The sequence below is a fragment of the Dryobates pubescens genome, chromosome 3 (assembly GCF_014839835.1).
Source record: "Dryobates pubescens isolate bDryPub1 chromosome 3, bDryPub1.pri, whole genome shotgun sequence".
NCBI classification, from domain to species: domain Eukaryota; kingdom Metazoa; phylum Chordata; class Aves; order Piciformes; family Picidae; genus Dryobates; species Dryobates pubescens.
In genome coordinates this window covers 19994519-20064593 of record NC_071614.1, presented here as the reverse complement: position 1 = coordinate 20064593, position 70075 = coordinate 19994519, and the positions used below count along the sequence as shown (strand labels likewise).

Genomic DNA, 70075 nt, shown 5'->3' with positions numbered 1-70075 from the left:
AGGGGCTGAGAGGGACCTCGAGAGATCATCCAGTCCAACCCCCCTGCCAGAGCAGGATCACATACACCAGATCACTCAGAAACTCATCCAGGTCCCTGATGAAGCTGGTGCTGCCATGATCAGAGACTTTCTGCCTGCTCAGAATGTTTGGGGCAGGATGGAAGGACAGGGAGGTGGTGGAGTCACCATCACTGGAGGTGTTTAACAAGAGACTGGATGAGGCACTTGATGATCTCAAAGGTCTTTTCCAACCTGGCTAATTCTATCCTATCCTATCCTATCCTATCCTATCCTATCCTATCCTATCCTATCCTATCCTATCCTATCCTATCCTATCTATTTGCCTGTGCAAGGCTGGAGAGGTCATGGCAGAACCCTCAGTTGTGCCCAATGGACAGTGTCCATGGAGACACCCTGGTCACACTTATGTGGGCTGTCAGCCTGTCCCTTTTTCCAGGGGCAAGGTGATGACACGGGAGTGACCAAGCTGGGTGTTGGAAGCATGGTCACAGATCTACAGCAGCTTAAAACCTTGGCTGTGCTGCATTAACAGCTGGACTTCATGATTCAGCAGGGTCCTGGCCTGTGTTAGAAACAGTGTGACCAGCAAGACCAGGGAAGTTATTGTCCCACTGTACTCAGCACTGGTTGGGTTCTACACATTGGCCACAACAACCCCATGCAGTGCTACAGGCTAGGGGCAGAGTGGCTGGAGAGCAGCCAGGAAGAAAGGGACCTGGGGGTGCTGGTTGATAGTAGGCTGAACACGAGCCTGCAGTGTGCCCAGGTGGCCAAGAAGGCCAATGGCATCCTGGCCTGCATCAGGAACAGTGTGGCCAGCAGGAGCAGGGAGGTCATTCTGCTCCTCTACTCAGCACTGGTTAGGCCAAACCTTGAGTCCTGTGTCCAGTTCTGGGCCCCTCAGTTTAGGAAAGATGTTGAGTTGCTGGAAGGTGTCCAGAGAAGGGCAACAAAGCTGGGGAGGGGTTTGGAGCACAGCCCTGGGAGGAGAGGCTGAGGGAGCTGGGGTTGCTTAGCCTGGAGAAGAGGAGGCTCAGGGGAGACCTTATTGCTGTCTGCAACTCCCTGAAGCCAGGTGGGGGTTGGTCTCTTCTCCCAGGCAACCAGCACCAGAACAAGAGGACACAGTCTCAAGCTGTGCCAGGGGAGGTTTAGGCTGGAGGTGAGGAAGACGTTCTTCATAGAGAGAGAGATTGGCCATTGGAATGTGCTGCCCAGGGAGGTGGTGAAGTCACCATCACTGGAGGTGTTTAAGAAGAGACTCGATGGGGTGCTTGGTGCCATGGTTTAGTTGATTAGATGGTGTTGGATGATAGGTTGACTCAATGATCTCTGAGGCCTTTTCCAACCTGGTTAATTCTCTTCTTTTCTCTTCTCTTCTCTTCTCTTCTCTTCTCTTCTCTTCTCTTCTCTTCTCTTCTCTTCTCTTCTCTTCTCTTCTCTTCTCTTCTCTTCTCTTCTCTTCTCTTCTCTTCTCTTCTCTTCTCTTCTCTTCTCTTCTCTTCTCTTTTCTCTTCTCTTCTCTTCTCTTCTCTTCTCTTCTCTTCTCTTCTCTTCTCTTCTCTTCTCTTCTCTTCTCTTCTCTTCTCTTCTCTTCTCTTCTCTTCTCTTCTCTTCTCTTCTCTTCTCTTCTCTTCTCTTCACACTGAGTACTGTGCTCAGTTTTGAGGCCCTTGCTACAAGACAGACATTGAGGTGCTGGAGCACATCCAAAGAAAGCTAACAAAGATGGTGAAAGGTCTGGAGCACAAGTCCTGTACAAAGCAGCTGAGGCAACTGGAGAAAAAGAGGCTCAGAGCAGACCTTATCACTCTCTACAGCTGCCTGAAAAGAAGTTGCAGCTAGATGAGGGTCAGTCTCTTCCCCTAGACAACAAGCAATTGGACAAGAAGAAATGGCCTCAAGTTGCACCAGGGGAGGCTTAGGCTGGATGTTAGAAGAAACTTCTCCACTGAAAGGGTTACCAAAGACTGGAAAAGGCTCCCCAGGGAGGGAGCCTGGATGAATCACCATCCCTGAAGGTATTTAAAACATGCACAGATGTGGTGCTAAGGAGCATGGTTTAGTACCAGACTTGGCAGAGTTGGATAATGATTGAACTTGAGGCTTTTTTCAACCAAAATGATTCTGATTCTACATCTGGTGACTCTACCTCCAGGTCTCCTTGCAGAGCTGCCCATGCTGGCTGTGTCCCTTTGGGCACACACAGACCAGACTTCCAGCCTCATGCATGACAAAAGCCCAGGGAGGAGACCACATTTCTGCCCCTGGGTTGATCCAGATTGCAATGGGCTTGCAGGGGTTTGGTGGTCACAAAGCCACACCACACAGTGGGCTGAGATATGTGCACAACACTCATCTTCATGGGATCCTGAGCTATTCCTGTCCATTTACTGTCATGAAAAAAACACCCAGCCCACAAGACTTCCCAGACAAGCTGGAATGCTAAGGTCAGCAGTGGGGAAGCAGCCCCTCCTGCTGCTTTGGCCCTTCAGATGTGGACATGGCATTCACAGATACGTGGGGGAAAGAGGGAAGAAGTGAGGCTTTCCTTTCATGCATGACCTGGAGCAGGGTGAGGGGCTGCCTTGGCACATCCTTCAGCCCAAATGACTTCCAGAAAGATCCTTAAACACTGCAGTGGTGTGAGGAGAGGAGAGGAGAGCAGCAGAGAGCTACAGAAAACCCATCTGCCTGGCCAGAGAAGCAGAGCAGGAAGGGAAGAAAAGAGAGATGCCCAGTCTGTACTCATTGCCCTAAGGTAGCTCCAGCATCACTGGCAGAGCCAGAACCCCTTCCAGCCTAGCTACATTTTATCCCTCCTGCATCTCCTGCACAAAGCCAAGCAGGCTCCTTAGGAGGAAGCAGGGCTGAGATTAGTGCCTGCTTCAGAAGGACCCTACCAGCTCCATTTTCAGCTCAGCTCAGCTCAGCTCCCCTTGATCAGCAGATTTCCAGCTGTTTTGTGGAAATCCTGCAGGAAGATGGATATGGAGAGATATCTGGCAGTTCTGCAAACCACTCTTGCAGTAAGTGGGAAGCTGGACAGGGCTCAATGCTCTCAGCCCATCAGCCAAAACCAGGTATGATTACTTTAGAGGGAAAGAGATTAAGCAGCAGCAACAAAGGCAATGCTCTCAGTGATTGCACTGCATCAGCCTAACCTCATCACTCTGTGGTGGTGTTAGGTCCATGGCTGGACTTGATGATCTCAGAGATCTTTTCCAGCCAAAACAATTCTATGATATGGTCCTGCTCTGGCAGGGGGGTTGGACTTGAAGATCTCCAGAGGTCCCTTCCAGCCCCTAACATCCTGTGATCCTGTGATTCTATCCACCCTAGTCATCTTCTGGTAAGGATTGCTGAGGTGAAGGGAGCCAGAAATTACAGGAAGGAATTGCTTCTCCGTGCACTGCCCCAGGATCCTAGCAGGTTTTGGGACCTAGTCTTGGAGGTGGCATGCCTAACCTGACCCCAGAGGTGCCTCTCAAGGATCTGTGGCTTAGCAAAGCCAGTTCCTTCCCTTATTTTCCCTGCTGGCAACCCAGAGCTGTGTTTCAGTGAGGAAAGAGCAGAGGCAGTAAGCAGGGACCTCTGTGCCCGTGCAACCAGGCTAACGCGAAGGGCTGGGAGTCCCTGGGCATGAGCCAAGTCAGGCTGAGAAATGCTCCCTTCCCGGGAGACTAGCAGGGGGAGTTATTTTTCCCTAAACGCAGCACGACAGACAGAAGGGTGTGTTTTCAGGGGAGGGGAAAAAAAAAAAGCCAGAAAGATCCTCTTTCTGCTTCCCTGGGCTTCATTCTGCTCAGCGCTGAGCTCACCTCCTGCAGAGACAAGCTTCAGGGCCAGCTCCCATTGCAGACCCGAAGTTAAAGCGATCGGGGGGGGTGGGGGGAGCGGGGTCAGCCCCGCGGCGATCCCTTTAATCCCCTTTACACGCTCCCTGTCCCATCCAATTAGCCACCGCGGCGGCTGCCCCGGCGCTGATCACACAGCCTCTGGTCCTCAGACCTGCCTCCCAACAGCGCTGAGCTGCGCTCTTGCCGTTTAACGCGATTCGAGGCGAGCTGTTTTAAAGCAGACCCTGGCTCCCTTCCCCTAGAAAGGCTGATTATTAATTTTGTATTTATTTTTCTCCCCCCCCCGCCACCCTCCCGCAGTGTCTCTGCTAGGTTTGCCGAGCACCTAATGGCTGCAGAGCTATTGCAAGCCTAGAGCCTGGCAGAAGGAAGGTAGATTCCTGCCATTCTCTGGGGGGTGTGGGGTTTTGGTTTTTTTGGAGGGGGGGGGTTATTTTGGTTTTGGGGTTTTTGTTTGTTTGGTGGGTGGGGTTTTTTTTCGGTCAGGCAGGTCCCCTCAGGAGGTGGTACCGCCGCAGTGGGCATTCAAAAGGGGAAGGGAGACGGAAGATGCAAATAACAGCGACAGTCCCAGCATGCTGAGATGATGGCTGGCAGAGAAAAGAGCCCCAGCAGCCAAAACAGGCTCGTTCCCACTGGAAAGTGGGGAGTCCAGGGGATGAGCAGACAAAGCCCAAGGCAGCAGCAGGACATAGCTTCTCAGTGGAAACAAGGCACTCGGTTTGCATCCATTTCAGCCCCCTTCCGCTGAGGTCCCTGGGGTAGGAAAGCTCTGTAGGACAGAGCGGTGCCACATAACGCAGGGGAGCATCACAGGGCGCCAGGGAGGGTTCTCTGCAGCCCTGTGTGGCTGCTCTTGGGGTGGGGGTGTGAGGTGTCAGTCTGTATGCACGGGGCAGGGTGCAGGCCACAGGACGTGCTCAGTGTGGGTGCAGGGCTGTGCCAGCATGGCACCGGGGGGGTGCTGGCTGGGAGGGCGTGTGGGCTGCCAGTATGACCGTGACAATTAGCCCCTAGCTGCTACAAGGGCTCTGAGGAAGTTCGGGGTGATTTTTCTTTGTTTTCTTTTTCTTTTGTTCCCCCCCTCCACCTCAGTGTTAACTTGAGCTGCCAGGGCCAGACCTGAGCAGGTGGGAACCTGCTCTGCTCAGCGCAGGAGTGCCTGCTTCAGAAAGCAAAGGTAGCTACGCCCTGCGAGGCCACCACGCTCCATCCCATTATGCCTGCACTGCACAGGCTGATAAACTGTCCCAGGGCTCTTGCAAATCTTGGGGAGGGGGGCAGGGGCAGCAACAAGTGATCGTCCCAAAACCTGGCCAGACTCTTCCCTCTTGCACCTTATCCAGCGCCCCAAAAAACCCCCCCTGAAGATGCCGAGTCCCCTGACGCTGCTCCCAGCCGAGAGCAAAACCCGCAAGCCTCTCTGTACAGGAGGATTTGAACCCTGCCCTGATTTGCAGCCTGTCCCGAACAACGGGGAGCCACCATGCCAGCCACCTCCAGGGGATACCGGCCAGGCAGGAAATTGTGGTTGGATAACGCTAGCTCCTAACCCCACCGGACCGTAGGTGGCACAGCAGCCCCCAGCGCTGAACTTCAGGGCGCATTGGGTCCCCCTGGCCCCAACCTCAGTGCTCCCTAAGGGACCTGGTCCTTGCTGCTACCCTTTTCCACAGAGCTAGAAAAGCCGGGGGCGGGGGGAGGACGGGAGTCCCCTCTAGTGCTGTGCATCTCTCCAACGGCTTCCATCCCGAGGGCAGGGATGTCCCCGGGGTGGCTACCCTCCCCTGGAGACCCAGCGCGGCGTGAGCAACAAACTTACCCGGGAGCTGCTCAGCGAGGAGATCGCACGGACATCTTGGCTCCCTCTTTCTGCCTGCTGCCTCCAACTTGGTATTTGCAGAGCAGTGCCACCAGTGCCTTCAGGAGACTGGCTCATCCTCCTCCCTGCCTTGCTTCAGTAATCTCCCTCTGTGTGTTGGTGGTTGGGTTTGATTCTTTTCCTTTTCTTTTTCCTTTTTTATTTATTTTATTATTTAAGGGACTTCTTTTCCCCCCCTGTCCAGCGGTTGCGTCAGGCTTGTTGCCTGGAGACAGGCGAGCTATTCCAGTTTGAGCTTTTCAGTCCAGATTTCCTCTCTCTCTCTCTCTCTCTTTCATTCATACCATCAAGCCCTGAACCTACCTCCCACCAAGCAATAACCCTGGAGAGACCTGAAAGGGAGGAGCCGCACAGCCTGGGTCCTAAACATCCTCCCACTCCAGCACCCAAACGAAGGAGGAGGGGGAGAGATGCCCTGGAACGGGTAGCAGGGATGGAGCGGCGCTGCCGAGGACAGGAACCCAAGAGCCTTTGGGCAGGGAATGGCCGAAGAGCTGGTGTGCTCCCGAAGGAGCCTTCCTGACGCGACCCGCGCTGCTCTCCCCACGGCTCTTCCCGTTGCACACCGCGGAAAGCTGCGAGCCCTTCTCCAAGGAGCCTGGGCTCCTTCTGGCACTCAGGAGAGGTTTGGGATAACGTTTTCCAGACACCACGTCTTGCCCGAGGGTCAGCGTGTGTGTGCGGAGAGGAGTTTTGCAAGGCTGCATCAGCATCTCCGGGAAGCCCCGGGGTGGGGATCTCCGGGCACCGCGGCTGCTATTCCCTTTCTGGCACAATCCACCTCTGGACAGAAACCAGCTCAGACGGCAGCCTTTGCCTGGATTTTGTACTGGGAAAGTGCCTGTTGCTCCCACGAATCCCCTAGTGGGGCTGGAAATCATTTTAACTGCTTCCAAGAAGGGACTGATAGAGACATGTGCCCCAGCTGCTGGTTGACTTGGGGCCAGAAGCAAAGGCAGGGAAGGGAGAGAATTTCGTTCCTTCGCCAGGAGCTGGAAGTTAACCCTTAGAAGCCTGGGGACAGCTCTCCAAAGCATCCCACGCATCTGTCCCCGTGGGCAGCTGTTGCACATCTGGGATCTCAGGTCCATTGGCTGTTTGTGAACGGGGTGGTGAGAAGGGTCAAATATCGGACATTGACACCTAACCATCCATGTCCTTTCCTATGCTTAACTTTGATGAGACACACACACACACACTGATTTTTTGTGTTATCACCCTTCTCTTCTCCCACCTAAACCATCCCTCCCCTCTCTCCCACCAGCATCAAGGAGAGCTTTATAATCCTTCCTGAATCCAACAAATCACAGAATCAACCAGGTTGGAAAAGACCTCAGAGATCATCAAACCCAACCTATCACCTAATACCTAACACCTCATGACAACTAAACCATGGCTCCAAGTGCCACATCAAAGACGTTTTTGAACACCTCCAGGGACGGTGACTCCACCACCTCCCTGGGCAGCACATTCCAATGGCCAATCACTCTTTCTGTGAAGAACTTTCTCCTCACCTCCAGCCTAAACTTCCCCTGGTGCAACTTGAGACTGTGTCCTCTTGTTCTGGTGCTGGGTGCCTGGGAGAAGAGACCAACCTCCACCTGGCTACAACCTCCCTTCAGGTAGTTGTAGATAGCAAGAAGGTCTCCCCTGAGCCTCCTCCTCTCCAGGCTAAGCAACCCCAGCTCCCTCAGCCTCTCCTCACAGGGCTGTGCTCTAGACCCCTCCCCAGCTTAGTTGCCCTTCTCTGGACACGTTCAAGTGTCTCAGTGTCCTTCTTACATTGAGGGGCCCAGAACTGGACAGATACCAGGCAGAGTGGGGGGTGCCCCAGGACCAACCTCCCAGTAATCCGGATGCTGTGTCTGTACCGTGTGGTGCAGAAGGGGGGTGGGTGCCTGGCAGGACACAGCAGTGCAGATTCAGCAAGTGAGGAGCAGCATCTTCCCATCTCTGATGCAAATGCAATTTTTAAAATTGCTCTTGGTTTTGTTGGTGTTTCTGCTTTGCCAGCACCCTTTTTTGTCAGGTTTTAGATATGTGCATGCAAAAGTCAGTCTGGTGATCAGCTCTCACTGTGCGGCAGGCAGGCACCCAGTGGCTTGTGCACACCCTTCCTGCGGCTGCTGCTGATGGAGAGGGTCTAGGGAGATTGAACAGCTCTCCCCTTCATTTTAGAATAGAATAGAATTAACCAGGTTGGAAGAGAACTTCAAGATCATTGCATCCAACCTATCACCCAACACCATCTCATCAACTAATCCATGGCACCAAGCACCCCAGCCAGTCTCGTTCTAAACTCCTCCAGTGATGGTGACTCCACCACCTCCCTGGGCAGCACATTCCAATGGCCAATCTCTCTTTCAATGAAGAACTTCTTCCTCACATCCAGCCTAAACCTCCCCTGGCACAGCTTGAGACTGTGTCCTCTTGTTCTGGTGCTGGTTGCTTGAGAGCAGAGACCAACCCCACCTGGCTACAACCTCCCTTCAGGTAGCTATAGACAGCAAGAAGTTCTCCCCTTAGCCTCTTCTTCTCCAGGTTAAGCAACCCCAGCTCCCTCAGCCTCTCCTCACAGGGCTGTGCTCCAGACCCCTCCCCATCTTTGTTGCCCTTCTCTGGACACCTTCCAGCAACTCAACATCTTTCCTAAACTGAGTGGCCCAGAACTGGACACAGGACTCAAGGTGTGGCCTAACCAGTGCTGAGTCCAGGAGCACAATGACCTCCCTGCTCCTGCTGGCCACACTGTTCCTGATGCAGGCCAGGAAGTCATTGGCCTTCTTGGCCAGCTGGGCACACTGCTGGCTCCTGTTCAGCCAGCTGTCAACCAGTACCCCCAGGTCTCTCTCCACCTGGCTGCTCTCCAGCCACTCTGACCCATCTGACACTTCTACAACTGCATTTAAGCTCTTGGCAGGAAACAGGTTCTTCATAGAACCATGGATTCATAGAATGGTTTGGGTTGGAACTTTAAAAATCATCTAGTCCTGCTCCCCCTGCAAAAAGCAGGGGCATCCTCAACTAGAACAGGTTGCACAGTGGTCTGGCCAGCCTGACCTGGGGTGTTTCCAGGGATGGGACATCTACCACCTCTTTGGACAACCTGTTCCAGTGTCTTGCAATCCTCAGTGTAAAAAAAATGTCCTCCTTCTATCTGGTCTTTTGGTTTAAATCCTTCATCCCTTCAGTTTAGGAAAGATGTTGAGTTGCTGGAAGGTGTCCAGAGAAGGGCAACAAAGCTGGGGAGGGGTTTGGAGCACAGCCCTGTGAGGAGAGGCTGAGGGAGCTGGGGTTGCTTAGCCTGGAGAAGAGGAGGCTCAGGGGAGACCTTGCTGTCTACAACCCCCTGAAGGGAGGTTGTAGCCAGGTGAGGGTTGGTCTCTTCTCCCAGGCAACCAGCACCAGAACAAGAGGACACAGTCTCAAGCTGTGCCAGGGGAGAGTAGGCTGGATGTTAGGAAGAAGTTCTTCATACAAAGAGAGATTGGCCATTGGAATGTGCTGCCCAGGGAGGTGGTGGAGTCACCATCACTGGGGGTGTTTAGGAAGAGACTGGATGAGGCGCTTGGGTGATAGGTTGGACTCAGTGATCTTGGAGGTCTTTTCCAACCTGGTTAATTTCTATTCTATTCTATTCTATTCTATTCTATTCTATTCTATTCTATTCTATTCTATTCTATTCTATTCTATTCTATTCTATTCTATTCTATTCTATTCTACTTTACTCTATTCTATTCTACCCTACCACAACAGGCCCTGATAAAAAGACTGTCCTCATCTTTCTTATGAGCCCCCCCAAAATATTCCCTGCAACATCTCATCAAATCAAAACCTAAATCCATGCCAGTAAACCAAATGGCATCAGAAAGCAGACATGGGCACAGGAGCCTGGTGAAACACAGTCCTTGGTCTGATCTTGATAGGGGACAAGCAATTCTGTGCCATGGCTGAGGAATGAGCAAGACCAGGGTCCCCTGCAGTCTGACAAGTTGGATTCAGTAACCCAGATCTGATAGCCAAAAAGTGTTTAATTGTGTGGATGTGGCCAGACAGGGTCAGTTCACCTCAGGGCCAGAGACTAAGTCTGGCCTGGGTTAGTTTACTAGCAGAGGTGTTGCTACCAGTGCTGGACATCTGTCTCGTCCCAGTGCCAGACCACACACTGCCACTCTCTCCTTCTTCTGTAAATGTTTATTTTTGATTGAGTTTTGTAATGGGTTTCAAATGAGCTGCCATCAGACACCAGTGAAGGGCTGGAGCCAGGTCCCTCTGAAGTTTCTTCCTGGGCTTTGAATGCTTTTTGGCCTGCCTCTGTTTCATTTATGTTGTCTTTGCCCCAAAGACCTGTGGTGGGAAGCTGCTCAGGAGGAGTGGCACTCACCATGACAAGGCTCTGCCCAACAGCCAACTGCAGCAGGCAGCTGAGATTAGATGTGGTGAGTCAAAAGGGTCCTGTGCAGCACAAACACTGGCTGCACCTATGGCTCAGATCTTTTCCCTTAAATATCTTTTTCTTGGAGATCTGAGCTGTGGGTGCAGACAGTGGTCCAGTGAGTGGATCTGTCTCCTGCCCCACAGGGACCCTATTTGCTGGCACAAAGGCAGCTAATCACAGAATAAAGTGAGCTCAGATGAAGTGAGGCCTTTCTGTTCTACTCAGAGACAGAGAAGCTGCCAGTTCCTGGAGTTATATCCCACAGCATCCCTGGGCAGAGGACCTTCTCCAAAGGACACCTGAATCCTTGGGAACACCTGTGTCCAAGCCTAGGTCCTCCCTGGGGTGCAGCTTTGCAAAGCCCAAGCTGGGAATTGCTGGCTGCAGTGGCAAATCACAGAATCACTGAATGTTAGGGGTTGGAAGGGACCTCAAGAGATCTTCCAGCCCAACCCTCCTGCCAGAGCAGGAGCACCTAGAGCAGCTCATACAGGAACACATCCAGGCAGGTCTTGAATAGCTTCAGAGTGGGAGACTCCACAGCCCCCCTGGGCAGCCTGTGCCAGGGCTCTGTCACCCTCACAGTGAAAAATTTTTACCTTCTGTTTCCATGGAACTTCCTATGCCTTAGCTTCCACCCACTGCCCCTTGTGCTGTCACTGGGCATCACCCAGCAGAGCCTGGCTCCAGCCTCCTGACACTCACCCTGCACATCTTTATAGACATTGATGAGATCACTTCTCAGTCTCCTCTCCTCCAAGCCATCAGCTCCCTCACTCTCTCCTCCTAAGGAAGATGTTCCACTGCCTTAGCCATCTTTGTGGCTCTGCACTGGACTCTTTCAAGCAGTTCCCTGAGGTCCTTCTTGAACTGAGGGGTGCAGAACTGAACACAGTACTCGTGATGCAGCCTCACCAGGGCAGAGAAGAGGGGAGGAGAACCTCTCTCAGCCTACTAACCACAGCCCTTCTAATCCAGCCCAGGATGGCATTGGCCTTCTTGGCCACAAGAGCACAGTGCTATAGACTTTCAGGGGAACCCAGACCCCCTGTGCCAATCTGAGCACCACAAGTGCTGTAAGGTAGAAGCACCCTACAGTCATCTAAATCTCACCTGGACTTTCTGAGGTGCTTCTGTATCACTTGAAACAGGCAGAAATGGCCATGCCTCTAACATAATTACCATCCCTAGAAGTCTTTAAAAGACTTGTAGACATGAGGCTGGATACTAGGAAGAAGTTCTTCCCAGAGAGAGTGATTTGCCATTGGAATGGGCTGCCCAGGGAGGTGGTGGGGTTGATGTCCCTGGAGATCTTCAAGAAAGGCCTGGATGAGGCACTTAGTGCCATGCTCTAGTTGATTGGATAGGGCTGGGTGATAGGTTGGACTGGATGATCTTGGAGGTCTCTTCCAACCTGGCTGATTCTATGATTCTATGGTGCTTAGTGACATGGTTGAATGGTGGACTTGGCAGTGCTGGCTTAACACTTGGAGTCAATCTCAAAGGTCTTTTCTACCTAAATGTGTCTAGGATTCTATGCTAATGGCAGCAGTTCAACACAGCTTGGATTTGAACCACCTGTGGCTTCCCTTGGCTCCTGCCTGTGGGGAATTTCTCCTTGTAGGCATCCTTTCAACAGAGCATGGAAAAGCTGGACCTTCCAGAAGGGGAGTGTGGCTACTCTGTGGGACCAGTGCTGGAGGCATCTTGCAAGAGCATCAATTTAAGAAGGACACTGAGACTCTTGAACATGTCCAGAGAAGGGCAATGAGGCTGGGGAGAGGCCTTGAGCACAGCCCTGTGAGGAGAGGCTGAGGGAGCTGGGATTGCTGAGCCTGGAGAAGAGGAGGCTCAGGGGAGACCTTACTGCTGTCTACAACTCCCTGAAGGGAGGTTGTAGCCAGGTGGGGGTTGGTCTCTTCTCCCAGGCAACCAGCACCAGAACAAGAGGACACAGTCTCAATCTGTGCCAGGGGAGGTTTAAGCTGGAGGTGGGGAGAAAGTTCTTCCCAGAGAGAGTTGTTAGCCATTGGAATGTGCTGCCCAGGGAGGTGGTGGAGTCACCATCCCCGGAGGTGTTTAGGCAGAGGCTGGACGTGGCACTTGGTGCCATGATTTAGTAGTCATGAGGTGTTGGGTGAGAGGTTGGACTTGATGATCTCTGAGGTCTTTTCCAACCTTACTGATTCTATGATTCTCAGCTGATCAGCATATAAATGCATTTTCCCCAAAGCACAGCCCCTGCAGCTCACCCTGCCTGGGATCTTTGAGGTCTCTTCCAACCTTGGTGATTCTGTGATTCTGTTAAGAGGAGGCCTTGGTGCTCTCAGCCATCACCATTCTCTCCTCCACTCCCTGCAGTGAGGCTTGTCCCAGAAAACTCCTCTGACATTGTTGGAGTGCCACCTGAGAGCCAGTCGACCTGGAAGTGTGGCAGAGGCACCTGCAGAGGGCAGCAGGTCTCCAGCTAATGTGGTCCCCTCGTCACCCCAAGAGAAGCAATGTGAGACCTGCAGGGAGTTGTGGTCGCCTGGGTGCTCATCTCCAAGGACCCTCACTGAAGGACCTGGGACTGGCCCTTTCCAGTATTGCTCTGCTGTTGAATCTGGTTCAGCTTGTTTGATGCTTTTTCCCAGCTGGGATGGCACAAGGCTTTCTGAGCAGTGGAAATAACCCACTGCAAGAACAACCCCCCCCCACACCAACATGTTTGGTCCTGCATCCAGTTCTGGAGCCCCTATTACAAGAAGGATCTGGATGTGATGGAAAATGTCCAAGGAAGGGCCATGAGGATGAGCAGAGGGCTGGAGCTCCTCTCCTATGAGGACAGACTGAGAGAGTAAGGGCTGTTCAGTCTGGAGAAGAGAAGGCTCCCAGGAGATCTTACTGTGGTCTTCCAGCATCTGAAGGGGGCTCCAAGAAAGCTGGGGAGGGACCTTTTAGGCTGTCAGGGAGTGATAGGGCTGGGGGGGATGGAACAGAACTAGAAATGGGTAGATTCAGGTTGGATGTTAGGAAGAAGTTCTTCCCCATGAGGGTGGTGAGAGACTGGCACAGGTTGCCCAGGGAGGTGGTGGAAGCCTCATCCCTGGAGATTTTGCAGCCAGGCTGGATGTGGCTGTGTGCAACCTGCTGTAGTGTGAGGTGTCCCTGCCCATGGCAGGGGGATTGGACCTGGCTGATCCTTGAGGTCCCTTCCAACCCTAACAGTTCTATGGTTCTAGCTTTTGGATGATGCTGAGGATCTCCTCTCACCCTGCTGAAATGATGTTGTAAGCTGAGACTGAGAAGTTGGCTTTCCCCATGGAAAGGATTGCCCACCTCTGCCTTCAGGCCTGACTTGGAGAGTGCTGCAGATTAATTGCCACTTACTGGGATGTGGCACAGGGAGGAACTGGCCTCTTGGGAATCTGGTATAATGTAGCAGAGCTCTTTCAGCATAAAACAAGTTCAAGCAAAAGGGAAGCTGTGCCTTGTAATTTGCCACAACTGCAGTAAGGCATCATTGAAACACACACAAATGGATGGAGCTTGTGTGGACACTGTCAGCTCAGACTTCAGTTGCATCACTCTGTGATAACCTTCAACAGACTATTTTGAGTACTTGAGCTGAAGAAGAGAAAGGTAAAGAAGCCCCATCTCAGACACCACCTTTGAATAATGAAGAGACAAGCTGCAGGCCTCCTCACACCCCTCTGTACCCAGTGTCAGACTCTGCTCACTCCCATGAGAAGAGATGGGTGAATTTTCCTGGGCTGGTCACTGATTCTCAGAACACACAGCTTCACTGCAGCCTCTGGGGGCTTGACAGACAGAGGCTGGGCAGCAGCTGCAGCTCAGGGGGAAAAATAAACATCATGCATTAACTTCATAGTACCACAGAATCAATAAGGCTGGAAAAGACCTCAAAGATCATCAAGTCCAGCCTGTCACCCAAGACCTCATGACTACTGAACCATGGCACCAAGTGCCACATCCAATCCCTTTCTGACCACCTCCAGGGATGGTGACTCCACCACCTCCCTGGGCAGCACATTCCAATGGCTAACAACTCTCTCTGTGAAGAACTTTCTCCTCACCTCCAGCCTAAACATCCCCTGGCACAGCTTGAGACTGTGTCCTCTTGTTCTGGTGTTGGTTGCCTGGGAGAAGAGACCAACCCCCTCCTGGCTACAACCTCCCTTCAGGTAGCTGTAAAGAGCAATTTGGTCTCCCCTGACCCTCCTCTTCTTCAGCCAGGGATGAGGCTTCTACCACCTCCCTGGGCAACCTGTGCCAGTGTCTCACCACCCTCATGGTGAAGAATTTCTGCCTAACATCCAACCTGAATCTGCCCACTTCAGGTTGTGCTGCATCCCCCCTGGTCCTATCACTATGATGTCTTTTGGTAAAAGCTGGTTTCAGAACTCCAGTTATGACTGACAGCAAGAGCTATGTTTTCATCAGACCAGAAAGAGCTGTGCTGAGAGCTTTGAAAGATGGACAGAAGGGTGTGATAAACACCTCACATCCTTTTTCTTCTTAACTGTGCCAGGCAGTGCTACAGACTGGAGTCAGAGTGGCTGGAGAGCTGCCAAACAGAAAGGGACCTGGAGGTACTGATTGACAGCTGCTTAAACACGAGCCAGCAGTGTGCCCAGGTGGCCAAGAAGGCCAATGGCATCCTGGCCTGCATCAGAAATAGTGTGGCCAGCAGGAGCAGGGAGGTCATTATGCCCCTGTACTCAGCACTGGTTAAGCCACACCTTGAGTCCTGTGTCCAGTTCTGGGCTCCTCAGTTTAAGAAGGAGATTGAGACTCTTGGATGTGTCCAGAGAAGGGCAACAAGGCTGGTGAGAAGTCTCAAGCACAAGCCCTGTGAGGAGAGGCTGAGGGAGCTGGGGTTGTTCAGCCTGGAGAAGAGGAGGCTCAGGGGAGACCTTATTGCTCTCTACAACTACCTGAAGGGAGGTTGTAGCCAGGTGGGGGTTGGTCTCTTCTCCCAGGCAACCAGCACCAGAACAAGAGGGCACAGTCTCAAGCTGTGCCAGAGGAAGTTTAGGCTGGGGGTGAGGAGAAAGTTCTTCCCAGAGAGAGTTGTTAGCCATTGGAATGTGCTGCCCAGGGAGGTGGTGGAGTCACCATCCCTGGGGGTGTTCAAGAGGGGATTGGATGTGGCACTTGGTGCCATGGTTTAGCAGTCATGAGGTCTTGGGTGACAGGTTGGACTTGATGATCTTTGAGGTTTTTTTCCAGCCTTGCTGATTCTATGATTCTATCCTTGCATTCCTCACTTGCCCATCCCTGCAAACTAGCTTCCAGCTAGGTTGCTTTCTGACTAGGTTGCCCTTTGCACTCCTCACCACAGGTGGGTTTTCACTTCTTATTTGCTTGCAAAGAGCCTGCCAGGTTTCCCATTCAACAGCATTTAAGTTAGACAGGTAAAGCCATGATAAGCCTGCACCAGTTCTGCTCTCAATCAAAGCCAGCTCAATTTACCTTCTCTCTGCAGATGAGCTCTTCAGATCTTTGCTTTCTGGAGTGGCTGGAGGCACCAGCAATGGAAATGTGAATGTTAACAGGTGAAAAGGACCTACCTGCCCAATTGCTACTGGAGCTCCAAAAGGCAGATCTTTTGTATGGGTTTGCTCAGCTCAATTGAGCCAGTTCTAGTGGGATCACAGCACAAAATGTGTTGGCCACTCTGTACCAGCTGCCTTCCGAGCTTCAGTTGAGCTGCAGGGCCAGTGGGTGGCCTTGCTTGTTGCTGCAACAGCAGTCCCACGTTCTGAGGGTTGAAACTTTTGTGGTCAGGCTGTTTGTGGACCTCACATAACTCTACCTCTGCCCCTAATGCTGGTTTGCAAGCCCAGCCACACCCTTGCCAAAGATTCCCCCATGGTGTTCAAGAAGGCACTCTACCAGCTGTATTACCTGCCAAAGCAAACCACTGTTTTCCACCTAGGTGGCTACAACAGGTACTGGAAGGCTGCTATTATGTCTCCCTTCTTTCCTTCAGGCTGAACAACCCCAGCTCCCTCAGCCTGTCCTCATGGCAAAGGTGTTCCAGCGCCCTGATCCTCTTCATGGTCCTCCTCTGGACCCACTTCATCAGGTCCCTGTCCTTCCTGTGTCAAGGACTCCAGATCTGGATGCAGTACTCCAGCTGAGGTCTTACCAAAACAGAGTACAGTGGCAGAATCACCACTCTCAGACTATTGGCCTTGCTTCTTTGGATGCAGCCCATTTAACAAGTTCTTAACATGTTAAGCACTTACAAGATCAGAACAAGAGGCTACAGTGTCAGGGGAGGTTTAGGCTGGATGGTTAGGAAGAAGCTCTTCACAGCAAGAGAGATTGGCCATTGGAATGTGCTGCCCAGGGAAGTGGTGGAGTCCCCATCACTGGAGGTGTTTAGGAAGAGACTGGATGGGGTGCTTGGTGCCATGGTTTAGTCACTGAGATGGTGTTGGGTGATAGGTTGGACTTGATGATCTCAAAGGTCTCTTCCAACCTGGTTAATTCTATTCAATTCTATCCCTGGAGGTTTTTAAGGCCAGGCTGGATGTGGCTCTGAGCAACCTGATGTAGTGTGAGGTTTCCCTGCCCATAGCATCACAGTATCACAGTGTCACTAAAGTTGGAGAGACCTCAAAGATCATTGAGTCCAACCTGTCACCACTGACCTCATGACTAACCCATGGCACCAAGTGCCACATCCAATCCCCTCTTGAACACCTCCAGGGAGGGTGACTCCACCACCTCCCTGGGCAGCCCATTCATGCCAGGGGGGTTGGAACTGGATGATCCTTGAGGTCCCTTCCAACCCTAACGATTCTCTGATTCTATATAAAAATGTGCTGTCAGCTGTCTCCTGCACCTCTTTCCCCTGTGGCCTAAATGGCATCAGCTCTCTTGCACTCACTGCCAAAAGGCAGCCAGCTCTGAGGAGGAACACAACCACTCTCTTTAGAGGAGATTTTAAGCAGAAGCAGAACCTCAAATGCAAAGTGAGGAAGGCCACAGCACCGTAACCTAGATGATTACAAAAGGGGAAACTGCTCAGGCTGGGACCTGACTGGTCCTCCCAAAGGTTGAGCTCATGCAATAAATACCTCCCCCCCTGCCATTGGTCCAGACTGCTGGTGGCTGTGAATGGCCCAATCTAGAAAACTCCAGGACCCATATTTCTCCTCCCATTGGCAGCCCAGCTTCCCACTTGGTGGCTTCAAGCGGATGGCTTTCAACTCGGACCAGCCTGAACGAGAGTGACTGGGGGCATCGTCTGTTGTGGGAAGGTCCTTTTTGTTTTCACAGCCTGCTGAACCTTTGCGGCTAACGGCCCTTCTGAAGTGGACACTCTGCTCCCCATTAGGGCTGAATGAGCAGTGTGGTTCTTGTAGCAGCCCTTAATTGCTCTAAATGCAGCAAACCAGTTCGATTTGTCATTCAGCTGCTGTCGACAGGAAACCACCAACAGCAGCCAACTGACGACGCCAAGGAGAATTAGGGTTTCTCTTTCTACGTGCTCTAAGGATTAAAACTCATCAAGGCAAGCTCATGTTCTCAAGCACACAGCCTGCAAGGGATTTTTTAACTCTGGTGGACAACTAGGACCCAGCAGGATATGATTTAATCCGGGGGGGAAAAAAAGAGGAAGCAGCAGGTAAGAGGAAATGATCATTTTTTTTCCCCCAGCCACTTTAACTCCTGCTGCCTGTTTGTTGCCTGGAGCTCCTCTGGGTGCATCTCCTTAGAGCACTTGGCCCATCTCTGGTTATTGTCTGTGGACTGGTGGCAATTAAGCCCTAACAGGTTTGGAGTGGTATGTTCAAGGGTTGGGGCAGGGTGCATCTCTATCTCTCTCTTTCTGAAACTGAGGCACTCTCCAAGGTGGGAGTGATGCTTTAAGTCAGAAGTTTAGACTTTAGAATTAACCAGGTTGGAAAAGACCTTTGAGATCCTCAAGTCCAATCCACCACCCAACACCATCTCATCAACTAAACCATGGCACCAAGCCCCCCATCCAGTCTCTTCCTAAACACCTCCAGCGATGGGGACTCCACCACCTCCCTGGGCAGCACATTCCAGTCGTGCCAGGAGGATCTCCATTTGGCACAAATCAACCTCTTTCTCTTAAGAACCCATAAAAGTAGATGAAATCTCTTTAAACAGCAAGGGGTGAATAAGTTTCTGCCAGCTGAGACAGTGAAACTGGGGATCCAATTCTGAATTTAAGGGGAGGTGAAAGTTTGGAGGCTCAGGCTCAACCTTTGCTGTGTACATTGCAGAGAAGGATTGAGGCCCTAATTCCCCTGCCAAGTGGCACATCTGAGGCTGAAGAGCTGTCCTTTCTTTTGCCCAGCAGAGAAGGATTGAGGCCTTAATTCTCCTGCCAAGTGACACATCTGGGGCTGAAGAACTTTTCTTTCTTCAACCCAGCAGATAGGTTGGGTAGTATTTTGCTTCTCCATTTAAGCTGGTAAAATGAGTGGCAGGTTAACAGCAGTCATGGACAATGCTTCTTGGCAACTTGGAGATCTCCACAGGATTATAGGCAAGGATGATGGACCACTAGATGGATAAAGAACTGGCTTGGTGGCCGCAACCCAGAGAGTGGCTGTCAGTGGGTCCACGTCCCAGGGGAGGCCAGTGACAAGCAGAGTCCCTCAGGGATCAGTCCTGGGACCAGGCTTGTTCAACATCTTTGTGGGTGCCATGGACAGTGGCATTGAGTGCATCCTCAGCAAGTTTGCTGATGACACCAAGCTGTGTGGTGCAGCAGACACGCTGGAGGGAAGGGATGCCATCAGAGGGACCTGGACAGGCTGGAGAGGTGGGCATAAGCCAACCTCATGAGGTTCAACAAGACCAAGTGCAGGGTCCTGCAGCTGGGTGGAGGCAATCCCAGGCACAAATCCAGGCTGGGCAGGGACTGGCTGGAAAGCAGCCCTGAGGAGAGAGACTTGGGGGTGCTGGGGGAGGAGAAGCTCAACAGGAGCTCTCAGTGTGCACTTGCAGCCCGGAAAGCCAATCAGATCCTGGGCTGCAGCAAGAGAAGTGTGGCCAGCAGGGCAAGGGAGGTGATTCTCCCCCTCTGCTTAGCTCTGGTGAGACCCCACCTGGAGTACTGCCTCCAGTTCTGGAGCCCCTATTACAAGAGGGATCTGGAGGTGCTGGAAGGTGTCCAGAGAAGGGCCATGAGGATGAGCAGAGGGCTGGAGCACCTCTCCTATGAGGACAGACTGAAGGAGTTGGGACTGTTCAGTCTGGAGAAAGGAAGGCTCTGAGGTGACCTAATTGTGGCCTTCCAGTATCTGAAGGGGGCTACAAGAAGGCTGGGGAGAGAATTTTTAGGGTGTCAGGGAGTGATAGGACTAGGGGGAATGGAATTAAGCTGGAGGTGGGGAGATTCAGGCTGGATGTGAGGAGGAAGTTCTTCACCATGAGAGTGGTGAAGCCCTGGCATGGGTTGTCCAGGGAGGTGGTTGGGGCACCATCCCTGGAGGTGTTTAAGCCCAGGCTGGATGAGGCTCTGGCCAGCCTGATCTAGTGTGAGGTATCCCTGCAGGGGGGCTGGAACTAGATGATCCTTGTGGTCCCTTCCAACCTTGACTGATTCTAGGATTCTACTTACTGCTTCTTCCCCTGGCCACAGCATCCCCACACATGCAGAATCTACACTAAGCCTATGACTTCAATTCTTGATTAAAATTCAGAGCAGCCTCAAATCTTTGCAGCACTCTGACTTGGAGCACAGATATCTCAGAAGGCATCTTGCTTGCTGTGCCTCTTCTGGGAGGGAAGAACAGTTGCAGCACTTTGCATCTCAGATTTCCACAAGTGTTCAACTCAGGGCTCTCTGACCAGTGATAGCTGGCAAGGAAAGGCAATGCTCTTCAAGGTGCTTCAGGTACTCTACTTGTGACATTCTTTGCCTTTCTGGCAGGGATTCTGTGGCACTTACAGAATCATAGAATTGCCAGGGTTGGAAGGGACCTCAAGGATCAGCCAGGTCCAACCCCCCTGCCATGGGCAGGGACACCTCACACTACAGCAGGTTGCTCACAGCCACATCCAGCCTGGCTGCAAAAACCTCGAGGGATGAGGCTTCCACCACCTCCCTGGGCAACCTGTGCCAGTGTCTCACCACCCTCATGGGGAAGAACTTCCTAACATCCAATCTGAATGTACCCATTTCTATCTTTGTTCCATTGCCCCAGTCCTATCACTCCCTGACACCCTGAAAAGTCCCTCCCCAGCTTTCTTGTAGCCCCCTTCAGATACTGGAAGGCCACAATGAGGTCTCCTGGGAGCCTTCTCTTCTCCAGACTGAACAGCCCCAATGCCCTTGGCCTGTCCTTATTGGAGAGGAGCTCCAGCCCTCTGCTCATCCTTATTTAATAGATTACAGAGCTTTAGAAGTGCAAAATCAGGACAAGATGGGCACACTGTCAGCAGCAGGGGTTCCTGAGGCACAGAGAGCTCCCTGCTCTGGTACTTGGAGGAGAAGAGCAGGGAGATGGAAATGAAGAAGGAGAAAAGGACAGGTGGGGGGCAGTGAAAGCTCCTTCATTCCTATGGTTCATTAGTCATTCTGTCACGGTGGAAGTCAATTCTTTCAGAAGATTTGAGGGCTGCAGAGCTTGGGATTTCTTGCCCACATCTGTTTGTTTGTTTTCTCCCAGACTTCCCACAGCTTTGTCTTTCTACTGATGTACCAAATTCTGAGAGGGGAAAAAGCCCCCAAAACTTCTGGCCCATTTTTGGTTTGTTCTGCCAAAACAGGGCACTCCCTGCACCTTGATGGTCATGAAGTCAAAGGCTGAATTTTATGAAGGAGGAGAAAAGATCTGAGACTAGGTGACCTTTAAAGGTCTCTTCCAACTCAAAGCATTCCATGGTTCAAAGTGAGAAGTGAGCAAAAGTGCTACTGACTTCTGTGTATCTGCTTTTCTAAAGACTTTCCATGTTCTGCTCTACCAGCATGAGGTTTTCTGGCATTTATTCATACCCTGGATGCTCAGCTGAGATGCTGGGCTTGCCAGCCCCTGTTAAATAAGCTCATGATACTCCAGATGAGCATCCCACTTGATGGAATCATAGAATCACAGAATCAACCAGCTTGGAAAGGACCTCAGAGATCATCAAGTCCGACCTATTACATTGTACCTAACACCTCATGGCAACTAAGCCATGGCTCCAAGTGCCACATCCAATCCTTTTTTGAGCACCTCCAGGGACAGGGATTCCACCACCTCCCTGGGCAGCACATTCCAATGGCCAATTACTCCCTCTGTGAAGAACATTCTCATCTCTGAGCCTAAACTTCCCCTGGTGCAGCTTGAGACTGTGTCCTCTTGTTCTGGTGCTGGTTGCCTGGGAGAAGAGACCAACCCCCACCTGGCTACAACCTCCCTTCAGGGAGTTGTAGACAGCAATAAGGTCTCCCCTGAGCCTCCTCTTCTCCAGGCTGAACAACCCCAGCTCCCTCAGCCTCTCCTCATAGGGCTTGTGCTTCTGCATAGCTTGGGCTGTGCATCCATTTCAGATCAGGACACAACAGATTCAGAGAATCACAGAACGTTAGATGTTGGAAGGGACCTCTTGAGATCACTGAGTCCAACCCCTCTGCCAAAGCAGGGTCACCTAGGGGAGGTTACACAGGAGTGAGAGTCCTGAAAATCTCCACAGAAGGAGACTCCACAATCTCTCTGGGCAGCAAGCTCTCTGCTCACAGCCACATCCAGCCTGTCCTTCAACACCTCCAGGGATGAGGCTTCCACCACCTCCCTGGGCAACCTGTGCCAGTGTCTCACCACCCTCCTGGGGAAGAACTTCTTCCTGACATCCAATCTGAATCTACCCATTTCTAGTTTTGTTCCATTCCCCCCAGTCCTATCACTCCCTGACACCCTAAAAAGTCCCTCCCCAGCTTTCTTGTAGCCCCCTTCAGATACTGTAAAGCCACCAGAAGGTCTCCTGGGAGCCTTCTCTTCTCCAAACCGAACAGCCCCAATGCCCTCTGTCTGTCCTCATTGGAGAGGAGCTCCAGCCCTCTGCTCATCCTTATTTAACAGATTACAGAGACACCCTAGAAAGTCCCTCCCCAGCATTCTTGTAGCCCCCTTCAGACACTGGAGGGCCTCCTGCACTCTTGACAAGACTCTGGAGGCAACCAAGCGTTGAGTCCATGTGGGTGATGTGCAGCATTGCCAATCATTTCCTGCAAGCCCACAGGTTTCATTTATGGGCAAGAGTTTAGCAAGGCACCTGGGACTAAATCTAGCCAGAGGCTATGCTAGCCCCAAAGTTTCCATTCGTGGCCTCATCCTAGGTGGTGCAAGTCAGCTTCCTCGGTAGGTCAGCGGCACATTGCAAGATTAGAAGTAGCTGAGGGGATTAAAACAGGATGCAGCTCCCCCTTGGCAGAGGTCTTGGCAGCAGATTGCAGTCTCAAGGTCCTGCTGCTCGGTGTGGAAGAAGTGGCCTCGGCGCTGGAGCTGCTGTGAAACTCAGACGACTTCCCCACATGAAACAGGATCTGCAGGGTCCTGGTTATTGCTTCAAAAAGGAAAGGAAAACAGTGCTAAGGTGCCACAAATGCAATTCAAACATAAGCCAGACCCCCAGTTATCGTGCTCTGCAAGCTGAGTGCTCCTCCCCGGTTGTCCTCGTCTCTAGGGGCATTCAACAAGTCCAAGTGCCAGGTGCTGCACTTTGGTCACAACAACCCCATGCAGTGCTACAGGCTGGGGTCAGAGTGGCTGGAGAACAGCCAGGAAGAGAGGGACCTGGGGGTGCTGATTGACAGCTGGCTGAACATCAGCCAGCAGTGTGCACAGCTGGCCAAGAAGGCCAATGGCCTCCTGGTCTGCATCAGGAACAGTGTGGCCAGCAGGAGCAGGGAGGTCATTGTGCCCTGTGCTCAGCACTGGTTAGGCCACACCTTGAGTCCTGTGTCCAGTTCTGGGCTCCTCAATTTAAGAAGAACATCAAGACTCTTGAATGTGCCAAGAGAAGGGCAACGAGGCTGGGGAGAGGCCTTGAGCACAGCCCTGTGAGGAGAGGCTGAGGGAGCTGGGGTTGCTTAGCCTGGAGAAGAGGAGGCTCAAGGGAGACCTTCTTGCCATCTACAACTACCTGAAGGGAGGTTGTAGCCAGGTGGGGGTTGGTCTCTTCTCCCAGGCAACCAGCACCAGAACAAGAGGACACAGTCTCAGGCTGCACCAGGGGAGGTTTAGGCTTGAGGTGAGGAGAAAGTTCTTCCCAGAGAGAGCTGTTAGGCATTGGAATGTGCTGCCCAGGGAGGTGGTGGAGTCACCATCCCTGGAGGTGTTCAAGAGGGGATTGGATGTGGCACTTGGTGCCATGGTTTAGTCATGAGGTGTTGGGTGACAGATTGGATTTGATGATCTTTGAGGTCTTTTCCAACCTTATTGATTCTATGATGCTAAATCCACAGGAATTCATTTCACTGGCCAGCCAAAACTATCCCTCCAGACCTCCAAACCTCAGCCCTGCAGCAGCTCCTTGTGTTGAAATAAAAAATAGATTTCTAATTATGATTTTTGGTTTTCCCCCAAGAAAACATTGCAATGCAGCAGAACAATGCTGCTGTGGTTTTACAGAGCAGTTTTGACTTCATTAATGTGGGTCAGCTTTAATTCAAAAAGCATGGTGGCCCAGATGCACTTCCAAAGCCAGTTATAAAGGCATGAAGGAGAAGGATGCAGTGGAGATAAGGTGTGGAAAGCAAGGAATTTTTGCAAGGAGAAATGTTGCTTTATTCACAGGAGCCCCTCTGAAGAAGGAAGGAACACATTTATTCTCTGCCCCTGTACTCAGCACTGGTTAAGCCACACCTTGAGTCCTGTGTCCAGTTCTGGGCCACTCAGTTTAAGAAGGACATTGAGACTCTTGAACATGTCCAGAGAAGGGCAACGAGGCTGGGGAGAGGTCTGGAGCACAGCCCTGTGAGGAGAGGCTGAGGGAGCTGGGGTTGCTTAGCCTGGAGAAGAGGAGGCTCAGGGGAGACCTTCTTGCTCTCTACAACTGCCTGAAGGGAGGTTGTAGCCAGGTGGGGGTTGGTCTCTTCTCCCAGGCACCCAGCACCAGAACAAGAGGACACAGTCTCAAGCTGCACCAGGGGAGGTTTAGGCTGGATGTTAGGAAGAAGTTCTTCATTGAAAGAGAGATTGGCCATTGGAATGTGCTGCCCAGGGAGGTGGTGGAGTCATCATCAGTGGAGGTGTTCAGGAAGAGACTGGCTGGGGTGCTTGGTGCCATGGTTTAGTTGATGAGATGGTGTTGAGTGATAGGTTGAACTTGATGATCTCAAAGGTCTCTTCCAACCTGGCTTATTCTATTCTATTCAACCTGATCTAGTTGAGAGGCATCCCTGCCCATGGCAGGGAGGTCAGAGTAGATGATCTATGAGGTCCCTTCCAACCTCAGCCATTCTGTGATAGTAAATAGAATCACAGAATCATAGAATTGTCAGGGTTGGAAGGGACCAAAGTTTCTTAGATACCAAGAAGGTTTCCCTGGGGTGCAATAAGCAGACCACACCATATCTACACCTTTTAACTGTTACTTCTTGCTTCTGAGTTGCTCAAATTGTGGCTGCTGCTGGAAGGGTCTTTGCAGCAGCCTGGCTGAAGCTGTTGGGTTCCCCCACTGTCAACAGCAGGACTATGTCTCAAACCAGAAGCAGGTTCCTATGTGGAGCTGCCACGCTATCACCCTGTTTCTCAAGATGACTTGACAGCCACTAGCTTGTTTCTAAGCCTTTGCTGCACCTCATGGTAGCTCCTCCTTCCCACCTCAGTGGTGGATGACAACCAGCTATCTAAAAAAGCAACTTCCCTTTTCATAGGAATAGGAAGTGAAGCTTGCTTAGCAAGCAGAGGTGAAGTACCTCAGAGATGCTCCCCACCAAAGGATGAGCCACTGTCCTAAAGCATGAGGTGCTCCAGCTAAACCTGAAGGTGTCCTCCCCTTCCTCAGCTGCAGTCTGACCACCTCCATCTCCATCCTCTGCCCTCAGGTGGAGGAGAACTGAGCAGGCAAAATGCAAGCTGGCAAGGGAGAAGTCTCACAAGTCTGCAAGGGCTTCCTCATTTCTGTATCTCCTTGGTATGCAAAGGGCAGGCCTGACTCTGCAGCACACCTGGTGAGGGGTAATGGGGTGGGTGTCTGTTCTGGTTGTCTTCAGAGTCACCCTCTGCTGAGTGTAAGAGGCATGGCATGAACCCTGAGTACTTGCAGACCCCTGCTTACGACTGAGTCATCCTTGCAGCCCTCCACGAGGTGGTTCTCCTTTGCCAGGAGTACAGAGCCAAAGCTGATTTCCATGACATCCACCCCACACTGGAAAGGACACTTCACAGCCCCATGAGCAGTGCCAGGGCATCAGGCACCCTGGAGCAGCTGCTCCCATCTCACACAGCCTCACGTCCTCAACGAGCCTCATCTTGTCCTTGGGTCTGATGGCCGGTCAAGGTCCTCAGCTTTGACCTCAGCTTAGATCTTCTCTGTCAAGCTTTTCCTCTTGTAAACAACACCACCAGTGTGGGGGTGACCTTCAGGTTGTGCAAGATGCTCGGTGTTTGTCCTTCTCAGCGAGAGCAGCTGCAGTGCAAAATACATGAGGTCACTCCAGCCTTGTGGTGGGCTGAAAATTTCCTCCCCAACATTAAATGACTGAGTCCAAGACACCCTTCCCTCCTCCTGCCCCATACAGCACAAAAAACATTGCCTCATGCAGTTACCCACAGAGGTTTACAGAGTGTTGGGGTTTTTTTTGAGGGGGAGCCCTCATCTCTTCAACAGCTTAAAGAAACACACTGAAAACACCCTGGAGAAGCCAACTCTCTTATGCACCCTGCAAAAAGCCCCAGGAGCCTGTAGAAACAAATCCTGCTTCTTATGCAACATCTGTCTCCCAGGACAGTGGCATTTCAGTCTCCCTCTTCAACCTGCTGAGGCAGAATGAGAAAGTCACTTCCTCAGTGTCACCCACAGGTCCCTGACCAGCCCTTTGTTCGTTAGACCACGCTGCTCTGGCTGAGCGGGTTCATAGAGGGTTGGGACGGGCTGGAACCAGATGCATTTCATTTCTGAGAGGTCTTCTTTATGTTTATTTATTTTAATCACAGAAAGGAAAGACCCTTGCCAAGGCAGCTTGCTTAGCCATGCTCTAAAATATGCTGGTTTGCACAGGGGGAGCAGGACCCATTCACAGCCACCGTGGCTGTCTGTTTGTAACACCAGCTGTCAAGGTACCCTTCTCTGGACACACTCAAGTGTCTCAATGTCCTTCTTAAATTGAGGGGCCCAGAACTGAGCTCACCCCAGGCATTGCACTGGCCAGGTAGGGAAGGCTTTGCAGGACCTGAGGCCCTGCAGCACAGGGAATTAGCATACACTGAGGCAGGGAAGGAGGACTATGGGGCCAGGGAAGCAGGCACCTCTTTCTGGGTACCTTCTCTGGGGGTTCTTCAGGTGTGAGAAGTTTTGCCATAAAATCACATTGCTCAATGCAGAATTTCACCCCAAATTTCAACTCATTTCTCTCTGCTTCACAGCATGGACCAGACTTGTGGATGGACTATGGTTGAGTTGGAGCACAGCAGGGAGAAATCCTCTCTGGAGGACACCTCTGGCTGACATCTAAGTCCTGTGGGAGTGGGCACAGGCCATGCTTGTTTGGCCAGAATAGAATAGAATTAACCAGGTTGGAAAAGACCTTTGAGATCAAGTCCAACCTATCACCCAACACCATCTAATCAATTAAACCATGGCACCAAGTGCCTCATCCAGTCTCCTCCTAAACACCTCCATGGATGGTGACTCCACCACCTCTCTGGGCAGCACATTCCAATGGCCTCTGGGTTTTGCCAAGGCTTGTGTCTCAATTCCCCTCGGAATCCTCACCTTCCTCACTGCCATTTCCATTGGCCAGGTTGTCTGGGAAAGTGCATTTCCCACCCCCTCTCCCAGGGGAGGGGTTTTATATTCAAAATGGAGCAAGGAATCCTCTGGGGAGGGGGAGGAAAGAATCAGCTCTGACACAAAGACCTGATTAAAAAAAGAAAGCCCATTAAAAGCAGCTGCCAAAAACCAGGCTGCTCCTGCAGTCTGGAGGGGGGTGTCACAGTCAAAGCAGTCGGTCCCATGGATGGTGTGGAGGTGGTGGGAACCAGAGGTCTCTAACAGAGAGATTCTGCCAAGGCCCTCAGCCCCATGGAGCATCTGTCATGGGTCCGGCCGGTGGCTCGCTCGTCCTCGGATCGTGTCTCCAGGAGCAGCAGCGTAGGAAGCAGGCAAGTAGGGAACCTCCTGAGATTTAACCCTCTAAGTTCTGCACATTGGCCACAGCAACCCCAGGCAGTGCTACAGGCTGGGGTCAGAGTGGCTGGAGAGCAGCCAGGCAGAAAGGGACCTGGGGGTACTGGTCGATGGTAGGCTGAACACGAGCCTGCAGTGTGCTCAGGTGGCCAAGAAGGCCAATGGCATCCTGGCCTGCATCAGGAATAGTGTGGCCAGCAGGAGCAGGGAGGTCATTGTGCCCTGTACTCAGCACTGGTTAGGCCACACCTTGAGTCTTGTGTCCAGTTCTGGGCCTCTCAGTTTAGGAAGGATGTTGAGTTGCTGGAAGGTGTCCAGAGAAGAGCAACAAAGCTGGGGAGGGGTTTGGAGCACAGCCCTGTGAGGAGAGGCTGAGGGAGCTGGGATTGCTCAGGCTCAGGGGAGACTTTCTTGCTGTCTACAACTCCCTGAGGGGACGTTGTAGCCAGCTGGGGGTTGGTCTCTTCTCCCAGGCACCCAGCACCAGCACAAGAGGACACAGTCTCAAGCTGCACCAGGGGAGGTTTAGGCTGGAGATCAGGAGGAAGTTCTACAGAGAGACAGTGATTGCCCATTGGAATGCGCTGCCCCAGGGAGGTTGTGGAGTCACCATCACTGGAGGTGTTCAGGAGGAGACTTGGTAGGGTGCTTGGTGCCATGGTTTAGTTGATTAGATGGTGTTGGATAATAGGTTGGATGCAATGATCTTGAAGGTCTCTTCTGACCTGGTTAATTCTATTCTATTCTATTCTATTCTATTCTATTCTATTCTATTCTATTCTATTCTACCACCCATCCACATTCCCCTGAGGGTGAGGAGAAATCCAGCAGCTTTTTCCCTCTCCTTTTCCTGTCTCACATCCTGCCTAAAGGTGCTGCCCAGCATGCTCTGTGGGGCAGAGGGATGATGTGGCTGCTCGGGGTGGGATGGTTTGCATGGATGCCCTTCCCTTGGCTTACTGCAAAAGGAGCAGAGGACAAATAAGTGCCAAGTGTGCACACTCTGGTGCTCCCACCCTCCTCTGTCCCTCCAGGGCCTAAGGGGGAAAGAGAGGGTGCATGTGTGGGGAAGGCTGGCTGGACCTGGCTGTGGCTGTGACGAGCAGGAAGAGGTCACTGGCTTGTAGTAGCCATTTCTGATGTGGCTTTCCAAGAGGCTGAAGGTGCTCAAGTGGGAAACTGCAGCTGTAAATCTTTCCCTATAGCTTCTGAGCATGGTGGAAGGACCCATCATGCCCCATGAGACCTGACTGAAGGAGGGTGTCTCTGACAGCATTGAGTGCCTGAGCACCAGCTTGCCACCAGCTTCCTTGTTGATCTTGGAACACAGCTAATGGGTCCTACAAAATGCTGTCCTCTTGCTAGGAAAAGGCAGTCTCTAGAAGAGGGGGCCTTTTCCAGGGCACAAACGTGGGTGGTCACATGTAGAAGTGTGGAGGAACACCCCATCCATCTCCTCATGATCCCAGAGCTGTGAGAGCCAGGACCTCCCCACATCCCCACAGGTCACTGCCATGTGCCTTCAAAATGCTGGGAAACAGAGCATCAGCACCAGGCTGGACCTGGTAATCTCAGAGGTCTTTTCCAACCTGGCTGATTCTGTGGCTTCTGTGGCACAGTCTCAAGCTGTGCCAGGGGAGGTTTAGGCTGGATGTTAGGAAGAAATTCTTCATAGAAAGAGATTGGCCATTGGAATGTGCTGCCCAGGGAGGTGGTGGAGTCACCATCCCTGGAGGTGTTCAAGAGGGGATTGGATGTGGCACTTGGAGCCATGGTTTAGTAGTCATGAGGTGTTAGGTATTAGGTAATAGGTTGGACTTGATTATCTCTGATGTATTTTCCAACCTGGCTGATTCTATAATTCCATGATACTTCACTTCTCAGCAAACCCCATGATGCTTCTTCCTCTGAGCTGTTCACTGGGCCTTTGTGTGTTGCAGCAATTCTTCCACACACAGCCTGGTCCTGCTGAGAAGCAGCTTTGGGCTATGAAAGTCCCACCTCCTGTTAACTGAAGACCCAGCTCTGTGTGCGTCACCACAGGGGCTCTCACTGCTCTCCCACCTGCAGGAAGAAGTCTTCAGCAAGACTTTGTCCACTGTGTCCTAAAGGATAGTGGCTGCAGCCTCCACCTTAGAATCATAGAATCAATAAGGTTGGAAAAGTCCTCAGAGATCAAGTCCAACCTGTCACCTTCTGCCACAAGAGACAGCTTCTGCGTGACCAGTGCTGTTTATAGCACAGCAGATTCGTGTGTGGCTGTGTTCTAACCACCTCTTAGCATCACAGCCTTACCAAACCCCAGAAAAAAAGGTAGTAAACAGCCACAACAGAAAACACTTTGGTAGCAAACTTTCCTTCCTATTTAGGTAACTGATCTCACCAGCATCATCAACAGTTCTCTGGGTCTGTGCCTTGCAAAGCAATCCAAGAGCACCAGGTCAGGAAATGTATTGAGAAGTTATTTACTGGGGGGTGGGGAGGAAATCAAGAGAGAGAATTTAATACATCTGGAATGTGTCTAGAACTCAGAGAAATTATTTCTTTCTACTGAACTTCATTTTAATTATAGAATCATAGAATCAATGAGGTTGGAAAAGACCTCAAAGATCATCAAGCCCAACCTGTCACCCAGCATCTCATGACTACTAAACCATGGCACCAATAGAATCATAGAATCAATAAGGTTGGAAAAGGCCTCAAAGATCATCGAGTCCAACCTGTCATTTAATTATAAAAATGTATTTGCTTAAAAAAAAAAAAAGGGAAAAAAAGAAGAAAAAAAGAAAAAAGAAGAAAAAAAAGAAGAAAAAATTTAAAAAGAAGAAAAAAGAAGGAAAAAGAGGAAAAAAGAAAACAAAAGAATAAAGAAGAAAAAAGAAAACAAAAGAAGAAAAGTAAAAGAAGAAAAAAGGAAACAAAATAAGAAAAAAAGAAGAAAAAAGAAAACAAAAGAAGAAAACAAAGAATAAAACTGAAAAAAGGAAGAAAAATGAAATTAAAAAAAAGAAAAATAACAAATGAAGAAAAAAGAATAAATAAAAATGAAAAAGGAAGAAAAGAAAGGAAGAAAAAATGAAATAAAAAGAAGAAAAGAAAAAAGAAAAAAGAAGGAAAATAGAAAAAAGGAAGAAAAAAGGAAGAAAAAAAGAAGGAAAAAAGAAGGAAAAAGAGAAAAAAGAAGGAAAAAGAAGAAGAAACATAAAAAAAAGTTAAAAAAAGAAGAAAAAGGGAAGAGAAAGGAAGAAAAAAGAAGGGGGAAAGGGAAGAAAAAGGAAGAAAAAAGAAAGAAAAAGAGGAAAAAAAGAAGAAAAAAGAAAAATTTTTTAAAAAGTTAAAAAAGAAGAAAAAAGAAGGGAAAAGGGAAGAAAAAGGAAGAAAAAAGGGAAAAGGGAAAAAAGAAAAGAAGAAGAAAAATGAAAAAAAAGAAGAAAAAGGGGAAGAAAAAGGAAGATAAAAGAAGGAAAAAAGGGAAGAAAAAAGGACAAAAGAAGGAAAAAGAGAAAAAAGAAGAAAAAAGAAGAAGAAAAGTAAGTAAAAAAAAAAAAAGAAAAAGGGAAGAAAAAGGAAGAAAAAAGGAGGAAAAAAGGAAGGAAAAAAGGAAGAAAAACGAAGGAAAGAAGGATCAGAAAAAAGAAGAAGACCTTGTTTTCAGATGAAGTGAGCTGCCTAATCTGGGTGAAGTATGGCAATGATTTGTTGGCACCCCCCCTAGAATCTGCGTGGAAAGGTGGAGCAGTTTGTGATACCGCTGGGTTAGGGTGGGGGTTGGAGCTCTCCTCACACCAAACTGCTCGTGGCTTGCTTGGGTCTTGACCTATTTTATCATGGCACAGTTTCATGGGGGTGAGGCAAATGATGAGGCAAGGCTGCTACTTTTCTTCTAGACTCCTATGAAGACAGAGTGAGGGAGTTGGGGCTGTTCAGGCTGGAGAAGAGAAGGCTCCCAGGAGACATTCTTTGTGGCCTTCCAGTATCTGAAGGGGGCTCCAAGAAAGCTGGGGAGGGACTTTTTAGGCTGTCAGGGAGTGATAGGACTGGAGGGAATGGAACAAAGCTAGAAATGGGTAGATTCAGATTGGATGTGAGGAAGAAGGTCTTCCCCATGAGGGTGGTGAGAGACTGGCACAGGTTGCCCAGGGTGGTGGTGGAAGCCTCATCCCTGGAGGTTTCTACAGTCAAGCTGGATGTGGCTGTGAGCAACCTGCTGTAGTGTGAGGTGTCCCTGCCCATGGCTGGGAGATTGGAACTGGATGATCTTTGAGGTCCCTTCCAACCCTAAGAATTCTATGATTCTATGATTCTGTCTTGGATTTCCCCTCACCTGCCCCTGCAATTCCAAGGATGTTTGTCTGTGTCTTCCACATCCCTGCTGCAGAAGACATTGCTGCATTCACAGCTGAAACTACTTTTGAGCTCCCTTGCTCTGGTAGCGGAAACCAGCCAGCCACAGTGGGTGATGTGCCTGTGGTGCTGGGCTGTTTACCATGAGAATGAGCCAGGTGGGGGTTGGTCTCTTCTCCCAGGCAACCAGCACCACAACAAGAGGACACAGTCTCAAGCTGTGCCAGGGGAAGTTTAGGCTGGATGAGGCATTTAGTGCCATGGTTTAGTTGATGAGATGGTGTTGGGTGATAGGTTGGACTTGATGATCTCAAAGGTCTTTTCCAACCTCGTTTCTTCTCTTCTCTTCTCTTCTCTTCTCTTCTCTTCTCTTCTCTTCTCTTCTCTTCTCTTCTCTTCTCTTCTCTTCTCTTCTCTTCTCTTCTCTTCTCTTCTCTTCTCTTCTCTTCTCTTCTCTTCTCTTCTCTTCTCTTCTCTTCTCTTCTCTTCTCTTCTCTTCTCTTCTCTTCTCTTCTCTTCTCTTCTCTTCTCTTCTCTTCTCTTCTCTTCTCTTCTCTTCTCTTCTCTTCTCTTCTCTTCTCTTCTCTTCTCTTCTCTTCTCTTCTCTTCTCTTCTCTTCTCTTCTCTTCTCTTCTCTTCTCTTCTCTTCTCTTCTCTTCTCTTCTCTTCTCTTCTCTTCTCTTCTCTTCTCTTCTCTTCCAAACCACCTGCAGTAAGCAATGACATCTTCAACTAGAGCAGTTTGCTCAGAGTCCCATCCAACATGATCTGAAATGTCTTCAGGGATGGGTCATCTACCACCTTTCTGGGCAGCCTGTTCCCTGGGTGGGAAAACCTAATCCATGATGCATGGGAGACCCCCAGCTCAGGAGATCAGAGAGCACATCAAAAAACTCTGGGACATTGCACATGGACAACTGACTCAAGCTGTAGGCCCACACTTCACAGGCAGGATGGCTGCAAACAATGCCATATTTGACTTCCTAAGCTTCTTGGAGTCCTCCAAAGTGTTGCATGAGGTCCCATGCCTTTGTGGACAAACTGAGTGTGTTTCTGTGTTGCTTAAGCAGGAGGAACTGCTACCATGCAGGTAGCTACCACATCTGTGCTTCTTTTGCTGCATGGGAGGGATGTGACCTCCAGAAAGCACTGAGCAGCTTGAGTGCAGCTAGTTCTTGGTCCAGGGACTCTTGAAACCCTGGCTCACCTGAACAGCTCAGCACAGGGATATTCCCCAGCATCTCCAGCAATGCTTCTTGGACCCTCCGGCAGTGCATGCATGTGGTATCATCCTGCTCTGCAGCAAGTCTGATCCATGCTGGGGATCTCTGCATGAGAGGGAACATATCCAAAGCACTCATTTGTGCCCATTTTCTTCTGATGACTTACAGTGGCTGTTCTAAGCCTCATCTGCAAAGTGTGAAACACCAGAGTAGTTATGTGGGAACAGGAACTGGGGGGTTCACAAGGTCCAAGGCAGTAGTAGAACTGTAGATGGGATGATTGATCTTGAAGGTCTCTTCCAACCTGGTTTATTCTATTCTATTGGTAGGATTGTAGAATCTTCTCTCCACTGCCCCATTGCTCTGCATTCTAACCTTTTCCAGCTTGTTCTTCATGAACTAGGAGATTCTTTTGTCCTCCAGGGCCTGTCCCTTTTCCCAAGAGCTGTCTCATCAAAAAAAAACCCAACCAACATAATTTGTGGTCTTCTTTCCAGGATGGGGTTGCTTGGGAGCAAGAATCAGCTGATGCCCAATGAAAAACACACTTCTGGAAGCAACCCAAGGAACAAGAGCAAACCTCCTCCTGCCCCACCCAAGGTAAGCTTGCAGTTGTGTGTCCTTTGGGGATCCCCCACAGCTCAGGTAGTGTCTGGAGTGATGCAGGCCATGCTTGTGTGTGCCAGCAGGAGGCTGAGTACTCCTATTTCCTAAAGTTGGGTCACCACTTGGGAAATACTGCTCAAAGAGTGGAAATCAAATGGTTTATGCCTGGCTCCCCCCTCCCCACCTCATCCCAGCTTCTTGGTGTGGGATGAACTGTTCAATCAACCCTTTCTTGCTCTGGGGCTTTTTCCTCTGACAAGAAGGATGCCACTTTCTCTTTGGGGTGATGTTATGGCCAAGAATTGTCTGAGTGGGCTAGGTATGGCCAGCAGGAGTAGGGAAGTGGTCCTGCCCCTGTGCTTGGCACTGGTGAGGCTGCACCTGGAATACCGTGTTCAGTTTTGGGCCCTTTGCTGCAAGGAGGACATTGAGGTGCTGGAGCATGTCCAGAGAAGGGCAAGGAAACTGCTGAAGGGTCTAGAGAACAAATCTTATGGGGAGTGGCTGAAGGAATTGGGATTGTTTAGTCTGCAGAAGAGGAGGCTGAGAGGAGACCTCATTGCTCTCAGCAAAGAGGTCTCCTTTGGAGGTCTCCTTTGGACTCGATGATCCTCAAGGTCTCTTCCAACCTTTGTGATACTGTGAACTCCCTGAAAGGAGGGTGTGATGAGGTGGAGGTCTGTCTCTTTCTCTCCAGTATCAGGTGATAGAACTAGAAGAAACAGCCTGAAGTTGTGCCAGGGGAGGTTTAGGTTGGATATTAGGTAAAAAAGTCTTTACTGAAAGAGTGGTCAGGGACTGGAACAGGCTGCCCAGGGAGGTGGTGGAGTCCCCACCCCTGGAGGTGCTCAAGAAACATGAGGACATGGCCCTTTGGGACATGGTTTAATGGCCATGGTGGTGTTGGGTTAATGGTCAGACTGGATAATCTTAAAGGAGATGCTCTCTGTCATGTTGAGTCTGGCACAGTAGTTTACATGGTCTGGGCTGGAAAGTAGGGCAGGAGAGAGTGTGTGAGGTGAAAAGGCTGTTGACTCACTTGGACACAAGTCCTCTCATGTCTTTTAGACAAGGCTGCTGCCCTCAGCACTGTGCAAACCAAGCTGATGTTGCTGACCTGCAAACAGAACACAGATGAGCCAGAATCAGGCTGCAACTCAAAATCTCAGACCGCAAAGGAAACTTTATCATCAGGAAGGGCAACAGGTTGGCTGCAGAAGGTGTACAGCTAATCTGTGCGGGGTGGGCTGAGAATGAGGGACACTGAATATCTGCTGCTGTCTTTGACTTCATACAGCCTCTGCTTGCATGGACAGAGAAGGGCAACAAAGCTGGGGAGGGGTTTGGAGCACAAGACCTATGAGGAGAGGCTGAGGGAGCTGGGGTTGCTAAGCCTGCAGAAGAGGAGGCTCAGGGGAGACCTTATTGCTCTCTACACCTACCTGAAGGGAGGTTGTAGCCAGGTGGGGGTTGGTCTCTTCTCCCAGGCAACCAGCACCAGAACAAGAGGACACAGTCTCAAGCTGTGCCAGGGGAAGTTTAGGCTGGAGGTTAGGAAGAAATTCTTCATAGAGAGAGAGATTGGCCATTGGAATGTGCTACCCAGGGAGGTGGTGGAGTCACCATCCCTGGAGGTGTTTAGGAAGAGACTGGATGGGGTGCTTGGTGCCATGGTTTGGTTGCTGAGATGGTGTTGGGTGATAGGTTGGACTCGATGATCTCAAAGGTTTTTTCCAACCTGGTTAATTCTATTCTGTTCTGTTCTATTCTATCTGACACAGGTCAGGATTCAGGGAGCCTCAAAAGACAAACTTGCTGGTTGAACTTTGGAAATCACTTGATCTGTCTGCTGCTGTAAAGAAAGCACAAAGTTATCTTCTCTTTTCTTGCCCTCCTCAGCAGCTGGCACAAGAACCACTCTAGGTGCAACTGTGATGTGAAAATTATCTTGGGTCTGGAGCTTTGAAAGGTGGGAGGGATTGCCTGTCCTTGCTTTTGCTGACAGGTTGAGGTGTTTTTCACTCCTTTAGTTTAATTTCTGAGCTCTGCCATGGTTATCAAGCCCAGTTTTCATGACAGCAGATGTCAGATTGACCAAGATACTCTCTTCTTAAATTTCCTTCTCTTCAGCTCACTGGAGAGAGAAGCTGCTCTCAGTGCAAATATGCTATCATCAATCACCTTCTGACACTTCTGGGTGGGTTTTTTTTTGCCATGGGCATGCAGCTCTCACACATTAGGGGAAGCCTATAATTCTTCCAGTTAAATTAGAAAGGGCAGTGAGTGGTCAGCATTCCCACCATGCAGTGCTGCTCAGTAGGAGTCAGAGGGTGATGTGGAGAGAAAAGGAAGGAAGTTAGGAAAAGAGGTTTTTAATTCAGCCTCTGTAGTTCACTCCTTTTGCATGTGTATAAAAACTCCTAGCAGTGATCAAACACCCACTGGGGGCTCTAGGCACTGTGCCTTGGGCTGATCACAGGACTGGTGTTTGATGTTGGGTAGATGCCAACACAGCCCTCCAGGTCATTTCCATAGTATTGGACTCTTAGCCCACAAAAAAGAGAAACAAAGAGGATAGGATAGGATAGGATAGGATAGGATAGGATAGGATAGGATAGGATAGGATAGGATAGGATAGGATAGGATAGAATAGAATTGAATTGAATCGAATCGAATAGAATAGAATAGAATTAACCAGGTTGGAAAAGAGCTTTGAGATCATCGAGTCCAACCTATCACCCAACACCATCTCAGCAACTAAACCACGGCACCAAGCACCCCATCCAGTCTCCTCCTAAACACCTCCAGGGATGGTGACTCCACCACCTCCCTGGGCAGCACATTCCAATGGCCAATCTCTCTTTCTATGAAGAACTTCTTCCTAACATCCAGCCTAAACTTTCCCTGACACAGGTTAAGACTGTGTCCTCTTGTTCTGGTGCTGGTTGCCTGGGAGAAGAGGCCAACCCCCACCTGGCTACAACCTCCCTTCAGGGAGTTGTAGACAGCAAGAAGGTCTCCCCTGAGCCTCCTCTTCTCCAGGCTAAGCAACCCCAGCTCCCTCAGCCTCTCCTCATAGGGCTTGCGCTCCAAACCCCTCCCCAGCTTTGTTGTCCTTGAAAACAAGATGGTTGCATCCCAGTTGCTGATGAGGATGGTCTTTGGATAATTGGCCACTTTCAGGGTCTGGGCCAGACCAAACTTGGGATGATGACATTCTAGAAGTGTGCCTAGAAGAGCTGCAATGGTTTGCTGCTCTGTAGTTTGCCATCCCAGTCACTTCCTCTGCTTTTTTTTAACATACCCCTGAGCAAAGGGGATTCCATGAGCCTTGGGATTGCTATGGCAAAGAGTATCCTCATTTTTCTGCCACAAACAGTATGTCAGTTGGCATTACCCAATGAGATCATTCATGTCTCATCCCCCAATGACCCACAAACCGGCATCAGTGAACAAGAGTCAGATGGATCCAGGGGCTGTGTGAGTGGGTAGCAGGTTTATCCTTTTATTCAGAGGGAGCCAAGGGCTATTCCAGCCAACAGTCAAGACAGCTATGAGCAACCAAATGTGCCAAGGCCACCATGACACTTGTGGGGTCAGATGCTGGGGCTCTCAACTGACTCCAGTGGGCTCAGGATCAGACTCCCACTTATCTGTGAAGCTGAGAGCAGGTCTTCTGCAAGCACAGCCAAGTAATACATGTCTTGCTTTTTACTTTCTATTTCCACCACAGGGCAGACAATTTATCAATGTCTCTCATCTAAACCAAGCCTCTGTACAAGGTAAGATATTTTGCTGAATTGCTGGTTGTTTTTTTTCACCTTCCCATGGGGTTTTGAAGGTGTTGGTAAGCCCAAGAGCAGCTCTTGACAATGAGCCATCATGTTGACCTTTGGAGGTCCTTTCCAACCCCAGCCACTGCATGATTCTGTGATTCTTTGCTGCAGATAGGCAGTTTCTGTGTCATTTAGTATTGCCAGCTGGTGAGCTGATCAGTGTGTTTTGGAGGATTCAGCTCACATCACTGTTTGTAGCTGCCAGCTTCCCCTGTTCAGCAAAGAAATTAAGAGGCAAATGCAGTTGTTCTTCACTGGTTGAACCAAGTGAGACCTGAGACATCAAGTTCTTTACCATGAGTGCAATGGAACACTGGGGCAGGGTGTCCAGGGAGGTAGTTGAGGCCTCATCCCTGGAGATATTCAAGGTGAGGCTTCACAGGGCTCTGGGCAACCTGATCTAGTTGAGGATGCTCCTGTTTACTGCAGAAGGGGTTGGACTAGGTGACCTTTGGAGGTCCCTTCCAGCCCAGACCATTCTATGAGCCTATGAGTGAGTCAATGAGTCTGTGAGTCTATGAATCTATGAGTCTATGATTCTCAGTCTGAGTCTATGATTCTATGATTCTATGAGTCTATGATTCTGAGCCTATGAGTCTATGATCCTATGAACTACATGAGCTTTCCCTGCCTGCTGCCCTGTCTGCAGCATGACAATCTGTGGATGTCATTCCCAGACAGCTGAAGATTTCAGAGGAAACAGCAGGCATCAGAGAGCCCAGAGAGACCACAAAGAGAACAAGAAGAAAGGGAAGAGTATAAAATAGGGATGCACAGAGCCCCTGTTTAGAGACTGTTGGCTTCACCCACCTCTGCAATTAGTTGCAGGGTGCAGATGGTGTTTGGTAGATGATTGCCTATTAGGAGGAAGCACACTGCAGCCTCTGCCCAGTTTTTGACAGCAACTCGTTATCTGTCAAAGAATTTTTGCAGATTAAGGAGAAAGAGAAGCATAGAATCATTCAGCTTGTAAAAGACTTCTAAGATCACAGAGTTCAACCCTGAACCCAGCATTTCCAGGTCCATCACTACACCACCTCAGCTCAGATGCACACACAGCTCTTAAATCTCTCCAGGGATGGTGACTTCCCCAGGCAATGTGTTTCAGGGCTTGACAACCCTTTGGGTGAAGAAATTTTTCCTGATGTGCAGGCCTGGCACAACATCAGCCCATTTCCTCTTTTCCTCTACTTAGTTAAATGGGAGAAGAGACTAACCCCCACCTCACTTCAACCTCACCTCAGCAAGAACCTGAACCTCCTTTTCTCCAGGCTAAATAACCCCAGTTCCCTCAGCTGCTCCTCACAGGATTTGTTCTCTAGACCCTTCACCAACTTTGTTGCCCTTCTTTGGACATGTTTCAACTCCTCAATGTGCCTCTTAGACTAGACTAGACTAGAGTAGACTAGAATAGAATTAACCAGGTTGGAAAAGACCTTTGAGATCATCAAGTCCAACCTATCACCCAACACCATCTCATCAACTAAACCATGGCACCAAGCACCCCAGCCAGTCTCTTCCTAAACACCTCCAGGGATGGTGACTCCACCACCTCCCTGGGCAGCACATTCCAATGGCTAATCTCTCTTTCTGTTAACAACTTTGTCCCTACATCCAGCCTAAACCTCCACTGGTGCAGCTTGAGACTGTGTCCTCTTGTTCTGGTGCTGCTTGCCTGGGAGAAGAGACCAACCCCCACCTGGCTACAACCTCCCTTCAGGGAGTTGTAGACAGCAAGAAGGTCTCCCCTGAGCCTCCTCTTCTCCAGGCTAAACAACCCCAGCTCCCTCAGCCTCTCCTCATAGGGCTGTGCTCCAAACCCCTCCCCAGCTTTGTTGCCCTTCTCTGGACACCTTCCAGCCACAGAAGCTCTCTTCATGGGGGTGGCTTCCACTTCTGCTTCATGGCAGAAGGCAGAAGTGGAAAGGCACTTAAAAGTGCATTCAATACCACATTAGCCAATTTCAGCTCTCAAAAGTATTTGGGCTGGTTGGGTTCAGTTCCAGTTTTGGAAGAACATTCACACTGGCTCTCTGGGGAACTTCTTATTTTTCTCTACCAGTTCCTGAATTTCCACAGAAGATGCTTTACCTGACTCTATTCCTGTGTGGGGAAATTGGGCAGGAGGATAGGAGCCATTCACCATTTGTGAGATAGGTGAGATCATAGAATCATAGAATCAGGCAGGGTTGGAAGGGACCACAAGGATCATCTAGTTCCAATGCCCCTGCCATGGGCAGGGACACCTCACACTAGATCAGGCTGGACACAGTCTCAAGCTGCACCAGGGGAGGGTTAGGCTGGAGGTCAGGAAGAAGTTCTACACAGAGAGTGATTGGCCATTGGAATGTGCTGCCCAGGGAGGTGGTGGAGTCACCATCACTGGAGGTGTTTAGGAAGAGACTGGCTGGGGTGCTTGGTGCCATGGTTTAGTTGATTAGATGGTGTTGGATGCTAGCTTCGACTGGATGATGTCAAAGGTCTCTTCCAACCTGGTTAATTCTGTTCTAGTCTATTCTATTCTATACCTAGCAAAAAGTCAACCCCTTTTTTTTCCCTTGCCTTTGTCAACACAGACAGGCCAGGGCAGCAGAACTATGAAGTCAGCTTCAGTGGCAGCAGGGTCACCAATCCACTTTTCACTTGGGGTGTGTTGTTCACTGTGTGATTCTCTTTCATTTTAATGTAGAAGCATAGAATGCTTTGGATTGAAAGGAACCTGTAAAGATCATCTAGTCCAACTCCTCTGCAAGTGAGTAGGAGCATCTTCAACTAGAGCAGGTTGCTCAGAGCCCCATCCATGCTCACCTAGAATGATTCCAAGGATGGGGCTCCTACCACCTCTGAGTAACCTGGGTCAGTGTCTCACCAGCCTCAGCTGAAAAAAAAGTCTTCCTTCTATACAGTCTAAATCTTCCCTCTTTCAGTTTCAAACCATCAGCCCTTGTCCTGCCACAACAGGCCCTGATAGAGAGGTTGTCCCCATCTTTCTTATAAGCCCCTTTTAACTCCTAAAAGGCTGCAATAAGGTCTCCCTAAGCCTTCTCTTCTCCAGACTGACCAAGCCCAGCTCTTTCAGCCATTCTTCAAAGCAAAAGTGTTCCAAGCCTCTGATCAAGTTTTGTGTCTTCCTCTGGACCCTGTCTAACAGGTCCACATCTTTCATGTGCTGAGGATTCCAGAGCTGAGCACAGCACTGCAGCTCAATGGAGAGTTCCCTAAGGATTCACAATATCTTTAAAGTGGCTCCTAGATGTCTGTGCAGTCAAAACTTGCCTTTAACTCTGCACTTCTAAGGTTCCCAGGACAGCAAAGTCTTGGCCCGTGGTGGTAGTACCCAAACACAACTCCTCCATTGCTACAGCAGCTGCTCTTTGCTTGCCTTGAAAGGATAAGATAGAGGTAGAATGACCTTGACCTTACCCTGCCAGCTGCTCACAGCTGGATTTAAGTAGTGGTCCTTTTGGGTGCTTGTCTTCAGGCATTGTAACAATCTGCAAGGCACAAGGAATCGACCTCTCTGCCAGGTAGTCTCTTCTGAGTCACAGAACAGAATCATCAAATGGTTTAGGTTGGAAGGGAACTTTAAATGTCAGCTAGTTCCCCCCTCTTCCCCTTTCAGTGAGCAGGGACATCTTTAAGCAGATCAGGTTGCTCAGAGATTGAGGAACTGCAACTTTTTCCACCTCTTCACTTGATTTTGGCTAACCATAATATGAATAGGACTCATTTTCAGAGGGTAGTAGGCTGAACATGAGCCAGCAGTGTGCCCAGGTGGCCAAGAAGGCCAATGGCATCCTGGCCTGCATCAGGAACAGTGTGGCCAGCAGGAGCAGGGAGGTCATTCTGCCCTGGACTCAGCACTGGTTAGGCCACACCTTGAGTCCTGTGTCCAGTTCTGGACCCCTCAGTTTAGGAAAGATGTTGAGTTGCTGGAAGGTGTCCAGAGAAGGGCAACAAGGCTGGGGAGGGGTTTGGAGCACAGCCCTGTGAGGAGAGGCTGAGGGAGCTGGGGTTGCTTAGCCTGGAGAAGAGGAGGCTTAGGGGAGACCTTCTTGCTGTCTACAACTACCTGAAGGTAGTGTTGGATGATAGGTTGGATGCAGTGATCTTGAAGGTGTCTTCCAACCTGGTTAATTCTATTCTATTCTATTCTATTCTATTCTATTCTATTCTATTCTATTCTATTCTATTCTATTCTATTCTATTCTATTCTGCATGTCCACCTGATCTAGTTGAAAAGGTCCTTGCTCACTGCAGGGAGGTTGGGATGACCCTCCCAGCCCCAAGTATTCCCTGATTCTAATGCTGTTCCTCTTGGTGACAGCAGTAAACAAGGCTTGTGTGCCCCCTCAGCTGTGGTTTTGAAGGCATCCTTATCTATGACAAATTTACCCTACTGAACCATGCCATGCTGAAATGGGAAGCTGGACCCATTTTCAGATGGGTTTATAAACCACACATGTGGTGCAAGTTGCCACTGACCAGCTGATGGTCCTCTAGGGGGACCCTGGCATGGGCTCAGCCTGGCTCAGCCTGGGTGGGAGAGTTGCAAAGAGCTTCCATTCACGACGGGGCAGCACTGGGAAGCCTGCTTGAATCACTTCTGTTATTCCCTCAGCCTGGCCCTCAGCCTATGCAAACGGAGCTGGTATCTAGCTTTCCTGACAGCAGCTCCAACCCAAGCTGTCTTTGGCTCACAATCAAAGTCTGCAGGCTGCTAGCACTATCTGCAAAGCCGTCGCTCCCAGCAGCCCTGACAGCTTCTCTGCCGCAGAGTCGCCCATGACCTAACTTGATCAAATAGGCCAAGAAAGCATTATCAGCGCTGTTTGGTGGTGGGGGGACAGACCCAGAGACAGCATGAGTCACTTTCATCAGGAGCCTGCAACTCCTGCTGGCTGGAGCAGAGAGAGCTTTTCTTCTGGCTCACTTAAGTGCACAGTGTTTCTCGACACGTGCCTTGTGAAGGGCATCAGAGGTGACGGGAACATCTTTTCACCAAAGGAAACAGAGTCACAAAACAAGCAGGTTGGAAGAGACCTCCAAGATCATCCAGTCACACTGATCACTCAACCCTAACTAATCACCTAGACCATGGCACTAAGTGCCTCATCCAGACTGGTGAGAGGCACAGGCCATATGAGGAGAGGCTGAGGGAGCTGGGGTTGCTTAGCCTGGCGAAGAAGAGGCTCAGGGGAGACCTTGCTCTCTATAACTACTTGAAAGTTTGTAGGCAGGTGGGGGTTGGTCTCTTCTCCCAGGCAAGCAGCACCAGAACAAGAGGACACAGTCTCAAGCTGTGCCAGGGGAGGTTTAGGCTGGAAGTGAGAAGAAAGTTCATCACAGAGAGAGTAATTTGCCGTTGGAATGTGCTGCCCAGGGAGGTGGTGGAGTCACCATCCCTGGAGGTGTTCAAGAGGAGATTGGATGTGGCACTTGGTGCCATGGTTTAGTAGTCATGAGGTGTTGGGTGACAGGTTGGACTTGATGATCTTTGAGGTCTTGTCCAACCTTATTGATTCTATGATTCTATGACTTTTCTTAAACACCTCCAAGGACATTGACCCCACCACCTCCCTGGGCAGCACATTCCAATGGCCAATCTCTCTTGCTGTGAAGAACTTCTTTCTAACATCCAGCCTAAACTTCCCCTGGAACAGCTTGAGACTGTGTCCTCTTGTTCTGGTGCTGCTTGCCTGGGAGAAGAGACCAACCCCCACCTGGCTACAACCTCCCTTCAGGCAGCTGTAGACTGCAATGAGGTCTCCCCTGAGCCTCCTCTTCTCCAGGCTAAGCAACCCCAGCTCCCTCAGCCTGCCCTGATAATTTTTGTGGCCCTCCTCTGCCACGTGCATTGCTAAAGCCCAAACACTTTGAGACCCACAAGGGGAAGCCCTCAATTGTGCAAACTATTTTAAGGCTTCAGAACACTCTCCCTTGTGACTGACTGATCATCCTTTTCACAGAATCACAAAATGTTAGGGGCTGGAAGGGACCTCAAGATATCATCCAGTCCAACCCCCCTGCCAGAGCAGGAACACCTACAGCAGATCACACAGGATCACATCCAGGCAGGTTTTGAATATCTTCAGAGATATTCAACCCTCCTGGGCAGCCTCTTCCAGTGTTCTGTCACCCTCATAGGGAAAAAACTTTTCCTCCTGTTTCCATGGAACTTCCTATGCCTTAATTTCCACCCCTTGTGCTGGCATTGGGCATCACCCAGCAGAGCCTGGCTCCAGCCTCTGGGCACTCACCCTTTATGTATTTATAAACATGAATGAGGTCACCTCTCAGTCTCCTCCTCTCCAAACTAAAGAGCATCAGCTCCCTCAGTCTCTCCTCACAAGGAAGATGTTCCACTCCCTTATGCCCACAGCCAGGAGAGAGTGAGGCTCTGCTGAGACCTCTCATGGATCTCCAAGTCCCTTCCCACCAGCCTGAAGGGGAATGCTCAGAGCTTCAGTTTACAATGCTACATTTCCTCCCACGCTGCCCTGACAAAACGCAGGCTGCCCTAGAGACACCTTCTCCGGGATGACAAAGGGCCAGTCTGGCTCTCTTGCTGGTGGCATTGTTTGAAAAGGTCACAGGGAGACTGTGGCTCGACAGCCTGTTTTCAAACAGGCTAATAATAGCCTGTCCCTCCTCTCGGGCTGTTAATTAGGCTGTGCACAAAATAAACCTTCCCCCAGCAAATGCTCTCCTTTGGGTCACTGATTCCTTTTCCCTTTCCACATCTTCTTTTTTCCTTTTTCTCTTTCTCTCTTTTTCTTTGTCCTGTTTTCTTTTTCTCCCCCCCCCCCCCCCCCTTTCTTTTCTTTTCTTTTCTTTTCTTTTCTTTTCTTTTCTTTTCTTTTCTTTTCTTTTCTTTTCTTTTCTTTTCTTTTCTTTTCTTTTCTTTTCTTTTCTTTTCTTTTCTTTTCTTTTCTTTTCTTTTCTTTTCTTTTCTTTTCTTTTCTTTTTTCTTTTCTTTTCTTTTCTTTTCTTTTCTTTTCTTTTCTTTTCTTTTCTCTTTTCTTTTCTTTCTCCTCTCCTCTTCTCTTCTCTTCTCTTCTCTTCTCTTCTCTTCTCTTCTCTTCTCTTCTCTTCTCTTCTCTTCTCTTCTCTTCTCTTCTCTTCTCTTCTCTTCCCTTCTCTTCTCTTCTCTTCTCTTCTCTTCTCTTCTCTTCTCTTCTCTTCTCTTCTCTTCTCTTCTCTTCTCTTCTCTTCTCTTCTCTTCTCTTCTCTTCTCTCTCTTCTTTCTCTTTTCTTTTCCTTTGTTTTCTTATTATTTATCCTTTTTCCTATTCTTTTTCCTTTTTTTTCTCTTTTTCTTTTTTCCTTTTTATTTTTTCTTCCTTTTCCTTTTTATTTCTTTTTTATTTTTATCTTTTTCCTCTTTTTCTTTTTTTCTCTTTTTAGTTATCCTTTTTCCTTTTCTTTTTTTATCTTTTTAGTTATCCTTTTTCCTTTTCTTTTTTTCTTTTTATTTATCCTTTTTCCTTCTCCTTTCCCCCTTTTCTTCCTTTTTTCTTTTTATTTACTTTTTTCTTCTTTTTCCTTTTTCTTTTAATCTTTTTCTTTTTCTTTCTTTTTCTTTTTCCATCTTTTTCTTTTCCTTTTACTTACTTTTAATTCTTTTCTTTTTCTTTTTCTTTTTCTTCTTCTTTTTCTTTTTCTTTTTCTTTCCCTTTTTCTTTTTCTTTTCCTTTTCCTTTTCCTTTTCCTTTTCCTTTTCCTTTTTCTTTTTCTTTTTCTTTTTCTTTTCCTTTTCCTTTTCCTTTTCCTTTTTCTTTTCCTTTTCCTTTTCCTTTTCCTTTTCCTTTTCCTTTTCCTTTTCCTTTTCCTTTTCCTTTTCCTTTTCCTTTTTCTTTTTCTTTTTCTTTTTCTTTTTCTTTTTCTTTTTCTTTTTCTTTTTCGTTATCTTTTTCTTTTTCTTTTTCTTTTTCGTTATCTTTTTCTTTTCCTTTTTTTTCCTATTTATTTCTCTTTCTTTTTATTTTTTCTTTTTCATTTCCTTTTGTTTTTCTTCCACCCCCCCCTTTCTTCTTTCTTTTCTTTCTCCTTTTCTTTCTTTCTCATTTTCTTTCTCCTTTTCCTTTCTTTCCTTTTTTCTTTCCTTTTTCCTTTCCTCATTTTTTTTTCCCTACCCCTTGGTTTTGGTTTGATTTTTCTGTTTCTGTGTGCATGCTGATCCTCTTTATGAAGTCTGGGCTGCCCCTAAATAGCTGTTCCTTTCTGCTTCAGTAGCTGCACAGAGCACATGTGAGTGGTTGTGCAACCTCTCAGAGAACAGCACCAACACAGCCTGGGCAGGCAAAGACAGCAGTTCATAGAATCATCAGATCATTTAGGTTGGAAAAGACCTTTAAGATCATCAAACCCTGTATGAACATCAAACCCTTTAGGAACATCAAACCCAGCTGTTAAACCAGCTCAAGCAGACATCAAACCCATCTGTTAAACCAGCTCCAACAGATCATCACTAAACCACGTCCCTCAGCACCACATCTACACAGCTTTGAAATCCCTCCAGGGACAGTGTCTCCACCACTTCCCTGGGCAGCCTGTTCCAGGGTTTGACAAGCCTTCTGGGGAAGAAATTCAGCTCCAGCCCACAGAGAGCTGCCCTGAAATGGATTAGCAGCCTGGTAACACGTGTACCAAGTGATGGCTGTGTGACACACAGCACAGCTAGCATGCAGCAGAGAGTGCAAGTTCATTTTGCCATGCCAACATTTGGGCTTGATCAACACAGCTGGAGTAAAAGTAACACAGTAAAGTAAGGGATGAGGACACAGACTGGCTCACAACCTCAGTCCAGGTGGGTTGCAAGAGAAACAGGACACCCAGAACACTGGTGTTATGGTCTGAAGCATGTAAAATGCATGGGGCAGGAAAAGGGATCCCTGGGAACGATTCTGTTCTCCTCTTTCTGGAGAAAAGAAAGCTCAGAGGAGAACTTCTCACACTCTACAACTACCTGAAAGGAGGTTGCAGTGAGGTGGGGATATGGGTCTCTTCTCCAAAGTAACAAGAGATGGGACAAGAGGAAACAGCCTCTGCACCAGGAGAGGTTTAGGTTGGACATTAGGAAAAATTTCTTCATGGAAAGGGTTGTCAAACCCTGGAACAGGCTGCCCAGGGGAGTGGTGGAGCCACCAGCCCTCGAGGTATTTAAGAGATGTCTAAATATGGTGCTTAAGGACATGGTTTAGTGGTGACCCAGTAGCTCTGGGTTAATAGTTGGTCTCAATCTTCATAATGGTCTCTTCCAGCCTAAACGATTCTGATTTGAATGACTTCAGCCAAATGGAGCAGTCAGGCCCTACAGAAGTGATGAGCTGGAGGTGACAACACAGCTTGGCACATCTGCAAGTGTGTAAAAGGGATGGCAAGATACAGACTGGATCTGGAGAGTTGAATCCTAGCAAGGGGCTCAAATAGCTGAAACTGAGACAACTTTGTACCTTTTTCAGTCAAGAAAGCCTCATCTTTTTGACTCAGATCCCAGAGCCACTGTGGGAAACTGCTACAGCAGTTTTAATTTAGCACCATGCAGAGCTCAAACCAAGCACTGACAGGTTATTTAGGACCCTTCTTATTCCACATGAGCCTTGGGGGTTTTGTGTGAGGGGGTCTGGAACGCTTGAAAGACACAGGAAGCACTTTGGTGGATCAGCTCAGTCCCTGAGCAGAGGCTGGGGCTGACAGGAAAGCTGGGGGGTGGGGAAAAGCTTGGCCTTTGGGGGGACAGGGAAGGTGACAGCCCCTGTTTGTGGGGCATGAAATGTTCTGAACATCCCAGTGTGAATCATGTCCCCAGCAGGGAACCCACTGGATTCAGTGGTGCTGCTTCTTCTTGCAGATAACCTGATTGTGGTTGCACTGTACGATTTCTCTGCCTCAAGTGACCGGGACCTGCAGCTGGTCAAGGGGGAGAAGCTCCAAGTCCTCTCCAAGTAAGTGACCTGCTGCCAAAGAGGAGTTCAAAGATGAGCATGGTGAAGCTTGGAAAGGGTAGACCTTGGGATGAAACACCAACTTTCAGCTCAACAGAGCTCTGCCTGTGCCTTAGCTTTGTCCAGACCATGGCTCTGGGAACTTCCTTTTCTCTGCAAGGTGGAGAAGGTGACAGCTACATGCTGTCTTTGGGTTATAAATACTTTTAGGTCAGGTAGTGTCTCTGCCTGGATACTGCTGGGACCTTTTTCACTGCTGGTGTGTGTGGTTGCAGAAGTAGCATAAATAACAACAACAAACCCCAGCTCAAATGTCATATTTGGTGCTAATCAAGCTATTTAAAAGGATGTGGGTTGGGTGTAGTCAGAGGAAAGGACAGAATCTGGTGGTTTCATTTCACTTTCTTCTCAAATTCATGAGAGAAGAGGTTGATAGTTCATCTGTCCACCCCACAGCAGAGCAGAGGTGGTCTTAAGGGGGTTATCTGGCCTCCTAGGGCTGCTCCATACCTGATACCTCTGTGAGGCAGTGTTCAGACGTGGTATTTCTCACCCAGATGCTGTTGCATCTGATGGGGCAGGGCAGACTGCTGGGTGGGGTTGGCTTTTGGACGTGGCTGATGGAAGAGACAGTGTTGAGGGGGTGGGGGTGAAGCAGTGAGGTGTTTTGCAGAGGAGGGAGCAGAAAGGAGGAGCTCTGATGTCCCTGTGCGAGACAGGCAAAATAAATTCCACCGTGACCCAAATTTCTCTCCTCTCACCTGGGGCAAGCAGCAGAGGCTTTGAGTCTGTGACCACTTTGCACTTCCTCTGTGTTTGTGGTATGACACTGCCCACTCCAGAAGTCCCTGAGAGACCAGCAGTGGTGGGAAAGTAAAGAGTGACCTGCAGAACGGATTAAGGAGTGTTGGCCTATTTGCAGTGAAAAAAAAAACCCACCCCAAACCAATCCATAACCCATGGCTTAGCTGGTCAGGAATCCTCCTCCAGGCACTCACACTCTGTCTTCTGCTTGCTTTGCAGCGAGGGGGACTGGTGGTTGGCCAAGTCCCTCAGCAGTGGGAGGAAAGGCTACATCCCCAGCAACTTTGTTGCCCAAGTCGACACTCTGGAAGAGGAAAAGTAAGTGTGTGAGCTGATGGATGCCAAACACTGCTGCACTGCTCTCTCAGCAAGCTATGGGAACAGCTCTGTTTGCCACTACAAAGATGTCACTGCTGGGCCAGATAGCCAAAGGACTTTCATCAGCCCCAGCAAATGCTGCCCAAAAGTTCAGGGGAAGTTTGAAGCACCACGTGGGTGTGGAACAGGGAGGATGAGAGAGCTCCAGGGAAAGGCAGACAATACTTTGGCCCCACTGGTTGCATCCACTGTGGAAAAAGAAGTGTTTTAGGGAGAGAACATGAAGATTAGGTTTGAAATGGTGAATTTGCAGTGCCAGGGGCCATCACAGGATCACACAGGCTCACAGGATGTTAGGGGTTGCAAGGGACCTCCAGAGATCATCCAGTCCAACCCTCCTGCCAAAGCAGGACCATAGAATCTAACACAAGTCACACAGGGAGGTGGTGGAGTCACCATCACTGGAGGTGTAGAGGAACAGACTAGATAAGGCACTTAGTGCCATGGCTTAGTTGATGAGATGGTACTGGGTGATAGGTTGGACTTGATGATCTCAAAGGTCTTTTCCAACCTGGTTAACTCTGTATTCTGTGAATCTGTACAGCAGGGGTGTACACAGCTTTGCCCAGCAGCCCCTGCCACCTGGCTTCCTCAAAAACATGCCAGCAGCCCCAACCCATGTCCAGGCCCTTCTTTCAGGTGGGAGAGAGCTGAGTTTCTCCTGGCACTTCAGATGTTCTTCATGGACCAATTTTCCACAGACAGCAGAGCTGCCAAACACACATCTGAGCACCAAGATGTTCTTGCAGCTTAATATTTGCTAGTCTGCATTTTATCAGCTCACAGAAGAAATGCAGATCACAGAAGACCATGGAGAGAAGTGTTTAAAGACAGACTGAATGAGGCACTTGGTGCCATGGCATCAGGAATAGTGTGGCCAGCAGGAACAGGGAAGTCATTGTGCCCCTGTGCTCAGCACTGGTTAGGCTACACCTTGAGTCCTGTGTCCATTTCTGGGCCCCTCAGTTTAGGAAAGATGTTGGGTTGCTGGAATGTGTCCAGAGAAGGGCAACAAAGCTGGGGAGGGGTTTGGAGCACAGCCCTGGGAGGAGAGGCTGAGGGAGCTGGGGTTGCTTAGCCTGGAGAAGAGGAGGCTCAGGGGAGACCTTATTGCTGTCTACAACTACATGAAGGGAGGTTGTAGCCAGGTGGGGGTTGGTCTCTTCTTGCAGGCAACCAGCACCAGAACAAGAGGACACAGTCTCCAGCTGTGCCAGGGGAGGTTTAGGATGGATGTTAGGAAGAAGTTCTTCATAGAGAGAGTGATTGACCATTGGAATGTGCTGCCCAGGGAGGTGGTGGAGTCACCATCCCTGGAGGTGTTTAGGAAGAGACTGGATGGGGTGCTTGGTGCTATGGTTTAGTTGATGAGATGGTGTTGGGTGATAGGTTGGACTCGATGATCTCAAAGGTCTTTTCCAACCTGGCTAATTCTGTATTCTGTCTCCCAGGTGGTATTTTAAAACTCTGAGCAGAAAAGATGCTGAGCGGCTGCTGCTGTCCCCTGGAAACAAAGTCGGCTCTTTCCTGGTCCGAGAGAGTGAAACCAGCAAAGGTGAGATCCCCACAGCTAAGGGAAACTCCTTGTGACTGCCACAGCTTGGAGAACCTTCCAGACCTGAGCTGCAAAAGTTCAGCTGTGTCTGTGTTACCTGGCTGAGCAAAACCAGCATTTGCTGGGCTCAGCAGGGCTGTAGAAGTGAGCTGGGGATTTGGAGGGGAAAGCTTATAGAATAGAATAGAATAGAATAGAATAGAATAGAATAGAATAGAATAGAATAGAATAGAATAGAATAGAATAGAATTAACCAGGTTGGAAAAGACCTTCATGTTCATCAAGTCCAAGCTATCATCCAACACCATCTCATCAACTAAACCATGGCACCAAGTGCCTCATCCAGTCATCCATCATGAACATCTAAGTGCTCTGGTGTCTGCAGCTGTAGGTGGACAAAGGAAGAGGAGGCAGCTGGTCCCTGAGTATGTTGGAATAGAATAGAAATAGAATAGAATAGAATAGAATAGAATAGAATAGAATAGAATAGAATAGAATAGAATAGAATAGAATAGAATAGAATAGAATAGAATAGACCAGGTTGGAAGAGACCTTCAAGATCATTGTGTCCAACCTATCAACCAATCCAACACAACCTAATCAACTAAACCATGGCACCAAGCACCCCATCAAGTCTCCAATCTCTCCTCATGCTTCCTTCTTGTGTTTCCTCCCCAGATTCCTACTCCCTGTCGGTGAGAGATGGTGATTCTGCTCATGGGGACATCATCAAACACTACAGGATCCGCTCCTTGGACGGTGGGGGGTATTACATCTCCCCCAGGATGACCTTCCCCAGCCTGCCAGAACTCATCCATCATTACAGTCGTAAGTGGTTTGCCTGGCTTTGTCTCCTAGGAGTAGGTGGGCAGAGGGGCAGGAAGAGGACTTACTAGCTGCCAGCATCACTCCATGTGATCCCATGTGCTCCTGCAAGCAGAGCTTGGGGATCCACATCCTGGTTTTCATCCTAGGGCATTGAGAGGGTAAGCTCTGCCCACAGGCCCCCAGAGAAGGGCCACAAGGATGAGCAGGGGGCTGGAGCTGCTCTCCTGTGAGGACAGACTGAAAGAGTTGGGGCTGTTCAGTCTGGAAGTCTGGAGAGGAGAAGGCTCACAGCAGACCTTCTTGTGGCCTGCCAGTATCTGAAGGGGGCTACAAGAAAGCTGGGGAGGGACTTTTCAGGGTGTCAGGGAGTGATAGAACTGGGGGGAATGGAGCAGAACTAGAAATGGGTAGATTCAGATTGGATGTGAGGAAGGGATGTTTGGATGAGCTGGGCAGGAGAATTTGCTCCTCTATGTCTTTCTTTAAGCTTTTTAGCTTCCATTCACCCAAGTTCCTTCTCAGTGCCTGAATCCAAGTGTCCAAATCATTTGTGCAATTGTGGAGGTTTAATAGATTCTCAGAATGGTTTGGGTTAGAAGGGACCTGAAAAACCACCAACTTCCAATCCCCCTGCCATAGATTTCCCATGGTTTGACTTTTTCTGGTATGTGTAGATGGAGAAGGAGGTTAGATCTAGTTCTTCACAGGGAGAGAGATTGGCCATTGGAATGGGCTGCCCAGGGAGGTGGTGGAGTCACCTTCACTGGAGGTGTTTAAGAAGAGACTGGATAGGGTGCTTGGTGCCATGGTTGAGTTGCTTAGATGGTATTGGATGATAGGTTGGACTTGGTGATCTTGAAGGTCTTTTCCAACCTGGTTTATTGTATTGTATTGTATTGTATTGTATTGTATTCTATTCTATTCTATTCTGTTCCGTTCCGTTCCGTTCCATTCCATTCCATTCCATTCCATTCCATTCCATTCCATTCCATCTCACTGAATTGTCTGCTGCTTTGTCTTCCTACAGAGAAAGGGGATGGCCTGTGCCAGAGGCTGACTGCTCCCTGCCAATCCCTGGTGCCCCAGAGACCCTGGGCACAGGACGAGTGGGAGATCCCCCGGGAGTCCCTGAAGCTTGTGAAGAAACTTGGCAGTGGGCAGTTTGGGGAAGTGTGGATGGGTAAGTACAATTCTCCCCATTCCAGGCAAAAAGGCAAAACCAAACCAGGAGCAGAGCTGCTGTTTCCCTGAGACAGGGCTAGGCTGGGTGGGGGGATTCTGAAGTATTAACGTACTTCTAGGTACTCACACAGCAGCAGGTGCCATCCTCCAGGCTATGTGGGCACAGGGCGTGAGTTTCATAAGCTAAATGCATGTGGGAGGTGTGGAAGTAACTGTAGAATCATAGAATGGCCTAGCTTGGAAAGGACCTCAGAGATCATCTCCTCCAACCTCTCCGCCATGGGCAGGGATGTCTCACAACCAGACTTGGCTGCTCAAGGCTTCATCCAGCCTGGCCTTAAATACCCCCAGGGAGGAGGCAGCCACAACCTTCCTGGGCAACATATTCCAAAGTCTCAGCACCCCTGTACTGAGGAACTTCTTCCTAAGATCCAGACTGAACCTACTCTCCCTTATCTTAAAACCATTCCCCCTTGTCCTGTTGCTAGACATCCTTATGAAGAGTCCTGCTCCAGCCTTCCTGTAGGATCCCTTCAGGTGTTGGAATATATCATCTCCTGAGACAGGCTCTCATTCTTCCTGGGAATCCTGGGCATGGTTAGAATAGAATAGAATAGAATAGAATAGAATAGAATAGAATAGAATAGAATAGAATAGAATAGAATAGAATTGACCAGGTTAGAAAAGACCTTTGAGATCATCGAGTGCAACCTATCACCCAACACCATCTCATCAACTAAACCATGGCACCAAGCACCCCATCCAGTCTCTTCCTAAACACCTCCAGGGATGGTGACTCCACCACCTCCCTGGGCAGCACATTCCAATGGCCAATCTCTACCTCTGTGAAGAACTTCTTCCTAACTTCCAGCCTAAACCTCCCCTGGCACAGCTTGAGACTGTGTCCTCTTGTTCTGGTGCTGGTTGCCTGGGAGAAGAGACCAACCCCCACCTGGCTACAACCTCCCTTCAGGCAGTTGTAGAGGGCAAGAAGGTCTCCGTCCTCTGAGCCTCCTCTTCCCCAGGCTAAGCAACCCCAGCTCCCTCAGCCTCTCCTCATAGGGCTGTGCTCCAAACCCCTCCCCAGCTTTGTTGCCCTTTTCTGGACACCTTCCAGCAACCCAACATCCTTCCTAAATCCTAAGATACACACAGTACCTGGATGACACTACCCCACTTTTTCTGCTTCCCTGCTCCACTTTATAACCCAGACCTCAATCCCTTGCACTTCCCTGCCCACTGCTGCTCAGAGGGAGAGGATGTGGGGCGAGCTCAGCTTTCTTTGCTGTCCTCTTTGTGGTTGCCTCTTGCCTTGGCAATTGAGATTGTGGACAGGACCAGACTGTGGCAGCATCCTGACTGCATAGTCCTGGCTTTTTCAATTGCATCTGGATTATTGGAGAACTCAGCTGGTGGGAGACTCCAGAGCTTTCACCCACAAAGAGCCTTGCAAGGCCGGGATGACCACATGAGGATGTGCTCACTGCATGAGTGTCCATCCCCCAGGGCAAGGATGATCCCTAATGAAGCCAGATGGAGTCACAGTTGTGCCATGCCTCTCCCTTCCCTCACACCTGCTGGCTGCTCAGTGCCCACTGGCATTTAGATTGACCATGCATTTCTTTCTGAGAGATTGAAAGCTGTGGCTGGGGTTTTCTGTTCCCTGACCCAAAAGCTCTTCTGCTCCTAATAGAGAGAGCCCATAGAGAGGTCACATTTCCTCAGTTCATCATTATCCATCTCTCTGCAGGCTATTACAAGAACAACATCAAGGTGGCTGTGAAGACCATGAAGGAGGGCAGTATGGATCCTGAGGCTTTCTTGGCAGAAGCCAACTTGATGAAGAGGCTCCAGCATAACAAGCTAGTCCGGCTCTATGCAGTGGTCACCAAGCAGCCAATCTACATTGTGACAGAGTACATGGCCAATGGTAAACATCCTCACTGAGATTTTTGTTGGGTTCCCACAAAATCAGGTCAACAGCCCCCTGGTACCCCCATACACAAAGAGGAGTGGGGAGGAGGACAGTGTACCACATCTGTAAGCAGAAAAGCTAAGTGAGTAACTGCATCCAGTTCTGGAGCCCCTGCTACAGGAAGGATCTGGAGGTGCTGGAGTATGTCCAGACAAGGGCCATGAGGATGAGCAGAGGGCTGGAGCTCCTCTCCTATGAGGACAGACTGAAAGAGTTGGGGCTGTTCAGTCTGGAGAAGAGAAGACTCCCAGGAGACTTTCTTGTGGCCTTCCAGTATCTGAAGGGGGCTACAAGAAGGCTGGGGAGGGACTTTTTAGGGTGTCAGGGAGTGATAGGACTGGGGGGAATGGAACAAAGCTAGAAATGGGTAGATTCAGATTGGATGTTAGGAAGAAGTTCTTCCCCATGAGGGCGGTGAGACACTGGCACAGGTTGCCCAGGGAGGTGGTGGAAGCCTCATCCCTGGAGGGTTTTGCAGCCAGGCTGGATGTGGCTGTGAGCAGCCTGCTGTAGTGTGAGGGGTCCCTGGCCATGGCAGGGGGATTGGACCTGGCTGGTCCTTGAGGTCCCTTCCAACCCTGACAATTCTATGACCCAGAAGTTTGTTTGTGTGAATGGAGTTCCTGGGCAACTAAATCCTGCCTTTTGTGGTCACATATTTCAAAAGCTGCTGCACCAGATGGTGGTGCTCCCTTTGAAGAGTATTAAAAGTTCTCATCTCCACTGTTCCTACTGGAATTCTGTTTCAGGTTTCCACTCCCCTCATGGTGAAATTGAAATGATTATTTTTTGGGTTGCCCTTCTTGTCTATAAGGCTTTGAGTGGTGAATGTCAGCAAGTTTGCAAAGGGGTTGTGCAAGCTAGAGCTGGGAAATGGGCTGGGTTTGGGAACTTTCTCAGTGGAGGATGCTGCAGCAGACACTCCTCATTGTTCCTCCAACATTCCCTGGGTGCAGGTGGAATGGAATGGAATGGAATGGAATGGAATGGAATGGAATGGAATGGAATGGAATGGAATGGAATGGAATGGAGTGGAATGGAATGGAATGGAGTAGAATGGAATAGAATAAACCAGGTTGGAAAAGACCTTTGAGACCATCGAGGCCAACCTGTCACTCAACACCATCTAAAGCATGGCACCAAGTGCCTCATCCAGTCTCTTTTTAAACACCTCCAGGTTTGGTGACTCCACCACCTCCCTGGGCAGCTCATTCCAATGGCCAGTCTCTCTTTCTCTGAAGAATTTCACCAAGCCCTTCTCTGCAGGCTGCTCTCAATCCCTTCCTCTCCCAGCCTGCTTGATACCAGGGCATATCAATACAGAGAATCTCATGCTGGATTTGTTGCATATCATAGAATCATAGAATCAATAAGGTTGGAGAAGACTTCAGAGATCATCAGGTCCAACCTGTCACCCAACACCTCATGACTACTAAACCATGGCTTCAGGTGTCACATCCAATCCCTTCTTGAGCACCTTCAAGGATGGTGACTCCACCACCTCCCTGGGCAGCACATTCCAATGGCAAACAACTCCCTCTGTGAAGAACTTTCTCCTGACCTCAAGCCTAAACATCCCCTGGCACAGCTTGAGACTGTGTCCTCTTGTTCTGGTGCTGGTTGCCTGGGAGAAGAGACCAACCCCCACCTGGCTACAATCTCCCTTCAGGGAGTTGTAGAGAGCAAGAAGGTCTCCCTCCTCTGAGCCTCCTCTTCTTGAGGCTAAGCAACCCCAGCTCCCTCAGCCTCTCCTCATATATGTTCCAATAAGCAGCAGGGAAAGCAAACTACAGACTTATTCAGTGCCTCCTCTTTTGCAGGGTGTCTGCTGGATTACTTGAAAACAGAAGAAGGAAGCCAGCTGAATCTCCCCAAACTCATTGATATGTCTGCCCAGGTTAGTGAACAGCCTCTGGGAAGCTGACACAAGCCCACAATCTGTTATTGCCTCCCTGAAACTGTGGCTGGATTTGACCACCTTGGAGGCTTCTTTTCCCAAGCAAAACCAGTCTGTGATTCCCACTTCCCGCAGGTCTGACAGTGTGTAAAAGCTTTTCCTGGAGAAAAACAGCACCTCCTGGTGTGCTCTCTCAGGCTTTTCTCTCTCAGTCCTGGCGTGTCCTTAGTCCTGTCAGCAATGCTCTTCTGATCTGCCAGTCCTGGAGCAATGGGGCTTGCTTCTGCATCGGTTTAGCTTTGTTTCTTTCTTTCTTTTGGGGGGGAAGGGGTTGGTTTGGTTGGTGTTTCTTTTGGGGTTGGTTTGGTTGGTGTTTCTTTTGGGGTTGGTTTTGGTTGGTGTTTCATTTGGGTTTGGTTTGTGTTTCTTTTGGGATTGGTTTTGTTTGGTGTTTCTTTTGGGTTTGGTTTGTGTTTCTTTTGGGGTTGGTTTGTTTGGTGTTTCTTTTGGGCTTGGTTTGGTGTTTCTTTTGGGCTTGGTTTTGGTTTGTGTTTCTTTTGGGTTTGGTTGGTGTTTCTTTTGGGTTTGGTTTGTGTTTCTTTTGGGTTTGGTTGGTGTTTCTTTTGGGTTTGGTTTGTGTTTCTTTTGGGTTTGGTTGGGTTGGGTTTGCTTTGTGTTTCCTTTGGGGTTGTTTTGGGGTTTGGTTTGTGTTTCTTTTGTGTTTGTTTCGGGTTTGGTTTGTGTTTCTTTGGGGTTTGGGTTGGGCTGGGTTTGGTTTGCTTGATGTTTCTTTTGGGTTTGTTTTGGCTTTGGTTTGCTTTGGTTTGTGTTTCTTTTGGGTTTGGTTTGCTTTGGTTTGTGTTTCTTTTGGGTTTGGTTTGCATTGGTTTGTGTTTCTTTTGGGTTTGGTTTGCTTTGGTTTGTGTTTCTTTGGGGTTTGGTTTGCTTTGGTTTGTGTTTCTTTGGGGTTTGGTTTGCTTTGGTTTGTGTTTCTTTTGGGTTTGGTTTGCTTTGGTTTGTGTTTCTTTGGGGTTTGGTTTGCTTTGGTTTGTGTTTCTTTTGGGTTTGGTTTGCTTTGGTTTGTGTTTCTTTTGGGTTTGGTTTGGTTTGGGTTTGTGTTTCTTTGGGGTTTGGTTTGGGTTGGTTTGTGTTTCTTTGGGGTTTGGTTTGGGTTGGGTTTGTGTTTCTTTGGGGTTTGGTTTGGGTTTGGTTTGGTTTGCTTTGATGTTTCTTTTGGGTTTGGTTTGCTTTGGTTTGTGTTTCTTTGGGGTTTGGTTTGGGCTTGGTTTGCTTTGCTTTGATGTTTCTTTTGGGTTTGGTTTGTTTTGTGTTTCTTTAGGGGTTCTTTTGGGTTTGTTTTGCTTTGTGTTTCTTTTGGGTTTGCTTTGTGTTTCTTTTGGGTTTGCTTTGTGTTTCTTCTGGGTTTGCTTTGTGTTTCTTTTGGGTTTGCTTTGTGTTTATTTTGGATTTGCTTTGTGTTTCTTTTGGGTTTGCTTTGTGTTTCTTTTGGGTGTGGTTTGGTTTGTGTTTTTCTTGGGTTTGTTTTGTTGCTGTTGTCTGCTGGTTTGGGGAGTGGTTTTTTGGGGTGTGTCTGATTTTGTTTGTTTGTGTGTGTTTGGTTTGGTTGCTTTGCTTAGCTTTTGTTTGGTTTTTCTGCCTTGCTGAATAGGAAATAAATTTCCTTCTCTTTTTACCAAAGGGAAGAAAAAGCCCCACAAAGAGATTTTCAAGAGACTCTCAGTGGAGACACATGCTAGCTTTCAGCAGCTCTTCCATCCTTATGAACAGGCATGAAGGATGCGCATAATGGACTCTCAAATCTGAGAATGTGGCTTCCTAGGAGGGAAACAAACAACCTTTAAGCTTGGTAGGGTTGTTTGCCTCCGAGCATGGTCAGGCTGTAAATGCCAGAAGTTGCAGCTGCACCGTCCAGAAGTGCATCTAAACCCAAACAGGTCAAAGTTCCAGGCTGGAGGGGACCTCCAAATGTCATCCAGTCTGACCTCCACACAGTCAGCAGGGACATCCCCAATTAGATCAGGCTGCTCAGGGCCTCATCAAGCCTCACCTTGAGCATGTCCAGGGAAGGGACCTCAACCACCTCCCTGGGCAACTTGTTCCAGTGTTCCACCACCCTCATAGTGAAGAACTTCTTCCTGAAATCCAATCTAAATCTGCCCTTCTCTAGTTGGAAGCCATTGCCCCTTGACTTGTCACTGCAGGCCTCTGGAAACAGTCTCCATCCTTCCTGCAGCCCCCTTCAGGTACTGGCAGGCTGCTATGAGGTCTCCCTGGAGCCTCCTCTTCTCCAGGCTGAACACCCCCAGCTCCCTCAGCCTGTCCTTGTAGCAGAGCTACTCCAACCCCCTGATCATTTTTGTGGCCCTGCCCTGGAGCCTATCCATCAGGTCCATGTTCTCCTTCCTATTTGGAGGGCTCCAGACCTGCACACAGTACTCCAGGTGAGGTCTCACCAGAGCAAAGTGTCAGAATCACCTCTCTGGATCTGCTGGGATCACATCTTTTGATGCAGCCCAGGGTGTGATTTAGAACAGAACAGAACAGAACAGAATAGAATAGAATAGAATAGAATAGAATAGACCATACCAGGTTGGAAGATACCTTCAAGATCATCGAGTCCAACCTATCACCCAACACCACCTAATCAACTAAACCATGGCACCAAGCACCCTATCAAGTCTGCCTGGCCACCTTCCAGCCACTCTGACCCCAGCCTGTAGCACTGCATGGGGTTGTGGTGACCAAAGTGCAGCACCCAGCACTTGTTGAATGGCATCATGTTGGACTCTGCCCATCTGCCCAGCCTGTCAAGGTCCCTCTGCAGAGCCCTTCTACCCTCTAACACCTGCCCCCAGCTTGGTGTTGTCTACAAACATACTAATGGTGGCCTCAATCCCCTCATCCAGATCATTGATAAAGATATTGAACAGGGTGGGGCCCAGCACTGATCCCTGGGGGACACCACTAGTACCTGGCTGCCAGCTGGATGTGGCACCATTCACCACCACTCTCTGGGCTCGGCCCTCCAGCCAGTTCCTAACCCAGCACAGAGTCCTGCTGTCCAAGCCATGGGCTGACAGCTTGGTCAGGATGGTCCACAGTCATCCACACTCCAGAACCCTTGGTTTTAGTAAGAACATTACCCCAGAGACTGGCTTGATGTATTTATGTAAAAAAGGGAAGTGCTGTAGGCAGAGCAATCTGCACCCAGCTGTAGTGGCAAGGGAGATCCAGAGCAAAGCTGCTGGCCAGCATTGTAGCTAGCTTTGAGGCAAGGACAGAAGAAGCTGTCACTGCCCATGCACTTACCCAATGCAACATTATGCACTGAGCATATGGAATAACAAAGTATTTCCATGTAGGTGCCTTGAAGTACTCTGAAGAAGGCTTGGGGATCCTGTCTCTCCCAGGCATGAGAGGGGTATAGGTCTGACAACACACTAGCTGCAGGAAGCCCTGGGAGAAACTCATCTCAGAGCAGCCTCATGCACCCAGATCTCTTTGAGTTCAAGGTTGAAACCTTGAATATGATTGCATGACGTAGCCTGAAACCCACCCACTACAATGGTCAAGGACTCCTCACAGCTGGCATCATCACTAGGCTTGAGCAATTGACTGTGGATGCTACCACCCCAGGGGCACCTGGAAGCACTCACCCACCCTACACAACCCTCTTGCATCTCTCCATGCTCTTTGCAACATCCTACACCACTTTGAGGACCAGGATAGTTGCAGGCCAGGCACACACAGCAGTACAAGGTACCACCCTACAGAAGCCACCTGCAGTATGTGGGGTGGGAAGGACTTCCCCAACCCTCAAGGCAAAGTACAACTTTTTGGGGGGCCACAGCAACCTCACACAGATCTACAGGCTGGGGTCAGAGTGGCTGGAGAGCTCCCAAACAGAGAGGGACCTGGGGGTGCTGATTGATAGCCGCCTAAACATGAGCCAGCAGTGTGCCCAGGTGGCCAAGAGGGCCAATGGCATCCTGGCCTGCATCAAGAATAGTGTGGCCAGCAGGAGCAGGGAGGTCATTGTGCCCATGTACTCTGCATTGGTTAGGCCACACCTTGAGTCCTGTGTCCAGTTCTGGGCCCCTCAATTTAAGAAGGATATTGAGACTCTTGAATGTGTCCAGAGAAGGGCAACAAGGCTGGGGAGAGGCCTCAAGCACAGCCCTGTGAGGAGAGGCTGAGGGAGCTGGGGTTGCTTAGCCTGGAGGAGGCTCAGGGGAGACCTCATTGCTCTCTACAACTACCTGAAGGGAGGTTGTAGCCAGGAAGGGGTTGGTCTCTTCTCCCAGGCACCCAGCACCAGAACAAGAGGACACAGTCTCAAGCTGTGCCAGGTGAGATTTAGGCTGGAGGTGAGGAGAAAGTTCTTCACTGAGAGAGTCATTTGCCATTGGAATGTGCTGCCCAGGAAGGTGGTAGAGTCACCATCCCTGGAGGTGTTCAGGAAGGGATTGGATGTGGCACTTGGTGCCATGGTTTAGCTATGAGGTCTGTGATGACAGGTTGGACTTGATGATCTCTGAGTTCTCTTCCAACCTTGGTGATTCTGTGATACTGTGATACTGTAACTTTCACCATTCACCCTCCCAGCCAGGTACCACCTCCCCAGAGCAGGGATTCAAGCTCTCCCTGGGTGTTTCTGGGAGCAGGACAGCCTCTGGAGCTCTTTTGCAATCTGTCCATCTGTGGTGTCAGGATGACATCGCAGCCCAGCAGGCACCCAGCCCTCTCGAGCACAGTTTTGAATCCAGCAGCATCCACTGGAGCTAAAATTAGAACCCTCTGGGCCAATGCTCTCGATCCTGTGGTCAGTCTCTTGGGTGCAAGCTCAAAAGCATGCTGGGCTGGAATGGGCCCCATCACTGGGTACTATCTCATTAACATCAGGACAGGAAATTACATCAATTCTTCCATTTTCCACTGCATCAAACAGCACTTGCTCTGAAGGGCTGTTGACACAAGTCAGAAATGCAGTGTTGGAAAGTATGTGTTAGTATCCTGTTTGAAACCACAAGTAAGTCAAGATGCTGATGTGAATCTGCATGGAGTGGAAATTTGCTCTGCCCTCACCCACAGGCCTATAAAAGCTTCAATAGGTACTAACATTATTGGCAGGGATTGCAAGTATTGACTCACCCTCCTGCTAAATGCCTGACCCAAATCTGAGGCTCAGCTCAGAGAGGAACTTTGAGATCTCTTCTCTGTCTCCCTGCATCCAGCAATAAAAGACTGCTGATGTCATTCATTGAGGCTTGTCACACACCAAGCACCTCCCCAGGTGCAAAAGGGAGCTGAACTTTGCAAGGGCATCTTGGGAGCAAGAGCCTCCCAAAGCAAAGTTTGGAGGTGGCTGAAAGAATAGAATAGAATAGAATAGAATAGAATAGAATAGAATAGAATAGAATAGAATAGAATAGAATAGAATAGAATTAACCAGGTTGGAAAAGACCTTTGAGATCATCAAGTCCAACCTATCACCCAACACCATCTCATCAATTAAACCATGGAACCAAGCACCCCATCCAGTCTCTTCCTAAACACCTCCAGGGATGGTGACTCCACCACCTCCCTGGGCAGCACATTCCAATGGCCAATCTCTCTTTCTGGGAAGAACTTCTTCCTAACATCCAGCCTAAACCTCTCCTGGTGCAGCTTGAGACTGTGTCCTCTTGTTCTGGTGCTGGTTGCCTGGGAGAAGAGACCAACCCCCACCTGGCTACAACCTCCCTTCAGGGAGTTGTAGACATCAAGAAGGTCTCCCCTGAGCCACCTCCTCTTCAGGCTAAGCAACCCCAGCTCTCTCAGCCTCTCCTCACAGGGCTGTGCTCCAGACCCCTCCCCAGCTTTGCTGCCCTTCTCTGGACACATTCCAGCAACTCAACATCTTTCCTAACCTAGGGGCCCAGAACTGGACATAGTACAAAGGCAGCACATGTTCAGAGCAAAGGATTTGTCCACAGATGTACTCTCCATCCCAGTCATATTTCTATGAGGATCTGGGTCTTCTGCTCTAATGCATCCTGTGGATGTCAGAGAGGGGAGCTGTGTTGTGTCCTGGGTCCTAGTCTGAATCAAGCATAGGAAAAGAAAACACCAATCTCTTGTTATGTTGTGGAGGGATCTCTGCCCTGTCCCAAAGAAGGTCAGTGAGGGAGAGCACAGGAGGTTGCTGCAAAACCTTTAGTTGTTTTCCTAGACCAGATTGGATGTGAGGAAGAAGTTGTTCCCCATGAGGGTGGTGAGACACTGGCACAGGTTGCCCAGGGAGGTGGTGGAAGCCTCATCCCTGAAGGTTTTTCAGGTCAGGCTGGATGTGGCTGTGAGCAACCTGCTGTAGTGTGAGGAGTCCCTGCCCATGGCAGGGGGGTTGGAACTGGCTGCTCCTTGAGGTCCCTTCCAACCCTGACAATTCTATGACTCTATGACCTGGACTCTGCTCCTGTATCTGAAGTATGGGCAAGTCCTTTGATGACTTTTTTCCCCTTTTTGAATTCACATATTTGATCTGGAGTGTTTGTGACTGAAATCTCAACTAGAGAGGAGAGTCTTGTGGCAGAAACTGTGAATGCATTGATGAGGTTGCAGCTTGCCTTCAACCTTCTGCATCTCATTGCAGACACGACTCAGCACTGCCACTTCTGAGCAAAACAGAGAATGAAGCTTCTGTTCTGCTTGGCTCACCTGCTTAAAGCTTTTGGTGTCTGGGTGGATGCTGGTAGAGCTGAACATATGAGCACATACATGGGCAAGCAATGTATGTATGTATGTATGTCTCTGTCCTCCTGTTTGTCTATCTGGCCATCCATCCACAGTGCATGGACCATAGAATCATAGAACTATAGAGTGGTTTGGTTTGGAAGGGACCTTTGAAAGCCATCCAGTCCACCCCACCCCCTGCAGTAAATAGAATCATAGAAACAATAAGGTTGGAAGAGACCTCAAAGATCATCAAGTCCAACCTGTCACCCAACACCTCATGACTACTAAACCATGGCACCAAGTGCCACGTCCAGTCCCCTCTGGAACACCTCCAGGGATGGTGACTCCACCACCTCCCTGGGCAGCACATTCCAATGGCCAATAACTCTCTCTCTGAAGAACTTTCTCCTCACCTCCAGCCTAAACTTCCTCTGGTGCAGCTTGAGACTGTGTCCTCTTGTTCTGGTGCTGGTTGCCTGGGAGAAGAGACCAACCCCCTCCTGGCTACAACCTCCCTTCAGAGAATTGTAGAGAGGTCTTCCCTGAGCCTCCTCTTCTGCAGGCTAAGCAACCCCAGCTCCCTCAGCCTCTCCTCACAGGGCTGTGCTTGAGGCCTCTCCCCAGTCTCATTGCCCTCTCTGGACACCTTCAACTAGACCAGGTTGTTCTGAGCACCATTCAACCTCACCTTGAATGTTTCCCTCATTCATGTCCACACACATGGAGGCATGTAACTCTCTCTGCATGCTGGGCTTCTGTAAAGGTGGGTGAGATGCAGCCAAGCTGGTTTCTTGTCATGAGGAGGCAAGTGATGGAGATGGGCTCTTCCTCCTCTCTTAGGTGGCAGAGGGAATGGCATACATCGAGCGCATGAACTCCATCCACCGTGACTTGAGAGCTGCCAATATCCTCGTCTCAGAGACTCTCTGCTGCAAAATTGCTGATTTTGGCCTGGCCAGGATCATTGAGAATGAGTACTTGGCACAAGAAGGTTGGTGTCATTCCCAGCATTGCCTCCCCAACACCTTTCCCATATCTCTAATCCTCCTGCTGTGCAGGCGTGCCGAGACCTGGGGTGTCCAAGGGCTGGGCTGGGCCCAGGCACAGAGCATGGTGGCTGATGGCATGAAACCAGAGCCCCCTTGCTGCTGCAGTCAGCACCCAGGAAGCAGGCAGAGCAAGCAGGAGAGCCAAATATGGGGTCCTAGGAGAGACAGCAGAACCTGGGGACAATAAAGGACAAGTGAGGTTTGCAGAGGAAACAGGAGAAATGTCTCTTGGTCCTGTTTGGAGAAGTCTGCTGAGTCTCAGGTTGTGTTTCTGAACATGAGGGAAAACTTTCCTGAGGGTGACAGAGCTTGGGACCAGGCTGCCCAGAAAGTCTGTGGAGTCTCCTTCTCTGGAGAGATTCCAAACCTGCTTGGACATGATCCTGGGCAACCTGCTCTGACTGACGCTTCTTTAGCAGCGGGATTGGATTTGATGATCTCCAGAGGTCACTTCCAACCCTAACCACTCCATGGTTCAGTGATTATGTTATTGGAGAAAGCTGACCTCAGTGAATGAAACTTGCTGCCTGTGCCTGTGTTTTCACAGTGAGTCAGTCCAAAGGGAAGGAAATAGCAGTGTCACTCAGTCATCACACTGCAGAGGGGAGCTGGAGCCACCAATCTGGACAGCTGCTCTCAGGGCAGGCTGCTCTCAAAGCCTGTATTGACATTGAGAATTACAGAATCACAGAAACATTCAGGTTGGAAGAGACCTTCAGGATCACCAAGTCCAACCAATAACCCTGCTTTGCAAGGTTCACCCCTGAACCATATCCCCAAGCACCACATCCAAACCACCTTTAAACACACCCGGGCTGGGTGACTCCACCACCTCCCTGGGCAGCACATTCCAATCCCTGACCACTCTTGCCCTGAAAAAATGTTCCCTAATGTCCAGTCTAAACCTAACCAGTTGTATCTTGAGACCATTCCCTCTTGTTCTGTCATCACTAATTACCTGTGAGAAGAGACCAGCAGCATCCTCTCCACAAAGCCCTTTCAGGTAGTTGCAGAGAGCAATGAGGTCTCCCCTCAGCCTCCTCTTTTCCAAACTAGCCATCCCCAGCTCCCTCAGTCTCTCCTCATCAGATTTATTCTCCAGGCCCTCCACAGCTTCGTTGCCTTCCTCTGCACTCACTCCAGCACCTCCACATCTCTGTTTGTTGAGGTGTCCAAACCTGGACACAGTACTCAAGGTGTGACCTCACCAGAGCTGAGTAGAAGGGGACAATCACTTCCCTGCTGCTGCTGGACACAGCATTTCTGATCCCAGCCAGGATGCCCTTGGCTTTCTTGGCCACCTCGGCACACGGCTGGCTCATATTCAGCTGCTTGTCCATTATCACCCCCAGGTCCCTTTCAGCCAGATAGCTTTCCAGCCACACTGCCCCAGGCCTGTAGCATTGCTTGGGGTTGTTGTGACCCAAGTGCAGGACCTGGCCCTTGGCCTTGTTGAACCCCAGGAGATGCTTGCACCCTCATATGCTATTTCCCTTCATTTCCTCCGGACAGGTGCCAAATTCCCCATCAAATGGACAGCCCCAGAGGCCATCAACTTTGGAGTTTTCACCATCAAGTCTGATGTGTGGTCTTTTGGAATCCTCCTGACAGAAATCATAACCTACGGCAGGATCCCTTACCCAGGTACGCACGCAGGAGGAGCGGGAACTGGCTTCAAGGCCACCCTGTGCTGCTTCCCCCTTGGAGGCACACAGCCAAGCGTGCACATGTGTGCCCAGACACCTCCCCAACACATGTCTTCATGCTGGGTTTCTTTTCCTAGGCTCCCATGAGCCCCAGTTCTACCTGTGCTAGGCAAAGCCTGTGGAGGGAAGTCAGGGAGGGGACAGAGGGATGGAGCAGGGAGCACAGTCCTGAAGGAGGGATGTTTCCAGATGTGGCTCGGGATCTCAGTCCTTTATGCTCCTTCTGCTCTGGCTGGGTGTTGAGCTACTGGCATCACTGAGCTTCACCCCCAGGGTGCTGAATAACTCAGATTCACAGAATCACAGAAATGTTGGGGTTAGAACAAACCCTCAGGATCACCAAGTCCAGCCCAAAGCCCTACTCTACCAGGTTCATCTCTAAACCATATCCCCAAGCACCACATCCAAGCCACCTTTAAACACATCCAGGCTTGGTGACTCCACTACCTCCCTGGGCAGCACATTCCAATGCCTGCCCACTCTTGCCCTGAAAAAATGTTTCCTAGTGTCCAGTATAAACCTAACCAGTTGTATCTTGAGGCCATTCCCTCTTCTTCTATCATCACTAATTACCTGTGAGAAGAGAACAGCACCAGGCTCTCCATAGCTTTGAAACCCATCCAGGAAGAGGCACTCCACCACTGCCCTGGGCAGTCTGGGCCAGGCCTTGGCAACCCCCAAGGGGAAGAAATTGTTCTTCATGTCCAACCTAAACCTCCCCTGGCACAACTTGAGGCTGTGTCCTCTTGCCCTAGCACTTTTAGTTCCTTGGGAGAAAAGACCAACCCCACCTGGCTCCAGCCTCCCTTCAGGGAGTTGTAGAGAGCCAGAAGGGCTTCCCTCAGCCTCCTCTTCTCCAGGCTAAGCAATGCCAGCTCCCTCAGCTGCTCCTCACAGCCCATGTGCTCCAGACCCTTCCCCAGCTTTGCTGCCCTTCTCTGGCCACACTCCAGCACCTCAAGGGTCTTGGAGTGAGGGGCCCAAACCTGACCCCAAGACTCACAGTGCAGCCTGGTTGTGTGTGCTGGCTGCCTGCCAACACACCAGCCGTGCTGTGGGGACTCCTCCAGCAGGAAGGCTGCTGCAGGTCTCACTCTCACTCCTGCTGGCCTCTTGTTTTTCTCTCCCTCCAGGGATGACCAACCCCGAGGTGATTCGCAACCTGGAGCGGGGCTACCGCATGCCCTGCCCGGACCTGTGTCCCCTCGAGCTGTACAACATCATCCTGAAGTGCTGGAGGAGCAAGCCCGAGGATCGCCCCACCTTTGAGTACCTGCAGTCTGTCCTGGAGGACTTCTACACCGCCACAGAGAAGCAGTACGAGCCGGAGCCTCAGCACTGAGCCCACCCCCGGCCCCCTCTCCCCTGGGGGCAGAGCTGGAGGTCAGCGCCGCTCAGCCGTGGCTCCGTTCAGACCTTCCTCTCCTGTGCCACAGCGATGCCTTTAGGGACCGGGAAGGAGGAGAGGCGTGAGGGTGCTGCGTGTTGCCAGCTCTGTGGTTATCGTGGGGACTATGAGGGGGCTGAGAGCTGGCACAGCTCCATCCTCATCCACCTTGGAGTTCTGTACCCACTTCACAGCCATCATGAGGAGCAGCAAGCTCCTTCGTGACCCACCTGGACACAGCGAAGCTGCTCCAGCCCCGCGGCTGCAGCCCCAGGAAGAAGGGGCAATGGCTGAGGCTGAGGTGGTGGCACGAGGGTGCACAATCTCCCTCCCCATTCTGATGCCTCTGCTGGCAATACTGCACCTCCCTTCATGCCACATGTTGGGGTGGCAACATGTCCTGTCTGCACCTCCTTGGGCCACACCAGTCCCACAAGCTGTGGAGCAGCCTCTCCAGGAGGTGCCATTTCGCTGCCCCAAGTCAACAATAAAGAACTGGAAATGGCCATTTCCTGCTTCTTTATTCAGGCTGCTCAGGGTGAGAAGAGGCTCTTGTGCTTCCTTTCCCCATTTCCAGCCCATGCAGGAGAAGGGGGGAGGTCATGGAGCTCCCCTATTATGACAGGACAAGGGCTGCTGGTTTTAAACTGAAAGAGGGGAGACTCAGACTAGGTAGAAGGAAGAAATGGTTTGCTCTAAGGGTGGTGAGACACCAGCACAGGGCTGCTGGTTTTAAACTGAAAAAGGGGAGACTCAGACTAGATAGAAGGAAGAAATGGTTTGCTCTAAGGGTGGTGAGACATCAGCACAGGGCTGCTGGTTTTAAACTGAAAGAGGGGAGACTCAGACTAGATAGAGGGAAGAAATGGTTTGCTCTAAGGGTGGCGAGACATCAGCACAGGGCTGCTGGTTTTAAACTGAAAGAGGGGAGACTCAGACTAGATAGAAGGAAGAAATGGTTTGCTCTAAGAGTGGTGAGACGTCAGCACAGGTTGCTCAGAGAGGTGGTGGATGCCTCATCCCTGGAACCATTCCAGGGCAGGTTAGATGGGGCTCTGAGCAACCTGCCCTACTTGAAGATGGTCCTGCTCATTGCTGGTAGGTTAATCTAGATGCTCTGTAAAGGTCTTTTCCAACCCAGTCTATGGTTGCATGCTTGTATGAGCTCTCTCACCGAAAGGCAGCTGGTTGAAGCAGAAGTGCACAAACAACGCAGCAAACAGAACTCCTCGAGCTCTTAGAGCTGCAGAGGTGTATCAAAAGCAAAGGAAGCCTCATTTTCAGCCTTTGTCCTCCAAGCCCTTGCTTTGCACACTGCAGATAGCAAGGACCACAGGAAGAAAGGCTGTGAGAGCTGGGTTTGTTCAGCCTCGAGAAGAGGAGGCTTAGGGGACACCTTATTGCCATGGACCAGCGCACAAAGGGTGCCTGCTCGCTGCAGGGCGGCGGGACTAGAGATACTCTTTGTCAGTCTCGTCCCACCTAAACCTTTCCGTGCTTCTGTGCCCGGAGGCAGAAGGGCTTTTCGTAGTGTGGCCACGAGATGTCCCTCCATCCCCGCGAATCTACGTGGCTTCTGCCAGCCGGCGGACGGGGTGGGGGGATGGGGAATGAAAGGTTTATTTATAGAGATAAATACCTCCGAAATAAAATCTACCCTGCTTGCTTTACAGACAGCTCCGCTGCACAAGTTCCTGCTGCAGCATCCGTGCATCACGCCAGCCCCAGGGGGGGTCCCACGCCACAGCCAGCACCAGGAGGGTTCAAAAGTGTCTCAAGAAGGATATCGAGACACTTGAACGTGTCCAGAGAAGGGCAGCGAGGCTGGGGAGAGGTCTGGAGCACAGTCCTGTGAGGAGAGGCTGGGGTTGCTTAGCCTGGAGAAGAGGAGGCTCAGGGGAGACCTTCTTGCTGTCTTCAACTACCTGAAGGGAGGCTGTAGCCTGAAGGGAGGTTGGCCTCTTCTTCCAGGCAACCAGCACCAGAACAAGAGGACACAGTCTCAAGCTGTGCCAGAGGAAGTTTGGGCTGTAGGTGAGGAGAAAGTTCTTCCCAGAGAGAGTTGTTAGCCACTGGAATGTGCTGCCCAGGGAGGTGGTGGAGTCACCACCCCAGAGGTGTTCAAGAGGGGACTGGATCACAGTATCACAGTATCACCAAGGCTGGGACAGACCTCAAAGATCATCGAGTCCAACCTGTCACCACAGACCTCACGATGTGGCACTTGAAACCATGGTTTAGTTAGTCATGAGGTGTTGGCTGACAGGTTGGACTTGATGATCTCTGAGGTCTTTCCCAACCTTATTGATTCTATGAATCTATGAAATGGCATTTCCCTGGTTTCTCCTGCAGCTCTGAGCCACAGCTCTGCTGGGAATGTCCACCTCAGGCTGCTGGGTGTTATCCAGTCAGCAGTTATACTGGGTTGAGGAGTGGAGGATGAAGAAATAAGGCATAGATACACTGAAGGGATGTTGAGACCCCAGGAGTGAGCACCAGGCCTGGGACCTAGGTGGACCCTCATTCATGCTCATGGCACTGAGCAGCGTCTCTCCAGGAAGCTTGGTCTACTGTTTTCTACCCCATGAACCAGGTGTTGAACCTTTCTGTAGAGGATTGTTCCCATGGTGTAACAAGGGTGCTACAAGACAGAGCCAGCAGAGATGACCCAATGTGCCAGACAAAAATACCTGACCATCACCAGCATGTGACACTGAGTGACCCATGCACTCCACTGCTGCAAGAGAGCCCAGAAGGGAAAAGGAGTGGGACAAAGCATAACAAATCTGTAGGGATTTGGAGCTACCAGCAGCTATGTTCAGTCCAAAGCCTTGATCTTCAGTGCCATAAATCACAGAGTCACAGAAACATTCATGTGGGAAGAGACCCTCAGGATCACCAGCTCCAACCAATTACCCTACTCTGCAAGGTTCACCCCTAAACCATATCCCCAAGCGCCACATCCAAACCACCTTTAAACACCTCCAGGCTTGGTGATTCCACCACCTCCCTGGGCAGCACATTCCAACAGCTAACAGCTCTCTCTGAAGAACTTTCTCCTCACCTCCAGACTAAACTTTCCCTGGCACAG

At 49.9% G+C, this 70075-nt stretch overlaps 1 protein-coding gene across 1 annotated transcript; it reads left to right on the top strand.

Moving 5' to 3' along the window:
- The first annotated feature begins 27427 nt into the window (after positions 1–27427).
- BLK (BLK proto-oncogene, Src family tyrosine kinase) lies at positions 27428–66939 on the top strand. The gene is made up of 13 exons (XM_054180151.1): positions 27428–27507; positions 33597–33699; positions 37439–37487; positions 47395–47488; positions 48512–48610; positions 50122–50225; positions 50904–51053; positions 52081–52233; positions 53986–54165; positions 56031–56107; positions 63683–63833; positions 65404–65535; positions 66731–66939. The coding sequence occupies exons 1-13, from the start codon at positions 27428–27430 to the stop codon at positions 66937–66939; spliced, it is 1581 nt and encodes a 526-aa protein (XP_054036126.1).
- The last annotated feature ends 3136 nt before the right edge of the window (positions 66940–70075 follow it).

Excerpts from the sequence above, each read along its gene's own strand:
- BLK (XM_054180151.1), top strand. The coding sequence starts at position 27,428 with ATGGAGCATCTGTCATGGGTCCGGCCGGTGGCTCGCTCGTCCTCGGAT. Across the intron at positions 47,489-48,511 it reads AAGCTCCAAGTCCTCTCCAA|CGAGGGGGACTGGTGGTTGG; the intron begins GTAAGTGACCTG and ends CTTGCTTTGCAG. Across the intron at positions 51,054-52,080 it reads ACTCATCCATCATTACAGTC|AGAAAGGGGATGGCCTGTGC; the intron begins GTAAGTGGTTTG and ends GTCTTCCTACAG.